Source organism: Camelus ferus, chromosome 7 (genome assembly GCF_009834535.1).
Source record: "Camelus ferus isolate YT-003-E chromosome 7, BCGSAC_Cfer_1.0, whole genome shotgun sequence".
NCBI classification, from domain to species: Eukaryota; Metazoa; Chordata; class Mammalia; order Artiodactyla; family Camelidae; genus Camelus; species Camelus ferus.
The window spans coordinates 43838376-43910464 of record NC_045702.1 but is presented as its reverse complement, the minus strand read 5'-3'; the positions used below and the strand labels follow the sequence as shown (position 1 = coordinate 43910464).

The 72089-nt window shown below is 44.2% G+C and overlaps 1 long non-coding RNA gene across 1 annotated transcript; it reads left to right on the top strand.

The window, feature by feature from the left end:
* Positions 1-33006: 33006 nt before the first annotated feature.
* LOC116665105 lies at positions 33007-47075 on the top strand. The gene is made up of 3 exons (XR_004321679.1): positions 33007-33088; positions 43838-43843; positions 47066-47075. It is a non-coding gene; the product is annotated as an uncharacterized LOC116665105 (long non-coding RNA).
* Positions 47076-72089: the final 25014 nt, after the last annotated feature.

Here is a 72089-nt window from a genome sequence, read left to right as displayed (position 1 = left end):
TATGGTGTCCCTGGGGACCTCAGTTTCTCTTCTCCCCTTCATCCAGGAACTCACCTAAAGTTTGAACTTTCATCGACCGTGAGCAGGCCAATGGGGAGAGGTGAGATTCTGGGAGTAGTGAAGTTGGTTTCAGCTTTAAGCAAAGGGAGCGCAAGGAGGGATTAAAAAAAAAAAAAACAGGGTAGCACAGACTGAGACCTAAGGTGAAATGAGACATTTCCTGTGATTGCACAGAGACAGCAAGACCAGGAAAGGACCACAGCTGCTGTGTACAGGGACGAATGCACCACTCTCTCCATTGGGCTTGGTGAGATACAGGCTTTGCTCTAGTCTACAATGACCATACGACTGAGCATCAAAAATCAGATACTGAGTGAAAGGTGGAGTGCTATTAACAATAGGTAGGACAGAAGGGGTCTACCCGACTGTCTCAGGCAAACAGGTTGCATGTTACACGACTTGCTCCCTTCCCTGCAAACTGATGTGAGAAGAACAACACACTACAAGTGAGTTTCATTTGGAAACTCTGTCATCCCTCTGCACATCAGGGGCGCCCTGCTACTGAAGGTGTGAAGTTGGGATGTGCAGCTGGAAGAAACCCAGCAACAGACAGTGAGCCCTTACCTGTTGGTTGCCCTTTTTTTTTTTTTTTTTTTTTTAAGGTTAGATGCCTTATCTTGATACTGGATCATTTCTTCTACATTTACCGAGTGTTGCAGATTTGCCTCCTGGAATCTATGAAGCTTTTGTGAAATGCTTCCTTCAGTGAAATGGGGGATAATTTGTTGCTCTGCTCTATGCAGCTGCAGGCTGCCATCCTGGTGAGATGCCCGTGTGTACCTGTGGACACACATGTAGAGACATAACACTTACTTACATCAGAATTATTTACTTGTCTGCAGAATACTAATTGTAAAAAATGTACTTACATTATTGGATAACTAGGACTTCCTTATTTGTGCCTAAAAACCTAAAGTCTCTGTTTCCATATATTTTTTTAAATTTACTTTTAAATTCGAAAAGTAATACATGAATACAGTATCATTATAAAAGATTCAAACAATATCAAAGGGACATACGGGGAAATGTGAAAAATTCGCTTTTAACTACCTATATTCCCAAAGACTCTCATTCCCACCTGCCCAACCCAATCCGCTTGCAACACAATGTTGGTTTGGTATTTATCACTGCCCCCCTTTTCCCATGGATGTGTAATTATCAACTTACTGTCCAAAGAAAATCTAATAAAAATCTTTTTTGAAAGTGCCTCCTTTCACACAAGTTTTAATATTCTAGGAAGAGAAGACGCTTCTAATGTTACCACAGTTCACTGTAAATTCACTTCTCTGAACCCCCAACAAGTTTTATCCCAAGCGATTTCCCTTTGCCTTATTGGTTGAACCTGGGTTTTGAATTGCTGTTGTGGTGTCTGGGGTCACAGCTGGGGAATGAAGGAAAGAGCCTAGGCTTTGGCATCTGACCTGGGTTTGGATCCCACTGGGGTCACCATTTAGCTGTGACCTTGGGAAAACCGGGTTGTGTTTGTTCCTGCCCAGGGTTCAAGGGACAGGATTCTAGAGCCACGCTGTCTGGGCTCAAGTCCCTGCTTCCCAACTTACTCAAGGGGCTAGCTTTCAAAAAGCCACTTGGCTTCTCGGTGCCTCAGTTTTCTCATCTGAGAAATGGGGGAAATGATAGTATCTCCCTCTTAGGGTTGTTGTCAGGACTAAGGAGGTTAATTGGGTACCTTGCACACACACACAGTGACCGTTCAATAAACATCATCTGCTTTTTCTTACACCCCCATGCACACAGAATTCAGTCATGTGAGTCTCCACGCTGGGAATAAATATCCTGCCCAAGGAACACAGATGAGTGCAATCAAATTATTACAAAGCTAAAAAGACAGCACTACCTTAAAAATCTAGGCAGAAATTCTTATCACCAGAGCTTGCACAAAAGTTCTCTTTGGACTTGAAACACAGAACCCTCAGTCCTACCTTCTGTCTGACTCATGCTCCAACCTATCAATTCATTAAACATCAGAGTCTCCATCACCCATGAAGGAAACTTGACCTTAACTAATTCCCTTGTTGGTTACAGTGACATTCAACATTCTTTGTCAAGGTTATCTCCAAACCCTCCCCTCACGCTAGTCTTCTCACTGCTCTCTGGCTTCCAGGGTCCCTACTCTGAGCCAACACACTCAAGTTTCCAGTGGGGTGTGCGTGAGATACTGGAAGGTGAGCTGGATTTGAACACCTTTAACGTCCTTTCCCGTCCTGTAGACTATTTTTCAGAGGGTCTACAAATCTATAAATAATAATCGCTTAACACTATGTGCTAAACGTTGTTAATTGCATTTGTTTTGCATTCATTAACTCATTTAATTCTCCTAACAATTTAATGAAGGGGGAAAATGATTGTCCTGTTTTACAGATGAGAAAGCTGAGTCTTGGAGAAGATAAGTTTTGGGTCCAAGGTTATCCAGCCAAGATGGGGAGAACTCGAACACAGACCTGCTGTTGGGGTCAGAGGCAGTGTCTGCCAAAGTGTTGCCTCTCCCTGGCTTCCATTAGCCTGGGTTAAATATTTTCAAGTCTATCCTCCACTCCCACCCTCAGCCTTACATTTTCTTTCTAATACATAAGCAGATGAAAAATAAAACGGGAGTGATTCCTCCCTAGGGTTGTACCCTGGAATCATTAGAGGATAGACACCTGGGTCCCGTGGACCTCAGAATCAGAATCTCTGAAGATATATATTTTGGGAGGGGCTTCCCAGTAATCCTGCTAGACTTGGTTAGACCTCTGCCCAGGGACCAACCCAGTTGAATCAATGGCTTCTCTGGTCAGTATCACCTGGCTTTGTTGAATCCTTTTATTAATCCTTTTGTTTTGCTACAATCCTGAAAGTAGACTGACCAGCCGCTTGCTGGCAGGAAATTTAAACATTTTGACAGCACAGAAGAGGGGTACATCTGGAGGTCTAGGGGCCCAGTTATAGCCAGACTTGCTTGTCCTAAACAAATTAATTGCTTCCGGTTCCATCACTTAACTTCTGCACAGTGACTGACTTCCGGAGCTTAACTCCTGACAGCCGACAGCCAGAGGAAGGAGGCAAAAGGAAACCTTTTAATTTATAGTTAAGTTGAGATCACTTTTGGTTTTTGTGGGGGTTTTTGGCTCATTTAAAATGTCAGGCTCACTTGAAACAATGAAATCTTTTTTAGTTTTCCCTTATAAGAAACTTCTCAGGTATTTCTCAAAATCCTAAAAAAATACATATTTGTTAATAAACTGCAATTCCCACAAGAGATAAATATTTAGAAAATTTTCTTTGGGCAGTTATGCTACAAGATTATTAAAAACTGTTGACTTCATCACTGAGTGAATCCTTTATCAATTAAAAAAAATTCAGCTCACAATATGTTTGAGAAGCTACAATGGTAGGAAAACACCTTTACTTTAAACAAAAGCTGTCTTTCTCAGCAAGAATAATGTTACTAGGGTGGAAAATCAGGTTTATTTCCACTTCACTAATAATATCTGAAATGAAATAATGTTACAACTCTCCGCCCTCCAAACCATGGAGCTAGACACCTGGAATATTTATTTATTTCCCCTCCAAAAAAGGTAAGAGTGGATGTTACCTTTAAGCTACACACACATTTAATGAACAAATGCAAAGAAAATGATTCTGGCTGCATTTAAATTAGGCACAGGCATGTAGACTTTAAAAGATCTGACCTTAAAAATGAAGAAAATATTATTGTAATTACTCCATTTGCTAAAAACAAATGATGTGGCATTTGAATTTAAGACTTCCATCAAAAGCAGTTGAGTGTCTAATCAGTTCACACCTTTCCATTTTAATGGAGCTGGACTTGAGCCATTGCATTTACAATTATCCACGCTGACTCCATTCCTTTGAAATGACTTAAAAAGATTAGCATTCATGGATTATTTATTAGCTCCTCCTGACTGTATTTCCAAGAATGGAAACAACATATTGCATCAAAGTCTAGTTTCCCCATTTAACTCTTTTAATTAACAGCACAACTGTCCGTGGATGCAAAAGGGGTCTCTGAAGTCACAGGACATCTTGTCGCGCTCTTTCCTCCATGTGCGTCTTGGGGAGCAGCCTGTGTTCCCTGCAAGCTCAGAGAGAATGCTAATCCCAGTCCTGGGGCCGCCTGTGACGCCCTGGAAACAGCGCGGCTGCAGAGGCAGGCTGGGTGGAGAGGCAGCTGGTCCCGGACCGCTGTAGCTATCGCTGATGGGGAGTGCCTGTCTCGGGCTCAGCAGAGAACTCGGTGACACGGTGGCACTGGCAGTTTAACCCAAACACACTTTCTGCCTAGATAACGAAGTGTCCCGCGTGAGCGCTGACAGCAGCCCCGGAGGAGCTCCAGGTCTGAGGCGGTGCTGGCGGCATCCATCCTATCTGCCATCTGAAGGCCTTCATCGCCTGCCTGCCTGCGTATCTCCCCTCCGGGTGAGGGGAAAGCCGTCCCAGCGTCCTGGCCAGACCTCCTCGCAGGTGGACAAGGGACAGCAAGTCTTGCGGGGGAGGACCTCCCGTGAAAACCAGCCAGGCCCTCGAGTTAAAGCTGACAAAGGCATTGGAGGCCAGCTTTTCAGGGTAGCCCCGATTCCTTCCAGAGAAAGCAAAATGAGAGAGAAATAAACGCGCATGATGGAGCGTGGAAGAAAGCCGTGCTCAGGCCTGGATCCTGTAAGAATCTCCTCTGGAAAAGCAGGGGAGACGAAAGCAAGAGAAGAGTGACAGTCCCTGCAAGCCTGGGACTTGCCTTAGGAAGTCCCGAGTCCTTGTGGTGGTCTGACCTGTGTTTGCCTTCCATGCAGAGGCTGTGAATGCACTTTGCTACCTTTTTTTTTTTTTTTTAACTTAATGACAAAATGACAAAACAGATAAAACCTCATGTTGAGCATTTAGAAAATCTGATATGGCAGAGTTTACAAACTGTACAAATGATAGCTGATTACTTGCTCTGCAAAGCTTGTTTTACAGAACACTTCTGGAAAGTTCTATTGAAACAGTGAAGCCCCTGTGACATTCAAGCTATAATTTGTGAAAAATTTATTTACAGAAAAACGCATCTCTAATATATAAAATAGGACCCACCTGTAAATTTTTCCCTGGGGACCAGGTTGGAGACATACAATAGAAAAGAACCATTTTTATAAAACAAATATCCTGTCTTGGTATAAAAGTCTGAGATCCCTGCTAAAGCAAATTCAAGTAATGAAAATTTGCCTTTACTGAGGTAAAAATGGATTCATATTATTTAAAATATGGAACTGAGATGACATAGTTATTATTATTATAATTCTTCTTCTTATAGTTCTTCCTAAGTGCAAGGAATAAAAATTCCTTGATCAAAAAGAAATTTTGGGGATAAGGATTGCTGTTTTGGATAAAATAAAACCAAAACCAGAACTCGAGAGAAAAATTTTGTCCTAGCTGATTTGATTGGTTGATTTGCTCATCAGGAGTTCAACGATCATGTCATTCACTTATTCACTCACTCACTCATTCATTTATTGTCATTCATTCAGCAGCTATCCTTCCAGGGTCACCCATGAGTAGACACTGTGTTTGGAGATTCACAAATGCAACGAACATGGATCATACCCTCAAAGAGTTTATGAGAAAGAGAAAACAGGTCCACGCAGAACTATTAACAAGGCAGGATGTGATCAATGAATGCAAAAATCGAGGCGAGAGGAAGTGCGTTGGGGAGTGGTGTCCCACTGGGAGGTTTTACTTGAGCTGACTGAGCCGCTGGGGAGCGGGAAGGAGATAAGGAAAATCTCAGCAATGCTTTGGTAGAGAAGGTCCAACAAATCCTGCTGTGAAATAATCTGTATCCATGAATGTGGACCAAGAGAGGAGCACTGTGTGTCTGCCTGTCTTGCTGGGCGAACAAATGACTCAATGCTCCTGCTGGTTTGCTGCTGACTCTCTGTATCCTTGGGAAAGACACTTGTGGGCTTGGGGCTATTTTTAGAAAATGTAGTTACTATGAAAAAAGAACATCTGGACAGAATTCCAATATATGTCATTATAGAAAATATATAGAAAAATCACAAATATAGGTATAGGAGAAGAAAAAAATTAGAAAATATCACTCATAATTCTGCCACTGTAAACATCGTGTGGATATTCCTCTAGGCTTTTCTATTTATATATCTATCTGTGTATTTTGTATTGTGGTAAAAACAATATAACTTTAAATTTACCATCTTAACCATTTTTAAGTGTACAGTTCAGAATTAAGTACATTCATGCTCTTGTGCCACAGCTTTCTAGAGTGTTTTCATCTTGCAAAACTGAAACTCTATACCAACTGAACACTAATTCTCCCTCCCCTCCTCTACCCTCTCTCCCACCCTTTGTACTTTCTGTTTCTATGACTTTGACTATTTTAGATACTCCATATGAGTGGAATCATACATTTGGCCTTTTGTGACTGGCTTATTTTGCTTAACAGAATGTCTTTGAGGTTCATTCATGTTGTAGCATGTGGCAGGATTTCCTTCTTTTTAAAGGCTGTGTAGTATTCCACTGTATTTATATACCACATTTTCTTTGTTCATTCATCCACTGATGGACATTTGGTTGCTTCCAGCTCTTGGCTATTGTGAATAATGCTGCTATGAACATGGATGTACAAATATCTCTTAGAGATCCTGCTTTGAATACTTTCAGGTATATATTTAGTAGTAGAATTACTGGACCATATGGTAGTTTATTTTTAATTTTTTGAGGGACTACTGCATTGTTTTCCATGGCGGCTGCACCATTTTACATTCCCACCTGCAGTGTTTGAGTGTTCCAATTTCTCCACATCCTTGCCAACACTTATTTTCTGTTCTTTTGATGGAGGCCATCCTATCGGGTATAACATACTATCTCACTGTGGTTTCAGTTTGCATTTTTCTAAACTAGAATGAATCCTATAGAGGAAGAGGAAGTACCTCTGCCAGGAAGAGCCAGACTCTTCAGCCAAAATTTGGCATTGAGTCCTAGCTTTGATTTTGACTCATGACTCAAAGCAGCCTTATCGATGCCTCACTTCTCTCAGCCACACAGCCGACTCTAATACCCACACTACTTCTGTTTCCTGTGTTACCACTAAGAAGCTTTGAGCTAATCTTCAAGGATAACAAAGATAATAACTTTGTTCCAAAAAGCCTGTGATGTATAAACACAAGGTATTTGGGAAACTTGTCAAGATCTCCTAAAGGTCCCCAGAGCAAGGCAGGACCCTGAAGTCTCATCACAGTAAACATTATTAGCGGCTCACTCTAAATCCTTCAGTGACATCTATCTTAAAATATAATCCATGCTGAACCAAGCACTTATCTCTTCATCGGCACTGTGAGTCCGACCATATGTCTCCGTTTTTCCCCCTTCAATGACGAAAAACAAATTCAGAGTTTTGAGTTTCAACCATTTCATTCTTGTAGTTGCTAAGACAATAACAGATTAAATAGGATGAACCAAGCAGCTATACTTCTTGTAAAGTTATCCCCAGAGATAAATGTACAATGTTGTTTCGGAGGCTGTGGTGGTGTCTGCAGTGTAACTAAGGTTGACAGACTGCCTGCATGTGGGTGGCTGTCTCCTTTCCAGCTGTGACCAACTGAATTATATCACCTGTCCCGTTTAATGTATTAGGATATGCCCATGCTCAAGATGCATGTTGCTGCAATAGGGAAATTAATGTCCACCACTGGAGGCAATTAATAATGATTAGGAGCAAAACAGCGGGGTTAAATCTGTGCATTTAACAGAGTGTTCATACACTTTTATACTATATTTCAGTCTAGTTGCTCAGAAGAAGAAAAAATACCCTTTGGGGGGACGAGAACGATCTTCCCTTAATTAACACATGAACTTAGATGAAATGTCAAAGTTACTTCAATGAGACATGTTTATTCATTATTTACTTAATCTTCCTTTCCTGAGGTTAGCAAAAAACACCGCACAAAAAGCAGTATACTAAAGAATAGGAATATTCAGATTCAGTTGGTTTGCTGGCAGAACTCTTGGACTTTTTGAACTGCTGGCATTCAACTCATGGATGGGGGTGAGAAATTCTCACCTCTTTTATTTTACAGTTCTGCAGTTAATATACTAAAAAAACAGCCACAAATTGGCACACCATATTTTTGCAATGCTTGGTTTAGTGCAACTCCATAAAATCTGCATGTAAAATACTTAGTGGTGGGTAAATAATTTCCCTTTGGTTACTAACATCTAGACATAAATTTGAATATTAGACATCTAAACTAAACAGAGGATTTTGTTCAAAAAATGCAGGAAACCTTGAAAGCAAATTGGTTATAAATCTATAAGACAGAAGAGCCTGAGCAGTATTGATGTGTATAAGCACATACACACCTCTGACTTGGCGTTTATGTCACCATGTATTAGTGTAAAGCATGCACAATACAAATATTCATTGATCAGATATTTTATTAGGACATTTCATTAAACAGATTAAAATGTAATTGACCATCAATTGGACTTTCTATAGCTCCGAGAAGATTATTTACTTAAGTGATAATGCAATTCTCATTAATTACAAACTATGAGATAAAGGTCTTGGAAAACTTCAAAGCCCTATTTTATCATGATGGAATCTAAAGATAGAAACTCTGAGATGATTTGTTCGAGGTGAACCTGCCATGGCTGTGGTGACAGGGACGTTCTCTTTGCAACCTGAACTCCTCAGACAGTCCAAGGCTACCTGGGGAGATGATGCCTCCTCCTGTTTCTCCTTCACTGTGTCCTCAAGAGTGACTCAGCTGCACAGTCTCAAAAAAGACTCAATTAAAATGAAAAGTTCAGTCAAGAATCAGTCATTTGGTGAACTTAACCCAGATATCCAGATATTTGCATGTAATTGAAATATTTGATTGAATTTTAATCGCTAACACAAATACTTGGCATCATTTTTCATGTGACTATTTAGCATCTTGAGACTCAGTGTCTTCACAGTAGTTTAGTTTCAACAATTCATTCATTCATTAGACAGTCTTTATGTCCTTACCACCATTATTTATCCACTCGCCTTAAAATCTCACCATGGCTGAGTAAAGTTTCAGAGACAGGATAAGCCTGCTGTTTCTCAATGAATTGTATCACTTTGACCACATTATTTTGATTATTTTTAGGAATCTGTTCTTTCAACAGGTTTTTTTTGAGTACTAACTATATGTAAAGCACTCTGGTGATCAATCACAAAGGTATAAAGAAAACTGCCAAACATGAGTCTGCTCTCCAATTTACCCACTCTGACCAAGTGCTGACATTGCGCGAGGCATTTTTCATTCCTTCTCACAACACTGTGAGGCAGACCTTATTCTCATTCACATTTGAGGAAATCGAGCCCTGGGGAGATGACTTGATCCATCCAAGGTTACACAGTGGTGACAGCAGAGTCAGGATTCCAGCCTCAGCTTGTTTTAAGGGTCCCAAAGTCTCACCTCCACGCAGCAGCCGTCTCTTAATGAGCTGGCTGACCCAAAAGCGGGTCAAGTGGTTATGTTCAGGCAGCTCTCTCTGCCAAAGATCAGTTTCTCAGTCCACAGTTCCTGGAAAATCTCAGATTGAGTGAGTCTGCTCTGATTGTCAGATGATGCTGGTGCCTAAGGTGCAGCTGCCCCACCCACACCCCAGCCTCTAGGAGACAAGAACATTAGACCTCAGTGGCCCTGGCCTCTCCCTTGGACCCATGTTCTTGCTTCTCAGCTTCCTATTGGATTCCTGGCTTCCCAGTCATGGCCTCATTGGTGTTGGCAATTCATCGAGTAATTCCTTTCCAGCTTGATGAACTTGAGCTGTTCCACCCTCTCCTTTAATTTTGATGCCCCGGTAGGATGACAGTCATTGCCCACAAGCCCAGCCCTGGAGAACCCACCTGGCATGGCAGCCCCTCGCCCTCCTGCCCTTCCCTACTGAGCAAGGAGGAAGGCATGGGTAATCTGAGAAGACAATGACTGGTTCTTCAACTTGAATGCATTACAATTTTCTGGGGACTTAGTAAAAATACAGCTATCCGAACCCTTCTCTGAGCCTCCTGAATCTATAGGAGTGTATTTTAATCCACTTCCCAGGGGATGCAGACGCACACCCAACCCTGAGAATCCCTGGTGTGATGAGATGGTGCTGGCACACGCTTCCGACACTGAACAGGAAACTTCATCAGGCTCAACTTTTTTTTTTTTTTCCCTCAAGAGAAAGAAAAAGGAAATAACGAATTTGCTAATTATTTCAGAAGATTATTAATCTGAATGTCATCACAGAGACTTCAAGCACGGGCAGAGTCATAGAAATTGTAGCCCTTTGCTTTTAGCAATTAGTATAAGAAAATTATATTTCAATTTAGCAGAATTCCTTGTTTCTCTACTTATGAAAGAAAAAAAACCCTTACCCATTAGAGAACTGTTAGACCAGGCCTAAATTTTTAAGCAGCTGTCCCAGAAACTTAGGAAGAAAGATTTTTTATAAACTCAGTGTATCTGCATTACTCGGCTCTGAATCCAATTCAGCTGAAATATTAGTGGGCTATATAGTGAACCTATATAGTTCATTTTAAAAGTTAAAAATGTCAGTGATAAGAAGCACTCGAAACAGAATTTAATAGGAAGCCAAAGGAACACATTTTAAAACTCTTAGTGGGCCTTTTGCTTGCCTATTTTCTGCTTTAGGCAAGAATGTTAAGCTTCAAACATTGCTGGAAAATTAAACTTGTGTTTGGACTGGACTTGAGGAATGCAGGAAGGATGAACTGTGCAGATGCCCAGCCTCATGAGCGTCATGGCCCTGATGCCAACCAGAAGCTATTTAATGTGGATAGTGGCACTAGACAGAACTGATGTACCCCAGGGAGGATTCTGGGACCAGTGCTTTTTGTCTTGTCCATTGGCTTAGAGTGGAAAGCAGACCGTCAGCCTGTGGAAATGGACTGCAGTTTGACCTGCAAACTGTTGGCAGTATTTGCTTTTGAGGACTTATGGACTGATTTGTCAATGGTTGCCTAATACCTGAGAGCAACTAGCCTTGTGCAGGTGCCTCTGGCTCTTTCTGTCTTATGTTTCCACATGGGGTAGCCTTCACCATTGGGTTGCAGATGGCAGCATCTGCATTCTAGGATGCAGGATGAAGGAAGGATGAGGAAGAGGAAATGGCACATCCTGCATTGCTTCTTAAGGTAGGTTCTTGGCAGCTGTCCAACAACCCAACTATTTTCATCTCGTTGGCCAGAACTTAGTCACATGGCCATGCCTAGCTGCTAAGTCTTTACTCAGGAGATCAAGTCTCCAGCAACAAATGGGAGAGAGGAAGAATCATGGCACAGAAGATGGGGAGAACAAATCTGAGGACCAATAGGCAGATAGTAGCCAAAAGACAGCAGGTAAAAGAGACCTTAGTCAAAAGGCATTACTACAGATAATGAGTATTAGTACATTTTTAAAACAGATTTTTATTTACCAGGAACCTATGTATGTATGTACTTAGTAACAAATCTCCAAAATACATAAAACAAGAATTGACAGAATATAAAAAGAAGCTACCAGATCAGCTATCATCAAGGGAGACATTCAGTGGTTAATAAATCAGAGGGAAAAAAAGTAAGAATACTGAAGAGTTGAACATCACAAGCTTAATCTGATGGATAAACATAAATACTATCCCTAACAACCAGAGACTAGAGATTAGTTTGGAGGATACAGAAAACATGTATGAAAGTTGACCACATTATAAGCCAAAAGCTAGTGTTGACAATTTCAGATAATTGGTATAAATCCCAGTCACTGTTTACAGTGAAATTAAGTTATAAATTTTATTTAAAAAATGATTTCTAAAAATCCATTTGTTTTGAACATTTAAAGAATAGACTTTAAAGTAACTCATGGTTACTCATGTTCTTGATGGAAATGAAAAAATGCTTAAAATGAAAAAATAAAGGAAATGTTATCAATTAAATCTGTAGAATGAAGGACTAGTGTCTAGAATATATAAAGAACTCTCAAAGCTCAAAAGTAACACATCAGACAAATCAGTCAGGACATGGATGAATGATATTTCTGCAGGAAGATGGGGCATGCGCGGATGAGCACACGCCAGGTCTGGGGCAAGTCCCTGGGATGTGACCCACCAAGTGAGGGCCCTTAGCTTTGAGCAGGAAAGAACTGAAGAGTGAGCCATAGTAAGGTGAAAGAAAGTTTATTTAGGGGGTTACACACTCCATAGACAGAGTGTGGGCCATCTTGAAAGGCAAGAGAGAGAGAGAGAGGCCGTAAGGTGTGGGAGAGTTTCGCTTAACATAAATGCAGATAGAGACTCCACAGACAGAGTGCGGTCGCTCTCACTCAGAAGGGAGAGCGGCCACGAGGTGTGTGAGTGGTTAGTTTTCACGGGCTGGGTAATTTCGTATGCGAACAGGTGGGAGATGATTCCAACTATGTTGGGAAGGGTCAGGGATTTCTGGGAATTGGGGCCCGCCTATTTATGGCCTTTTCCTGTCAGCCTGGGACCTATTGTGGTGCCTGTGGGTATGTCATGAGGCTCAAGGTCTACTGGAAGTCAAATCTTCTGCCATCTTGCTTCTAACCAGTTAACCTATCCTTAATTGCTGTGTCATTCTTTCAATTGTTGTGCCCGGCCCCCTTTCCTCCTATTTCTCAACATGAAGGGATATTTTACTGAAAAAGATTTACAGGTGGCAAATAAGCAATGAATGTTCAGCATCATTAGACTAGGGAAATGCAGATTAAAACCACAATGAGATACTCCTACAAGCCTATCAGAATGGCTAAAATAAAAAATAATGAGGATGCAGAGAAACTGGATCACTCAGATGTTGCTGGTGGGAATGTAAAATGTACAACTACTCTGAAAAACAGTTTGGCAATTTCTTAAAAAAAAAAGAACAAAAAACCCTAAATGTGCAACTACCATTTGACCCAACAATTGGACTACTGGGCATTTATCTAAGAGAAATGAAAACTGTGTTTGCATAAAAACCTATACACAATGTTCTTAGCAGCTTTCTTGGTAATAGCTAAAAACTGGAAACAACCCAGATATTTTTCAGTGAGTGAGTACTTGAACAGACTGTGATACACCCATACAATGAAATAGTATTTAGTAATAAAAAGGAACAATTTTTGATTATTAAAACATGCAATAGCCCAGATGCATCTTCAGAGAGTTATGATAAGTAAAAACACCAATCCAAAAGAGTTTACGTCCTACATGATTCTGCTTATATAACATTCTTGGAAGGACAAAACTGTAGCAGTAGACAGAAGATCAGTTGTTGCAGAGAATTAAGGAGAGGGTGGGGGTGACACCAAGTTCCCCTGCCAAGCTTGTGATTAACCTCTCTATCCAAAGCTTTATTCCCTTTCTTTCCCTTGCTCCTCTCAGGATTGAGGAATATAAAAGAAAAGGGGGGATTGAAAGCATCTTTCAGGGATAGGCAGGACACTTTGGGCAAAGCAGAGGAGTGATTAACGTAAAACACACTATAGTATTACCTCAGGGCAGTGAGGGAAGGAATGTGTGAGGCTGGCTTTTGAAAACCAGACTAAAAGGGAAGAGAAAGTAAGAGTGAATGAGACAAAGATGAACTTATTTACAAAACAGAAACAGACTCACAGACATAGAAAACAAACTTACGGTTACCCGGGGTGGGAAGGGATAAACTGGGCACTCGAGATTTGCTGATACTAACTACTATATGTAGAATAGATGAAAAACAAAATTTCTTCTGTACAGCACAGGGAACTACATTTAATATCTTATAGAAACCTATAAGGAAAAAGAATATGAAAACAAATATATGTATGTATATGGATGCCACACACCAGGAATTGACACAACATTGTAAACTGACTATATTTCAGTTAAACAAAAAAAGAAAAAGATGTGAATGATGCTCCTTGGGCTTTTCCCACTTATTCTGAGTCTCAGATCTGTGGGCCAGCATTATTTCTATGGCTTTTTCGGAACGCTTTCTATCTATCTTGAGAAGCCTCAGCCTAAAGCAAATCTAACTTAGCTAAAATTAATTAGCCATTATGCTTTCTATTAGACTCCCTATAACCTATGTGTGAGTAGCTACCATTTATTCCATCATTTTTAGTGGGCACTTACTACGTGCCAGGCATTGGACAGAATGTATCACAGGCATTAACTCATTTAATTACTCTCATTAACAAATTTTCTCATTTCTCAAATGAGGGAGCTGGTCACACGGGTGGGAGGTGACAGAGCCAGGATTGTGATCGAAAGCTGTTTGTCCACATGCTGTACTATTGCTTGTGCATACAGAAAACAGAACTACCTCTTTTAGGGACTTGATTTGGGTAAAGCAAATGGCATTTGAAATACTGTCCAATGCTGAGGAATGTGGTTACAGCCCTCATGTGGGGGACAGGACATCTAATGCAGTAGGAAAACCACATTATCACAAGTTTTTATTGAATGAAGTACTGGCTTTGATTGGCCCAGATGCACATCTGATCCACGAAGGTCATGGAAGCTGTAACTCTACGCACCGCTGTGTTTCTTTATAGTGACCCAAAGGAAGTTACAGGACTTAAAGACCAAAGGTGTGCATTCTTTACAATTCTCCCGCTAGCCTAAATCAACTATACATAACTGTCTTCAGGGTTCCAAAATGACCGCTTATTAAAATGATCTATAATTCTGAATAATTTCTATTGCTCTCAGCAGAGGCTGGGGCCTGTTGACAGAATTCACTTTCCTTCCTGAACTGAGGCTGGACTGCTCATTTGTTTGAGGTCATCCTCTGAGAGAGGAAGGAGCTGCGCTTCTAGACCCACATCAGTTTGCTTTGGGTCTTATCACTGTAACTCTGGATTACCTTTGCAGGTCCACGGCCTGATTCATTTCAGCCCATTCTCCCAAACTCAGTCTTGAGGAGGCTTTTGGTTTGGGCTCTGTGGCTTTGGATTTGTTCTCATGATAAAGGTGGCTGTCATCTATTCTGAACCTACTGTGTACAGCTTGAGATATTGCATATACATTATCTCATTTAGTGATGAATTAGGATCAATCTGCATGAAAGATGAAGAACTTGGGACTCATAGAAGCGAATCTTGTTGATGAAGTTCACATTGTTAGAAAGGAGCTGGGATTTGAGCTCAGATAAGCCAAACTCTCTCCTCTTGCTGCAGAAAAGTCCTGTATGAGAATTGTCTTCCTGGTTGGTTGAGACTAACAAGTCAGCTAAAAGAACAACACACCAGAATCTAGAGTTTTGGATCATTCTTCTGTGTGCTCAGTCTACAGTATGGAAAACAAAGGGTTAATCACTTTCAAACACAAACCCATTTCTGACCCTGAAGGCAAGGAGATGTTTCTGTCTTTCACTGCTGCTAATAAAGGGGAAAAAAAATACTGCTAACAAGTTTCAGGGAAGTTTGTAATTCAACCTTGGTATATATTAAAAGCAAAATGGTTGCTTTAAAACAATATAACATTTTGATTCAAAAGTTGACGGAGGCATGGATTCCTATCAATATCTTCATAGTATCATCAGCTCTATAGCTGGACAAATAAATCGATAGACCTATAATATCACCATTCAAATGATTAAAAAGAAATAAAATGATGCCAGATGTTTATTTGGAATAACCCACGGAACACATTGAAAACAATTCCTATTTCTGCAACTGGAAATTGAAATTGATCATTACAGGGCATTAAACGTGCGTATGTTTTTCTAAAGTTCCTAAATCTATTTAATTTCTATGTTGACAGAGATATTAGACAGCTGTTTGAAAATCTGTCTCTCTTTCCTGAGCTATGAGCAAGAAATCTTTATGTTAAACCACGAAATGTCAATGAGAGCGCTTCAGAGTACTAATCAGCCTGCGAGTGAGATGTGTGTGGCTGGAAGCAACAACTGAACGTACGTCCTCAGTAGTCTTGATTTCCCCATGTGCACCCCCGAAAGATGTGTCTGTTGAAGGCAATGGCTCCAAAGTGCTGCTGTGCCAGCCATCTGTGAAGATCAGAGTCAGAGACAATGAGTTCTCTGCAAACGGCTTCACTGTGACAGGGGAATATCCCTGGATCCTCTGAACCTGTTATCCTATTACCCATCTCAACCCCATCCACCCCACTCCAAATAGGCTGCTGTGGGCACCAGGTCCAAGAAAAAAGACAACCAACTTCATTCCTCAGTCTTTGAAGGGAAGGCTGGCGAACTTGCTAGTTGACCTCATCCTAGCATCCCTTAGCTTCCTTGCAAGCATTTCTGCAGCCCAAACAAAGAAAAAGCAAAACAAAAACTTTATGCACAATTGTGTTCTTTGTAGTGTGATTTATAAAACTGGAAAAAAAAAAGGGAGGGTTATTAAGTCTAGATGTCTTAGACAAGGGAAATGGTAATATAAATTATGCTAAATTCACACAATGTCTGATAAGCATACCCACGAAAAAGGAAGTTTACCAAAATCAGAAGTTCAAAAAAAGAAACGGCACTGTATTAGTTTGCTTGGACAGCCGTAACCAAATACCAGATACCGAGCAACTTAATCACCAGAACTTATTTGTTCACAGTTCTGGAGACTAGAAGTCCAAGGTCAAGGTGTTGGCAGATTTGCCTTCTCCTGAGGTCTCTCTCCTTGGCTTGTCCATGGCTGCTTTCTTGCTGTGTCCTCACAGGCGTCACCAGTGGCTTGTGTGTCTTCCTGTGTGTCTGCTGTCTATCCCTGTGTGCTCAAATTTCTTCTTTTCCTAAGGACACCATTTATATTGGGTTAGAGCCAATCTTAATGACTTTATTTTTACTTAATCACCTCTTTAAAGACCTTAAATCTACATATGGTTACATCTCACGGACATTAGTGGTTAAGACTTCAACACATGAGTTTGAGGTGAGGGACACAATTCAGCCCATGACATGCATCTTTTTAACCAGTAACTAATAATGCTGCCCATAAAGAAGTTGTTTTATATTTTTATAATTAAAAAAAAATTGTTATCAAGCCATAGAGCATCATGCTAAAAAATATATTTTCTTATTATAAGCCAGAGGATGGCTTTCTGTTAGCTCCTTTGTTCATTCACTAATTTAGAAACAGAATCACAACTGGCAAAGGGAAAATGATCAACTAGAATTCAAGGAATTTCAAAATGTTCACCTAATCCTCCTGCTGTGGGCACTTAATAAAGCGTATTTTGCTCTTCAACAAGAGCTTAAAATTAAATAGTAAATTTATTGAAGTCAAGGCAATATGAAGCATATCTAAAAGTATAAACCCTCTTCAAGGAACTTACAATTCAAGGAAACAAAAGCATAAATATATGAAACATTAATAACAAAGCATGACAGTATTCCAAGAAATGCCACAAGGCAGAATGGGATGAATTGCAGAATGTGGATACCAGAAAGTAGATACTGTGAATTCAGAGAAAAGCCAGTGACTGGGAAAGGTGATCCAAGAAGGCTTCCTGGAGGAGGAAGAAGTTATTGTGTTGAGTAAGTGGGAAGTGAATTCCCTTAGAAGCATCTCTCGGGATAGAAGCACCCTCTCTCTCCATCTCACTGGGTGATAGGAGATTCAAGACATGTTCAATGAAGCCGTGAATCTGGGAGGAGCTGGGTGAAGTGGAGGGAAACCTGAGAGGAAGGGAGCAGATTAGTGTTGGGCAAACGCTGCACGGAGAGGGGGTAGAAAGGAAGTGTCTGGAATAACAGTAACAACCAGAATGCATCTAATCTGAAAGTGGGGATTCAGAGTGATGAACTTCTTCGTTTGGGTTAGAGGCACTACTGTGGCCCTCGGGGCAGCTTATCTGGAAGGGAAGCAAGACGGAACTGACTGTTTCAGATTGTGATGGTGGGAGAGATGCAAGAGGGCTCCAAGGACAGAGGAAAGGCTGGAGCTGGCCACTTGCTTCCTTCGTCTTCCAGAAGAGAGACAAGAGAGGGACTGGAAAGTATCCCTGAAGCTTCTGTGAAAGGTAGAGGAAAAGAACAGGGACGACTTTGGGTCAGAGGGCTCAGTCCCTGCGAAGAACATGGCCCGCCAGATGGCCCTCAGACTAGCTGTCGGCTGGGATGAAATCACGCTCACAGTCTTCAGTCTCTGTGTTTAGTGGGAGGTACATAGGCTTCCTTTTGGAGGCCATCAAAAGGGGGAAATGTGTTAGGAAAGTTGGAAGAACTTTATCACTATTCCACTTAGCAGGTCAAGGTCCAGTACTCTCTCTATTCCTTCTCTTCAAGAAGGAAGTAGTGGACACAGGTGACTCTGTGACAGGGAGGATGCAGATCCTGAGGCCCTGCAGGGAGCCACCTGAGGTGTGGGAGATCCTTGCTTGGAGTCAGCCTGCCTGGGTTCAAAGCCCTGCCCCCCCACCGACTAGCTGTGTGATGCTGAGCAAGTTAATTGAACTCTCTGTGCCTCAGTTTCCTCCACAGATGAGATTAACAATTAAACCAACCTCACAGGGTTGTTTTGAGGATTAATCAAGACAACACATGTTGTGATATTTAGGTAACACTCAATAAATGTAGGCATTAATATTAATATCCGTGAGGGTGGCAGGCCATTTTGGGAATGAGAATGAGACATGGGGGCTGAATTAGAGCAAAGGCAAAGGGAGCCTGGGGAGGATTTAAAGAGAGCAAAAGATTATGGCTCTGAAGGTCATGCCAGACAAACCAACTTGCTAACGAACAGACAAAGCACTTTGTTGCCTAAAGGGAAAAAGTGTTTCAGGTATGGAGGAAGCGGATTTAGCCGAGGCTGTACTTAAACTTTGCATGAAGGTGCAGGGACGCATGCAGGCTCTCGGGAGACTGTCCCCAGGTGGAGGAGGGGGCCTGGGCCTGGCAGCGTCCAGAGCCTTACGGAAAAGCAGGACCTGCGTGGTCTGTGTTCCAGGCAAGGGGATGGGGGAGTGAATGAAGGCAAAAGTTGCAGGCAAAGTTTTGAGGAAGACGCGGGGGTGTGAAGGAGGCAGTGACTGCAGAGCTGCTGAGTAAAGGGTGAAGGGCAAGAGGACTCGATGAGCGGGCTCCCCCGGGGGGACCTGATGGTGAGGCCTGCCTCGCTGGGCAGAGAAGGGGCTTGCCTCACAAGAAACGGCGGCTTTGCCTGAAGTCCATGGACAAATCACCTGACCACATCAGTAAAATGGGGATAATAGAGCCACTCTGAAGATCTCACAGAATTGTGGTGTACAATAAATAAATGTATGCAAAAAAATTTTTGTCAATAATGATGTTACAACACAAACATAATGCCAGATAATCTCTCCGTTAACAAGCTATGCTCTCAGCAAATGTCCATCTCCCCTGGTAACATGTCAGAGATGTTTGGACCACCCTCTCCACCAAGGTTATTTAATTATTGGATAATACACTGGTGACGGGACTCATTCCACAGGTTCTGTGAAATGCCTACTTTGTTAACAACACCACCAATGCAGAGACCATGGATGAGTCCGTGGAAAACCGTGGTGATTGTGCCGGGAACACTGGCAGTCGAGCTGCAACTTACATCTCCTTTCCCGAATGGGCTGCTCTTTTGTGTCACGACATATGAAAGCATGTTTTGTAGAGGCTGGTCCACCCTTCCTGTATTTTAAGCAATTTACAGGTGGTGATAAACCCTTGGTTAAAATCCTTCTAAAGTGTCTGGTAATCATTTTAGCTGTTAAAGCATCATATGAGTTCAGACGGCCAGTTACACTAAAATCTTTCCCACTTGCCTACCTCTCACAGAGATTACGGAGGGAATGTGTTCTAGACAATAAAATCAAGGGGGAAAAAATTGCCATCCTGTTTCAGCTCTGCCATTAAACCCAACGATGGCGGCCATCGTCATGCAAAGGGAAAAACAACAAGTTTACGGTTCCTCATTTCCCCTGGTAAACAGATTGCTTATTTTAATTTTGAAAATAAAGCGATGGAGGCGATGGAGGTCTGTAAATAAGAGTGTGCGTCTCAATTTTCTGCAAATGCTTAAGTGGTTTACATCTGTTTCCTCCCAGTTGTATTTCTCAAACATGAATTTCCATTTTAAAAAGAGTCGTAAAATCACTACTGTTTCTCTGTGGATCTATTAGCAATAAAATAGCCTACAGAGGTTTGCACAGCCATGGAAAATGTACAGTGATAATAGGCTGTCCTGCTGTTACATGGCTTATGCAAACTTTACATTTATCACGGCAGAAACATCTATCCGCAGGGTTGTAGCACAGCAAACAACAGGAATAAAAAAGACCAAGAGGAGGAAGATGAGACCGAAATCCCTATGTACACATCATTAATCAGACAAGATGAATTCTCAAACTTGGAAGCCTGTTTCCTCAGAGCCAAATGAGAAAAGGAACACGAGGGGGAGGATGTGTCGACTTGGTCACAATCTGCGACATACACTGTCTGTAAAAATCACCTCCCACAAAGAAACGCATTTGCTCCTCTCATTGACACGCTGAGGGTTCACTCGTGCTTTGGGGTTAAAAAAGAAAAATCAAGCCAGGTCATCCGTTGAAAACTTTAAGTCCAGCAGACTATGCAATTATTCTTTCATTACTTTAAGTAAAAGGGCTTAAGAAAGTCCATTGCTTCTCACACACCTATGGGCCTCCCTGGTCCTCCTCTGTGTGCGGTCCAGGAAGTGGCTGGGTGTCACATGGCAAGTCTATCCAGTCCCTCAAATCCTGCAGCACAAGCGTGACTGAGTGTTCATACTCCTCCAGCCCCGCTTTGTAACCCTACGAAATTCTACCTTGTACAGAGAAAGTGGGGCTTTTTCTTTCCTTTTTTTTCTTTCTTTTTTTTTTTTCCCTCTATATTGAGATTAATCCCCTAAAGGTCTGGAATGATGGTAAGGAACAGTTTCCAGAAAGGTCTCCTTCTCAACAGGACACATGCAGGCGGGAGGGGCACCCAACCCAGAAGTCCCATGAGTTGCCCTGTTCCCCTCAAATAGAAAAGAATCAATAAAATACAGCAATGAATCTTAAATTGCTTGGCCTCTCACAGACTGTTCTGTTTAGTGGGGTATGTTTTACTTGTTAGAAGGTGGTTTTCTTTTGTTTTATTTGTTTAATAGAAAGAGAAGTGTGAGAAATAATTCTTGAGCTCTGAACAGGGAAGATGGAAGCAATAGCTTTCAATTAAATGCTCTGATGAGGGACCACTGCCGGTACTCAGCCCTGAAACTTCTCCTTCAGGAATAGACCACCACGGGGATGAATAGAAGGAAAACAGTGAGTGAGAGACATACGAGATGACAGGTGTGGTTGTGCATCCAACAGCGCAATAGTTCTTGACACTCAAATACCACGGTTTTTATTTATGGTAAAACCTGTTCTTTTAAATTAATTCATATCACTCAATTTCTTGGGATGGGGGGAGGTTTAGTTACATGTCCCCAGATCATCAGACCACTTCAAACAATTGAATGGGAAACAATCCAACTACCAACATCAACCTACTTGTAGATCAGGCAACCAGTTATTAAGAGGTGATCTTTTTTTTTAATTGAAGCGTAATTGACTTAGCATGTTGTGTTAGCTTCTAGTGTACAGCCTAGTGACTCAGCAATCCCTCCTGGAAGTCCTGACTCCGTCTGATAACAACGCTTCAGATTCTGTACTGGGTCCTTCTGCAAATCATTGACAACTGAACCAAGGCCTAATAATAGCAGTAGTAATAGTAGTAATAATAATCGAGACAACTACCTGGAGCTTTCTATGCACCAGCGCCCACAAACAAAGGTCCTGACAGGCCCATGAGCTTGTCCAAGGCAAACAGTCATAAGCGTTGGAGTCGGGATTTAAATCCATGCTTTTAAGCCCTGGGTTGTGCTTCCTTTAACAATCGTAGCATCTCCGTGATGATGTCTTATGTTGGCTGAGTGGAAAGAGATCATTTGTTTCTGGCCATGAGCGTGTGCCAGGTGGAGACCCTATGCACAGGGCGCTCCCCGGCCCGGCCCCTCTTCAGCACGTTTCCTTCTGGATCCTCCTGCAGCCTCGACGCCTCCCTCCTTCCACAGTTCCTCATCCCACTATACATCTTTTGCACAGCAGGGCAGGGTAATTCGCTGCATGCTAGGCAGTAACTACATAGTAATAACAATAATTCTTGGTACTTAGAGCTCCTCATCCGAGGACGTCACTCAAGCTTAAAGAAATTTAAATATATCAGTTCACAGCAGTGCGGTGGGGTGGGGTGGGTCCCATTTTCAGGCCTGGAGAGAGACGCACGCGTATAAATGAAGGCAACCCCCATGTCCTTCCACTGAGGTCCTCCTGACCAGATGTGGAACTAAGGGAACCAAAGAGGGGAAGGGCCAGACAGTCCTGGACTCTTGTTTCCCTGAAGTCCCTTTGCACTTGAATCTCGGCAAGTCTGCTGTCTCTAGAAGCCCTGTGGCTTCAAGGCATTGACGAGAAAGGGCTGTTCCCCCACTGAGTCTCTGTGATGAAATTAGCCACCAGTGTCCAAGTATTCTCCCCAGAAACCCTTCCTGAGGTGTGCACTGCTGGGCTCTGGTGTGGGTCTGGTGACTACTCTTCATCACCATCTACCTCAGATCCCCACTCCCTCTGCTCCTGTGGGATGCTTCCCTATTCCTGCTCCAAGGATGAATCCACACACAGCCTTCCCCTAGCAGTACCTACACTCCAGACTCCAGAGCAGCCTGGGGTGGGGCCACTTTCCATTCACTTAGTCCAACACACTGGAGAGATGGGTGCACCTAAAGGAACACTTAATGTGGGAGTTAAGTCAATCAGCTAGGTAAATACTCTTGTATTCTTGGATTAGGAGCAAGTTACTGCTCTGATTCTCAGACACGTTGAGGTGGAGCCCCATCTCAGAGCATATTGTACGTGTGTGCTTCCCTGAAGACTGCACCGGCATCCTGGCAGAATAACAACATAGTCTGGTGACGCACCCCTTACATGCAAACCACTGTTCCGGAGACAGAAAGATTCATGGGGAAGCAACAGATTTTGTTCTTACTCTCAAAGAGCATATAGTCTCAAAGGGGAGACAGGATATAAACACACACAAATACTAGGATGTCTTGATTTTCAAGTAGGCTCCAAATCTCTCTTCAAGCAGGTACCATGCTCTGAGACCAAAAGGTGGTTCCCATCTCAGACTCGGTCATGGTGAGAAATCCAGAAGAAAGACGAGCGATTCAGTCCAGGTAGATGAAAAGCATTTCCACCGTAAAATCACTGGAGCTTTCTCCTCTGACTCAAAGCAAATACGTTTGTCAAACACACCATAAATATACATTTGCACTATTTATTACCTCTGCCTATAAAAGAAAATTGTATGAGGTGATTGTGCTGAAAATGTGTCAAAAGTATAATTTGCATCTCTTTTATGTGAGTGTTCTGGTGTGTTTTTGCTATATTTCAATTTGCTAATATACATATATATCTCTGCAGAGACATATATAAATGCTGCTTAGTTCTTCTGATCTTTGTTTTTATTTTCTTGGTATAAAAATTTCAATATAATTTGTGATACTAAAAATATTGCTTTTGAAAAATACAGTATGGATCCTTCATTCCCTTACTCCTCATAATCCAATACAATAAAACATTTACTAAAAGTATATTAAAGAGAATGTCCTGAAGGATTTACTTCTTTTTTGACAAACTGTCGCTGGAGGATTGTGCACTGTGCTTTCTGTGTTGTCCTGAATTTCATGGAATCCATCTCTCTTCAGTCAGGTGAATTTCCTCGAGTTTTCCCTTCCCTCTCTGGGTGGGAAGACTCATTTTCCCTCTGAGCAATCCCACCATCGGGAGCTGAGATTCCAGCTATCGGAGCACATGCTTTATTCCACAGATATCATGGATTTTAAAAGGAAGTACGTTCTTTTTATTTACAGCATCTAAAAGCATCTTTGTGTTTGCAAAAAAAGACTTTTGCAATTACGTCTTCTGCCAGTTCCCCCAAATCACTTTAGGAAACAGGTCAACAGCCCCCTATGTTAGGGAAAAAGAGATAAAGCCCAAGGGGAGATTGTGTCACTTTAGGGTCACACAGAAAATCATTAAAAGATAAAACTGAGGAATCCCAAGTCTCAAGCACTCTGCTTTGCCATTAGAAATGCCATCATAGCTTCTATTCCTCATCTACAAGCCACATACGTATTATTTCCCCTGAACTAGACAACCTCTAGGGCTAAGAGAGGCCACTGTCCCTGCTACCGTATTTTGAACTCTGGAAAGAGACCCCTTCTCACAGCTCTCCTGGGAACCTGGCCCCACAGTGTGGCCAGGCAGAGAGGCTGCTATGGACTGAACGGTGTGCCCCTCCTCCCTGCCCCTGTTCTTATGTTGAAGCCCTAACCCCAAGGTGACTGTATTTGGACATAGGGCTTTCAGGAGGTGATTAAGGTTAATTGAGGTAATGAAGATGGGATCCTTATCTGATAGGATTGGGGGCCTTAAGAAGAGGATAAGAGAAAGATACCTGTCTCTCCACATGCACGTGCTGAGAAAGGGCCACGTGAAAATGCAAATCAGGAAAGGAATTCTCACCAGAAACCAACACTGCAGGGCCTCGATCTGGGACTTCCAGCCTCCAGAATTTCAAGAAATAAATTTCTGTTGTTGAAGTCACCCAGTTTATATGGTATTTTGTTATGGCAGCCTACATAGACTAAGACAGAGATCTTAAGGTTTGCCTTTCAAGTTCTTTCTTGGGGCCTACATGGCATAGGCAGGACCTAGAAGTTGCCTAGAGCCTGGCTGGGAAAAGCTTGCCGGGATGGGGGGCCCTGGTGTTGAGGCGGCCCCACAGCAAAGGCTGCAGAGTGGAGAGTCCCTCCAGCCAAGGCCCTCTGTCCCTCCAAGATGTTCTCCCTGCCCTGAAGATTAACTTCTGACTTAGTCATTTTAGAAACATCGATTGACTGTCTACCGTGTGCTAGGCTGTCTTCATCCTGGACAAGGATTGATGTGCAGGCCATTAAAGGGATGGGGTTGGTGGTGGGGAAGGGTTTCTGTAGAAGGTCAGTTCCTAAGATGTTTCTTAGGGACTCATATTCAAACTCAGCGTGTTCATTCCGGGAAACCAAATTCTACATCTCACAGAACCCTGTGGGATTCTCTATGGGGCTGTCAGATGAGCCCCCAAAGAACCCCAAATAGGCCCTTCTTACCCTGTGACTTATAATCTTCCTAATATTTAACCGGTTTATTTGGCTTTTGCAAGGAGATGGCAGGGGAAAAGTGGGAATCATTTGGCCTATTGGTGGATTTGCTTGTGATTCTCTTTAATTTCCTCTCATGAGAAAACTGTGCATTTATTCTTTTGAGCACAGTGACATTTTTACACAAAATGTCATCATTCTCAAGTAGCTGATGGGAACTGGACTAGAGGCAATGTCTTCATTGGGAGAAACAACAGTAGCACAGTTACATTTCTAAACCACGCCATGAGCACCTACCTATGAGGAGCCTCGCATTTGATGCCAAAGAATTTAACTCTTTATGGCAATCTGACCCTCTCCAGAGGCCATCTGCCGCCCTGCAGCATGAGGGAGGAGGGCAGGTGACCCTGCTTCATAGACTGAATCCTGACTGCGCTGGGTCCTCTAGGAGGCCAAGGAGCTGCCTAGATAACTGCACAAGTGCGTGGTGGCATGAGCGCTTTAGACCCTGCCGAGCCCTCTCCCATCAGGATGGAGGAAACAGATCCTGTTCCCCCAGTGGACCGCACCCCACACTGCAGGCTGTGAGTGTTTGCTGGGCCAGAGGCCAGCAGTCCTGTAAATGCCCAGGACAGAGGATGCACTGGGGCAAGGAACGTGCTCTCAACTGCTTCCTATGCCCTGCGCTGAGGGGCGGGGCTACCAGGCTCTGGCAGGCTGAGCGCTGGCGGGTGGAGAGCTCAGGTCCTGCGGGTGAAGGCAGACTCCATGAAGAGTCCCCAGTGGGTGCTGCGCCCACCGCTGAAGAGAACTGGCCAAAACTCCAGGAGGGGACGGCCTCTTCTCCATCACAATGACATGGGTGAGTTGGATAGGAAAGGCCAAGACCCCAGAGAGGCCCCGAGCGGGAGCTGAGGTTTACCCAGACCAGTGCGGTGCAGCTGGGAGGGGCGAGGGGGATGGGTCTCCAGGGCGAGAGAGGCTGGCGCCCACCAGGCCTCCAGCAGTGGGCAGCGGGGGCACTGGCTGGGAAGGGGAGGTGGTCTGCTCTCCTCCACGCTTCCTTGGCTGAACTCCAGTGGGAATGTCAGTCTGGAGGAGGTCTCTGGACTGTGTCTTCCTTAAAGCTGGCCCTGGCGGTGGCCAGGAGCCAGCCGCCCCCTCACCCCTCACCCCTTCTCTGAAAGGGGCCGCTTTGTCCACCTGGTGCTGGGTCAGCCCTGCAGCCAAGCCCGCGGCCCTGAAGGACAGGCTCCAGGGATGCCACCCTCAGGCGACAGCTGGTGTTCCAGAAAAATGTGCGCTCTCTTTGCCTCTAGGAGAAGCAAAACTACCTCAGTCGTCTACAGCAGCTGTGCCTTTTCCTTCTAGAATACGGCTGCAGGGAGAGAGGGAGGGCAAGAAAAAAAAAAAGACCCCAAGTGCAGAATAATGTCAAAGTAAGCGAGGCTCCCCCTCCATTTTTCATATTGTTTCCTATTTTCAGTAGCTACTGGGTGCCAGAGAGGAAAGGAACAACTTTAAAAAACAATTAGCGGGACATGTGGTGTTCATTCTTGGCTGGAGCTCTGCAGCCTCATCTGCCGGCAAATACTCCACAGCCTTCCATGAAAAATGTTTTAGAACTAATGAGCTATATTTGCATTCCCCGTAGAATGGATTCGGAATTTTTCATCTACGCCGTACCATGAAAAATGGATGTGTTTGGCCCAGAAGTCATTTGAACATAAAGCCCAGCCTCAGTGGAAAGACAACCTTCAGAAAAAGTTTTCAAGTAACTTAGCTCATTCGCACTTGCGTCCACTGGGGAAGGTCAGGCTCATGTGAAAGATGGAAATTTCCTGCACAAACCTAGATGCTGATGAGATTTGTTTTTGTAGATAATCTGCAGCAGTGAAATTTTTCATAATGTCACTGCAAAATAAATTAAAATGTTCATCTTCATATGGCTGGTTCCATTGCATTAAAATAAATGTTGCAAGCTCATTTAATTAGTATAGTTAGGAATGTCTCTTCCCTGCTTCACTGACTCTCCAAATCACAAGTTAATTTGTCAAAATCAGACCATTGTTTTTCCTTCATTCTTCATTACTAGAGACAGCCCCATTTAAATAAATGTTTATGCTACAGAGAGCAGAGCAGTGAACAACCCCAAATATTTTCATAAGGCAATGCTGAAAAAGTTGGAAACATAGGGAGTGAGGATGCATTTTTTCCCTCCCTTTGTGGTTATTGGATATTTGGATGAAAAGGTACAAAATTGAGCGGTCTGCTGTAACTGACACTGCGCTGTCCGCCATTGCTCATGATGGCGGGTTACATCCTCTTGAAAGCAGTTTTCTTCTCTGTTTTTCAAAGACAAATGATGACAAAAAATACTATCTCTGTAAATTACCCACATCAGATTATTCTCTTCAAGAACCCTTCGAGAATCAATTAGTCAGTGTTTGCTGGTGGGGGAAATGGTGGTCTGAACTGGGTGCAGAGGTGGGGGTTCTAGTTTTCATAGCTATTTGCTCACCTTTTACTGGCAGTGAGTAGCCAGGTGGTCCTGCTGAAAATTCAAGGGATAACCAAACCCCAGGATTTCCTTCTTTCCTCTCTCACTTCCCAACCCTCCCAAACCTCCAAGAAAAAATCGGAAGTCTCCATGACCACTGACCACTGATAAAGCCCGAATTCCTGGCAATAGAAGTATGTTGGGGTTAATGAAGGAAACCAGGGAAGAGGGGTTCCTATAATTAGCTGAGGTGTTACATCTGTGGAGGTCTTCTGGAAGGCATCCATCAGTCAAGGATGAAAGCGCTTATCAGATCATTATCAGCTCCCCATACTAATGAGACGTTGCATTCCTGTGCGGTAGACTCCTCCCCTGGAAAATGCCACAGCGCTCATTTCCAGATTCAGCCTCAACCAGGGAAAGGCCAGCTTTCCTCTCTGAAGGCGATGGGGTGACCCGACCTCCCTCCTCCATAACGAAGCTAAAGGATAAGTTAACCTTTTTCTTCTTCCTGTGCAGGCTTTTCTTGCCTGTGACCCATTTGCCTCGGCTGCACTTGCTTTGCATAGCTTTTCCCCTGGACCAAACTGGTGCAAGGAAATGGGTGTGGTTTTCAGGTTTCTCAATACACGGTGGCTTTAAGGCTCTCAAAGGTGCTCTTGGTATGATTCTAATGAAATCTCTTCTGTAGAATCAAACTTTTCTTTTTTGTTTTTTCTTTTCTTTTTCTTCTTTTTTTTCTTTTTTGGTACACATTCTTGGGACCAACCTGACTTCGTTAGTAAATGATTTAACCCACAAGAAGACTTAATTACTATGTATTGGACAAATGTGCCTACTTGACTTGCAAATATCAGACCCAGGCCGGCAGGAAGCAGCAGCACCCCCGGGCTACCTCACTGACAGCTGGGAGCTGCCCGAAGTAGCCCGAGCCTGGCGCTGTGCATGTGTGCATTCATTCACTCACTCGTCTGATCAACCTGTTTGTTTATCAGTGCACTGCTTGGCACTGAGTGTGGACAGCCCTTCCTCTGTCTTTTCTGACATAAAAGAAGTGGAGCCTTCTGAGTAGACTGGGGCCAGTATGCCCTGTAGCCAACTCTCCAGCCCCTGAACCGCACCACCTTATCTACAGCAGTAGAGTTTTACTGAAAACACTTGTGTCTCTGGTTGGCTGTGGAGCAGCCTTTGTGAAACTAAAAAATCAAGCCGTGCACCTGAACAACAAACGAACTGAATGAGGGCCTGGTCAAGCACTAGTCTGGGCAGCAGCCTACGGAAATGCAGGACTGTCTCTTGGAGTCCCATCTCCTTGGGTCAGCTCCTTCGACAGTGTGTCTATGTTGGCGAGTATGAGAAAGACTGATATGCACTTTGGGTGTTGGGAACCCTGAAGTGGAGGAATTCTGACATGCAAGAGCCAACCAGAGAGCAGAGGAAAATTTTCTTAGTAAAAATTATGCTGCCACACGATGTTGGCTTGGTTTTCTGTCCAGACCAAAAGCCAGGCTGGAATTACAGAGTCAGATGCACCTGCAAGGGGCAAACAGAGCAGGCTGACTTCAGACAAACCTGGCTAAGTGCCCCGAGGCTTCTGCCGCTGCTCAACTCCCGGACTCCACTTACTAGCTGTGACCCAGGGCAAGTGACTGCCTCCTGAGAGGCCTTTCCTCACACACAAAATAGTCGTCGTCGTCATCATCATCATCATCATCATCATCATCATCATCATATATCTTTTACACGGTTCCTGCAAAAATCAAATGAGACGCTGTGTGTAAACATGACCTGGCACATTCAAGTGTTTGACATGTTAGTTCTCTCTGGGGCTTTACAAGGACTAAAGGAGCAGAGGCGAGGGCAGGTTGATGGATCAGAATGAGTGTGAGGTAAACTTTGGAGAAAAGTTAGTTTTCTTAATGGAATTTATTTTTAATTAAGTCTGACTGCTGAACTATTCTTGAACGGGATACCACGCAAAGACTGAACTGCAAATGTCTCTGGTGTATACGGATTACAAAATTCATAGTTTATTTTCTGGAATGAGCTTAGTGATTATTGGTCAAAACCCATTCACGACTCACAAAAAGACGGGATGCCTTCCCAGATCACACACTAGTTAGCAGCCTCACTCTGTGTTACCTCTCACCTCCCTTCAGATGTGAGAAAACTAGAGACCACTTCTGACTAAGGGTGCCCAGACCCTCCGACCATTCCTCGTATGACCATGAGCTCTCCTGACCATTTATTACCCTTTTCACCCTTCTTTAACCCGCTCCAGTTTTACCATGTTCTTTTTAAATGTGATGCCCAAAGCCGAATAAAATATACCAAATGCTTCTGACTATGGCAGAAAAAAAGAACAGTGACCTCTTTTGTTCCGGACAAATCTACGATTAAAACAGTCTGTTGGCAGCCACACCACGTCCGCCTTGCAGTCAGCTGAAATCTTTGGGACTTTTTTACACCTGAATGGCTGTTAGTCAGCCTCTCTCATCCTGTAGGTGTGTCATTAGTTATTTGTCCTGATAACAGAACCTTATGTTTATCACCATTAAATTCAGCGAGTTTAGGCTATCACTTGACTGTCAAGATCTTTTTGCATCATAATTCTGTCATCTCGTGGATTAGTTTTACATCCCAGTTCAGTGTCAGGCTGTTATTCTGTCAGTCACATACCTCTCCCTTTGCTTCTCAAGGATAACATGACAGAGCGGGTAGGTATAGTTCAGTGGTAGAACACATGCTTAGCATGCACGAGGTCCTGGGTTCAATCCTCAGTACCTCCATTAAAAAAAAAAAAAAGAACAATTAAAAAGTTAAAGTAAATAAAGAAAAAAACATTTTAAAAAAAGGATACCCTGATAGACATCGACAGGTTTGCTGAACTCAGGAAACACATTCCTCTCAGCTCCCTGTTCACGTGATACCCTGACTCACAGCCACCCCATCTCAAATTCCAGTGTCTCCCGAGGATTTAAGACCTTCCAAACACTTAGTGATCCACGAGAAGGAGGTGGCCAGTAACTGCTATTGAATGCTTTCATCATCAGTTAAATTTCAAGATGAATTAAGAGGAATGGAACTAAGACAGGGGCTGCTATAGAAGTTAAGCAATGCAATGAATGATTATTAAAACATCAGAAAGCAAGAGAGAATTCTTTTTAATTCAGAGTAGTCAGAAGTGAAAACAGGAGTGCCTCTCTGTCCTTTAGATTAGTTCAGTATTTGTTGCTTAAAAATCGAAAGATTTATTATAATCTGCAAATTTTGCTTTTTATCTTTATATTGAAAATGTCATGAGTGTAAATGGAATATCCATTTATGTAAGGTTCAAAATCACCTATGGTGTTAGAAGTCAGAATAGCAGTTGCCGTTGGAGAGAAGGGTGGGAGATTGATCAGGAGAGCCCAAGGAGGTTCTGGGGGGCTGGTCCATTGTGGCTTGTGATCTGTTGGTGTTCACACAGGTGTATTTATTTTGTGGACATTCATCAAACTATACAGGTGTGAACTGTGCACTCCTCGATATGTAAATGATAAATGGAAACCAGTTTGTGATGATCAGAAAGCCTTTTATAAAAGTCTTTTCTTTTTTTTTTTCTTCCTGAGCACAAAGAACAGAAGAACACATAATTAAGTTCATTCATCAACCTGGTTTTGTGAGAGCCTTCTAGGTACAAAACACTGTCCTCTGTAGAGTAAAAGGCACTGGGGCTCTGGAGACACAAGATGGAGCAGACACAGCCCCTGCCCACGAGGAGCTTACAGACCAGTGAGGGATAAACATGCACTGCACAGGAAACGTCCGGGGGTCCTAAGAGGGGTCTAGCGGCTGAGTGTCATGAAAAGCCATTTGAACAGAATTTCATATACTCAAGAATGACATATAATATTTGTGAATTTGTGTCTAGTGAATGACATTGTTTCACTACTCTGCTCATACAATGAAGAGCTTTTTAGATTCTATTTTTGTCCCATTTTGTGGCAAGGTCTAGAAGAAATTTATACATGCATCAACAATAAGAGATATGTGATTGTGTTATCAAACATATTAAAATAATATATACTTTATAACATTGTTTTCAAAGATCTAACTTTAAAATGTTTCAAACAGGGGAATGCCCGGGGAACTAATTATAAAGCAGCTTTTGAACATACAGATAAAATTTTTAAATGAAAAATCTATCCACCAACTGATGAACAGATAGACAAAATGTGGTACATCCATACAATGGGATGTTACTCAGCCAAAAAAGGAAGGAAGTACTGATACCTGCCACAAATGTGGATGAACCTTGGAAACATTACGCTAAACGAAAGAAGTCAGATGCAATAGGCCACATATCGTAACATTCCATCTATATTAAATACCCAGAGTAGGCAAGTGCATAGATACGGAAGGCAGATTAGTGGTCTCCAGGGCCTGGGGAGGGAGGAATGGTGAATGACTGCTAACAGGTACCGGCAGGGCGGGGGCTTGCAGGGGCTCTTTTCCAGGTGATGGAAATGTTCCGGACTAGGGGTAGTGGCAATGGCTGTTTGACCTTGTGAATACTAAAACCCACTGAACTGTACACTTCAAAATGGTGAATTTTATGGCATGTGAAATATATCTCACTAAAATATATGTAAGGCAATTTTCAAACATCCAGATGAAAATTTTTAAAACATAAACTTTTTAACTGAGAAATTCTCAATACAACTTTACATCTAACAAATGAGCACCGCAAAACACACACATGGAGATGGAAAGTTATAAAGATCAAACTAGGGAGATGGGCTCCCATTTTTGTGAGCACTAAATCAGGATATAAAGCACACTCTTTCACACACGGCTTTAGGACGGACCAGGACATGACTGCTTGTGTCCGTGTCTCTATTGCTAATTCCAAACCTGGATTCATTTGGGACTGGATGACCCGCGTCAGTGAACATTTTATGAATTCCTGTTTTCCTTAAGCTGATTGACAACAAAACTGCTTTCACTGCCCTCTCTGATAAACAGCCCTTTCTCTGGTCCCTGTTGGTGCAAATTAGAGAACAGTTGGTGCCAATCAGCATTTATAGGTAAGATGAGTTTTCCAGGAGAGAGGCGGAAAGGACTCAAAGCAGCCAAGGAAAGGGCTCTGCAGAGGCAACCCAGGTAGGCCCCCAGTAATAAATACGCTTATTGCCTGGACAGTAAAAAGTACTGGAGAGTTTAAAATAAATTCAGAGTTATTTAAACTTAATTTATGACCAGGAAAATAAACCCTCTCTTCCACCATTAATGTTTTTTATCTGGGCCATCAAATGTCACACGCTACTGATTTTGGATGTAAGGTCACTGGAAACAACATATCAGAGGTGTCAGCACCACAAATCAAGTGAAATTCCCTTAAAAATAAAAACGTCAAGAGTAAAATAATAGGCAATAGTTATTTCATGCTATGAAAGACTTCTAATATATCAAAGGGTTCACCTTTTTTTACCTTTATGATGTATCACTTTGAACACTAAATATACTTCTGCTTAACAGATAAAGTAGAGAAAACAGGCATCAGAATGCCGATGATAATAACACCGATGACATCTAATAAAACTGTCTGCAGGCATAAAAGCATTAGAAGGCAGAACCCTGAATATATCAACAGACAACAATGACCCTGCGTATACAGAGTTCTGGTATCTAGCATATCAATTATTTTAAGGGGTCATCTTAAAGGTTAACCAAAACGGTGTCTTTGAAATCAGAATAGAAATTATACTGGGTTTTGGTAAGGGGGAAAAAAAAGAGCTTGCAAAGCTAATGTGGTTCTATACAGAGGTCCAAATCGGGAAGCAATCCTCTGGTCTTTTATCCAAGGACTGAATGAAACAGAAGCAAGTGCCAATGTGCTGGGAGGAGATGAAAGAGAAAGGAGGCTTGGAGCAGACGGGTTCTTTATGATCCTGATGTTAAACAACAGACAGGCGGTGGCATTTGCTATGAGGCGTCGTTGCTAAATGCATTAACTCCTGGCAGGGTCAATTCAGCCAGGATTAAACCTTATGCAAAAGCATCTGACTGAAAGGGTTAGCAAAGCCTCAGGTAAAAATGACTTTGCTTCATCCTTATGACGTATCTTACAGCAATTTTCTAGGACGTTAAAGGTAAAATCTTGCTTCCTGATTGAAGGGCTCATAATCCAGTGGATGAAATGGCTCCAGGGAAGGATAAAGGAGAATGGAGCCATTCACGTAGAAGCACAAATTTCGCCCAAGATGGTAGTGAGCAGTTAGAGAAAAGCCATAATACTTCAGTTTAAGCCTCCCAAAGTCCTTTTATCATTGAGAGTAGCAGCGAGGGGAAGAGGAGGTCATGTTCACCAATCAGCAGGTAACAAGGGGCAGGAGATGGGCCAATGTCATCGCCGGGGTCACAGCACCGGAGCTCTGAATTCCAGAAAAGTCAGATATGACAGACTTTAGACTGGAGTATCCTTCTTGGCTTTGGTGGCTATAGAATTTTCATGATGCAAATGAATGTAAAAGACTTGAAAATCTATCTCCTTTCATGTGACAGATGAGGAAACTGAGATCCAAACCCAGGAGGGAAGTGCTTGGGGGCAGAGCCAAGATGGGAGCAAGCCTCCACTGTGGTCCCTGGTGCCGGCCAGGCCACTGGTGTGACTGCCACACACCAGCCCCCCTTGTGTGAAGCAGCTGTTCCAGCTGGGAGGCAGTTCCCCTGGAATGACCCCCAGTCCTTGACTTGAATGGCATGCTAGTAAGTCTCACTGAATTCTCTGCACCTCAGTTTCCCCATGAAGTTATTTGATATCTGCACCCATCAACTTTTCAGAATATTTCTATAAAGCTTGGATATCTTAGGAGAAGACCACATAAGAATAGCCCCATATAGCTGAGCAAGTAAGCAACTGAACTTCTAAACTGAAATCTGGCTCGGCCATGGGCTAGCAGTAGAACATTGTACAAGATGCTAAATGTTTCTAACTCTTGGTTTCCTTATCCACAAATCAGGGCGTGTAACCATAACACTTATCTGACATGCTGTTGTGAGGATGAAAATAAAAAAAGCTCTCAGGATGACAGAGTGTGCATTTATACAACAGAGGACAGGAAGTCTCTGGAGGCAGGGGGCTGGAAGTCTCAGGGGTCCTGGGCCACAGTTGTCCTGACACTCAGCATATCAGCCTTTACCTGCAAACACTGACCTGAGTTGACTGTGAGTGTGGGACTGAATGGCGTGTAAACCATATAACAGCCCAGGGCTTCCCTACCCCAGGCTGTTATCCCTTGAGCCAGCTGCTCGAATGATGGATGATTCCTCTGGTCCAGGTGGGGCTCGATTCAGAGCCACAAAGTGAGAGACAAGAGCCTCAATGCCAGTCAGCACTCTATTTACTTGTGGATTTGGCTTATTAAAGACAAACGATGCTGATGCGGGTCCATGGGCATCAAATGAATTATTTATCCATTTGATTAAACTGTTTCATTGGAGGACTCAACCTTGTTTAACTCTTGAGTCTTCAGCCTGGTGTGTAGGAATTCTACTGAGCACTTTCTCATCACTTTCTGGATTTTGCTTTGGCGTGCCACCTTGAAAATTCATGAGCTACATGGTAAAGAGATATCTGTACTCAAGGCTTTACAAAGAAAAAAAAATCAAAACCGAACTTGGGTTTGAGAAAACCATCAGTTTCTACAAAATGTTTATTGGAGAATCTGTTCTTGAACTGATTAGACCTTTGAAAGTCGCCAGTAAAAGATATTTAAAATCAAATGTAATGATATAGTGCTTTTATTCATTTTCCCTAACCTAAAGGGGAGCTTTTTCTTCCTTCAAGCACACAATTTCACTCAAAAGTAATTGCTAACTCTCTCTCATTCTATTACTTGTAAATTCAATGTAATTAGAGACATATTCTAGCTAGTTCATTACTGGCTTGAATTTTTGCCCAGCGATTTTTCAGCCTGTTGCCTTTTCAAAACACTTTATTAAAAACTTATTTTAGTATCACACTCTTTAAAGAAAAAATAATAACTTCCAAATATATTTTATAGGAACCACTCAAAATACAGCATCCAATGCCAGAAACTAATAAACTCAAATCACAGAACTCACATCAGAAGGCTGCCATAAACTTTTAGAGCAGCTTGGACATGTGTGACCTGAAAATTGAAGTGCATGTGCTCTACATACTTTCACTGGAGAAATTGTCACCATGTCTTGCAATTTAAAAACCGTGTTCTTATTCCATTCACTAGATTGCAAGTTAGCCCATAAATATCCTTCTTTCTCCTAAGAACTCCAAATACTTTTCCATCGCATTTCCCTGAGGCATCAGCCTTGTGGGCTGGTGTTTATTAGTCCTGTTTTATGGAGTGAGATGCTTGGATAGGCAATGGTTTTCAGGCCAGACCATTGAAATGGAGAGTTTTGACCTTGCTGCTTAGTCCTGGGAGGTGGGGATTTCAGAGGAGAATGCCCTGCTGAGGGAAAGAGTCCACACTGACACCTGAGACCCAGAGGTGGGTTATCAGGCTTCACGGTCCATGTGTTAAATGGCCTGCAGGGTTGAAAGCTCGAGCAAATGAGCCCATGTGTACACACAAAGCTCAGTGCTGGTGATTTTCTAGGTTAGCTCCTCGGGGAGCACGGGGCAAAGTAGGCAGCCCCTCCTGGAACCAAGAGCCGGAGAGGGAGACTGGCTTCGCGGAGAAGCAGGACTAATGGAAAAGAGAGAGAGAGTTGCTCCAGGCTGCCTTGTTACCTGGCAAGCTGAGTGCCTGCCAGGTGGAAAGGCACAGCTGACGTCACAGTCTAGACAGGGCAGTTCCTGGGGACTCATTTCTTAAGTCAGCTGTTATTTCCAGTGGTAAATTCTAGAGGAGAGGACTTTGAATAGCTTTAAAAAAATAATGAATCAAAGCATGAAAATGAGCCCATCTGGAAATGTGGCATCTGGAAGGTGTTTCTCCGACCGATGTCACACCATGTCTGGTCCACAGCAGGTAGATCTGGGGATCTCAGCACATTGGCTTCCTAGCTTCATAGCATTTAAGCATTCAGGTATGAGAATAGTGAGTCTCCAGTCCCCAGGTAGAAAAATTGAGGCTATCTAGTTAAGATAGCTGGTCATTATCTTAATTTCAAATGAAATACAGAAATCTGAGCCACACAGACTAGTTTTCCATTCTAAGATCTGAGGCCTTTACTTGGCTAGGGAGGGAAGGGTCCACTGGGAAGAAATCAGCATTTCCTCGTTCTTCTGAATTCCATCAGTGGAAAGCATGGGATCCAGTACCCAGTGGAATATTCTGATCTGAACAACGCATTTTTATTTTTGATAATACATGAAAATTGTAATTCAACTTCTATTCAATTTGGGGGATCTCTGATCTCATGAATATGCAAATGATCAAAAATAGAGTGTAGTTGGTACTTATTCTATAGGAACAGAATCATTAGTTATGAATAAGAAAAGCTGATGACTTGAGTATATTTCCACTTCTGCAAACCAATTTGGCTTAATTTGCAAAATCAGTAGAAGAAACAGCCAAGTTGTTTAAAAAAAAAAAACTCAATTCAACTTATTTTTTAAAAACTGATTTGGCTTATTTTAGTGCCCCCAGATACAAATCTAACAAAATATGTATACGACCTACCTCTATGAAGAAAACTACAAAACTCTGAAGAAAGAAACCTAAGAAGTTCTAAATAAAAGGAGGGATATTCCATGTTTATAAGTAGGAAAACTCAATATTGTCAGGGTTTAACTATTTCCTAAATTGATCCATAGATTAAACTCAATTCCAATAAAAATCTCAACAAGTTACTTTGTGGATATTAACAAACTGAATCTAAAGTTTATATGGGGCAAAAGAGCCCGAATAGCCAACACAATATTAAAGATGAACAAAGCTGGAGAACTGACACTCCTGGACTTCAATACTTACTATAAAGCTACAGTAATCAAGACAGCGTGGTATTAGCAAAAGAACAGACAAAGGATCAATGTAACAGAGTAGAGTACACAAATATAGTCAATTCATCTTCGACGAAAAAGTAAAGACAATTCAATAGAGGAAGACTAATCTTTCTGACCAGCTGGCACAGCTAGACATCTATACGCCAAAAAAAGAAAAAAAAAAAAAAACCATGAAGAATCTAAGCACTGACCTTATAGCCGTCACAAAAATTAACTCCTAAATGGATCATAGACCTAAACATAAAATGCAAAATTATAAAACTTCTAAGTATCTCATTGAAGAAGAATGTGAGGAACATTTAGGAAGGAACAGGGCCCTGCCCTTGCGTGCACAGGACAGTGGAAAGTACAGGAAGCTGAGAGTCAGGAAGCCTGGGGTTTGGTGCCTGCCCTGCCAGGATGAGTTACGTGGCTTCAATCAAGTGACTCCTGCCTGAGTCTCAGATTCCTTGTTTGGAAAACCCCTAGTCAGGATAAGATGCTTTCCAAGATTGTGTTCACTGCCGATTGTCTGGATTCTCTTGAGGAGAAGGTAGAGGGTAGAACCTAAGTGCATGGGTCCTGGGTTTGGATTCAGATGCTGCTACTTACCACCTGTGTGATCTTGGGCCAGTTACTTAACCTCTCTGTCTCACTCCTCACCTGTAAAGAGGTGGTAATTACCATCACCTCACAGGGTTGGTGGAAGTTTGAATGGAGGATTCAAAGTGCTTATCCAACGACTGGCACCTCGGCAGAGTGCCCTAAATGTTCGTCATTTTTATTGTCCTGGCAGGTGTCACTTTGTACCGGACATCCCTACCACTATTCTTGGCCTGCTGTCCTTCCCTGACATATAAATTTAAGGTTCTTATGAGGATCCATTTTCAGCCTCTACCTGTGGTGCCGTGTGGGGAAGGCTGATAGCACGACAGGCAACGTAAATCATCCTCTGGTCCACAGATGCCAGTTGGCAATGCTGTGGTGGCCACGTAATGGAGAAACAGGGGCCAGGGCAGAAATGCGCTGGAGAGGACGGATAAAGTCCCAGTGTCTGTGGGAAGAAGAGAGGGTAGGAAGGATGACAGCAGCTGCTTCCACTCAAATCATCTAATGTACGCTGGGTGACACTGCTGGTGCACAAGACTGGGGCTCAGCACTGAGCTTGTATCTGTAGTGTGTGTGTGTGTTCGCGCATGTGTGTGCATGCAAGGAGAGGAATATAAATGTTTAAAAACAAAGATAGTATTTATGTCTCAAGGAGCTTACAATCTAGTTGTGAACCTAAGACCAGTAGCCAAAAAATTTAATTTAGTTAAGATCACGGTGTGTGAAAAGGTAGAAACAAATAAAGTGCAAAGGACATCGAGTCCTGTGGAAGGTATGGAAGATGGTTTCCTGGTGGAGGTGGCACTGGACACGGAACCTTAAATGATAGGAAAGATTGCAACAATCATTCACTCAGTCAATAAAGCTTTACCGAGCACCTACTAAGTGTCAGGCACTGCGCTAGGTCCTAGGGAGGCAATGGCAAACCAAAACAGACATGGTTCTTGTGAGAGAGTGGAGGGAAACATTTGGGACAAAAGGAATAAGAAAAGCAAAGGGGCAGAGGCAAGAAAATGCCAGTCAGAGCATGGCTGTGACCACGGGGAAGGCAGTTGGAGGCATGAGTGGGAGGATTCAAATGCCAGTGAGCTTGAACTTCACTCCGGGAACGCGTGTACACAGAGTCGTGCCTGTGGAAACATGGGGGAGCGGGTAGGGGGTGTGGTGGGCAGACTGAGATGGAGCCCGCCCGAGCAGCAGCCCCCAGGGAGGATCAGAGCGGAGGCCGGGCGTGGGGAGGGGGTGAGTTAGAGCAGTAGAGTCCCAGAGCTACTGGCCAAGTGAGGGCGTGAACGCGGGTGCGCCTGAGGGAAGAGGTGGAGGAGACAAGCAGAAGAGAAGCAGGCGGGAAGACGAGGCCGCCGTCAGCCTCTCCTGGCCTGCCTTGTACAGGATGTGTTAACCAGGCTGTCGCTTAACCTCTGGGACTCTGTTTCTTCAACAACAAAACAAACAAACACCACAAAAGTATTGTTTTGAGAAGTAAAAATAAACAGCATGGAGTTCTAGACACTGGGGAAATAGTAATCCCTGGACATCACGTGGGTGAGATAAATTAGACATTCACTCATTTACCTTTTCTTGACTTATTTGCATGTGGCAGGTCCTGCAGACACACAGGTGGTCTTGACCTTCACCCTTGGTGACTGGACAGAGTGGCTGAGGGGCAAATACGTCTTTACGGTTAGTGGGGTTGTTGTTTGATGGGTGTAGAGTTTTTGTTTTGCAGGATGAAAAGTGTTCTGTTAATGGGTGGCTGTGATGGTCTCGCAAAAATGTGGATGTGCTTACAGCTGAACTGCACACTCACCCATGCTTACAGTGGTAACACTGTGTTATCTATTCATATATATACTAACCACAATTAAAAATATAATAATAAAAAAAGGATAAATGAAAGCAGATTGAAGAGAAGATAACATTAAAAAATATCTTTACAGTTTCAAGTCTGTGTGACCAGGAGTATGGTGGGAATTGTCCAAAGAACTAGGACCATCTAGAGGATTCCATTTGGTCAGTAGATAGAGAGCTGGTTGATTTGGACACACTGAGCTTGAAGTGAGAGCCCGACACTGTTGAAGGCATCCCGCCAGCCGAGAGAAACCTAAGGCAGGAGGCTGGGAGGCTGGCACAGAGCGTAGGTCTCTTCACTTCCCATCATTTCTGCTTTTTCAGAACCTCACTTCAACACAGCCCTCTTTGGCCTCAACCCCGCCATCCCCCTCCAAATGCAGTTAATACCTCTCGGGTTTGCTCTGCACGTGCCCTCAACTCCTGCTCGGCGCCTGATTCTCTGGAGACAACCTCACCAGTATATGAGAAAGTACAAATAAGAATGTCACAAGATGCCATTCTTTTATTAGCTAATTGACCAAAAAATTTTTAAATGGTAACAGCCAGTGCTAAAGGGAGAAGGAGGGAGTAAGAATGCTCATATATGTGGGTGGGCATGTAACTATTTTGGAAATTAATTTGATAAAATTTTTATAATTTTTTAAACACACAGTCTTTGAGACAGCAATCAGTATCTCTCTTCCAAGTGTAGAAATCTGTATATCTAAGGATGCTTGTTGCATCAGTGGGAATTACAGCACAAACTATGGGACAGCCATTCAAGGAATGCTGATCAGCCCCTGATACGTCTGCATTTCTTGGCCTGAAGGGATTCTATACTGCAATAGGCAGAAGATAAGTCTGTATTATTGTTAAACAGTCATATAGATAAATAAATAGATAGATATAGATATAGATATAGATATAGATATAGATATAGATATACATGGCTAAATTTGGGGAGTGGTTTTTATTTTATATATTTATTCATATTTTTTATATAAAGCAAATTAAAAATTAAAATGAAAAAGGATTCTTGATAGAGGGACTCTCATCGGCACAGTTCATTCTTTCATTGCAGGCAGTGACACAGGTCCCTGATGAGCCTGTGGACTGGCTGCCTCTGGGTCACGTGACAACCCCTGGTCCATTCAGGAGTGTGAGTTCCTGTAAGGGGCTGTGGTCGGGCTGTGGTCAGGGCATTTTCACTGGGAGGACTTGTGAGAATACAGACATGACCATGGAAATGCCTAGGACTTTCCACCTCAGCCAAGGACGTAAACTTGGGAAATGCCTATGTTTCAGGGACACAGAGAAGAGATTTGAGGGAGGCTAAAAAGAGAACTAAAATAGCACAATGCAGAGAACAAAGGAGCCAGTCAGGGGAGGAAATTAAATCAGAAGAAGCAAGCAATTTACCAAATGACTACTTTGTACAGGTGTTATTCTAGTGCTGGGGATATGGCCTTGAACAATACAGGCAAGCTCCTTAATTTTATGGAGCCTACAGTCTGTCAGGTAGTGGGTAGTGGGTGGAGGAGGAATTGACATTAGTTAGGAGTCAGTTTAGCTGCAAATGACAGAAGACCCAGCATAACAATAGCTTAAGCAAGTTAGAATCTGATTTTCTCTCTCACATAGAAGTCCAGAGGGATGTGACCCAGGGCTGGCAGGACCACATCATGACATTGTCAAGGATCCAGAATCCTATTATCTTGATACTCTGATGTCCTCAGCATGAGGCTTTCACCTCAGAGCCCAATATGGCTGCCCAAGTCCCAGCAATCACGTTCACATCCCTGCTGACAAGAAGAAGGAAAGAGGATAACATGAGTGCTCCCCCTCCTTCTAAGGACACTTCTACTTATATTTGATTGGCCATGTTGCTACACCTCACTGCCAGGGAGGTTGGGATACATGGTCTTGTTCTGGGGGGAGTCCATGTACCTGGCTGAAATTTGGTGGCCTGCTACTAGAGAAGAAGGAGAGAATGGATAGTGAGAGGTACGTGTCTCTACCATAGGAAGAAGTCAGAAAATAAGCAAACAAAAACGTCACAGAGGAACAAATGTTTTGATGGATAAAATCCTACGTGAAAGAAAGTAAGGGAAGATGGGGCTCCTCCAGAGGGAGTGGTCAGGAAGCATCTCTCCACAGAGGTGAGATTTTAGCTGCGACCTTTACAACCAGAAGGAGCCAGCTGTGGACATCTGGGAGAAGGATATTCCAGGCAGAGGGAAGAGGTAGGACAGACACCTTGAGGCGGGAGCAAGCCGGGTGTTGTCGAGGAATGAAGAACTCGTCGTAACTGTGCACACGGAGAAGCAGACACGGGGCTGTGTCCTAGGAGATCCTGGGTGGGCGGAACATGAGTGGGGCTTATTAGCACTTTTTCCTGGAGGGTGTGTGTGTGTGTGTGTGTGTGTGTGTGTGTGATTGAGAAATGGACAGACAGCAGATGGAGGCACTCTCTCATTCACTCAGGTGTGTATTCCTCTGTCCCAGACTTCCCAGACTCAAGATATCAAGTGAATGAACAGATCGGAGAGTCGGGGATGACAATTAATCCAGACCTATCAGGATAATTATAATAAAATTTCTGCTGCCTTGAGCTGTGTCCCCTCTTCCTCATCATCTCCCACTGGGATCCCATGAGATCTTTGCTGAGTGGGGAACAGGGGATATAGAGTGCCCATGGCATTGCAGGACCATCATCATATGTTCTGTTATACAACCTCTCTTTGGTCTTAGGCTGCCATAGGCTAGAAACTGAGACCTAAATGATTGTTCTGGTCCCAAGGCAGCCTGGCCAGAAGATGGAGGCCATTAAGAACTGCACAATCATTCCACTCGAGTTCAGGAGGTGCCCGACTCCAGTAAAGCCAAATTGTTTTGCAGCTACTATGTAATTTAATTCTCACAGCATCCCAGGAATTGGGTGAATAGGTATTATTCCCATCATACAGGTAGAAAAAGGAATTGAAATACAGGAAAAGTAATTGGTTGACCTAAGGCGAATACGCAAGTCAATAGCTGCACAAGACTCGTGAACCTCTGTTATAAGTGCTTTGTCCGCTGGACCACACAGCCTCCTGAACAGGGTGGTTCCTGCTTAAGCCAAAAGTCCTTGCTCTGTTTCCTGCTAGGGTGACTTGTCATCCCAGTTTGCCCAGCGCTGGGAGGTCTCCCAGGCAGGGGAGTCCAGGGCAAAGTGGGACAGCTGGTCCCTCTGTGTAACAGAGCGGGGACATCTAACAAAGTACTTAATTAAGCACGAGCAGCTGTGGTGGGTGAAGAGGAAACTGGTCTCAAAGCCAAATAAGACTTTTCTCTGATGCTTTATGATTTGCTTTGAAAACTGTATAGCTCATAAAGATAAGACTCATCATGTCAAGAGAGATTTTTTTTTCCCCAAAAAGGTGAGTTCAACCAAGCTTTCCTTTCCCTGGGCTCAGCCTGAATGGCCCTGCAGCTGCCCCGGCGGGCTTCCACCTCTCCCTTAGGAACGTGCCATGTGGGTCAATGCAAGGTGCGCCAAATATGGAAACCAACAAGATGGCTAGAGAAGCCATGGAAATGACACTGCTGAGTTCACACACAAAATTCAGGGTTGAACTCATGACTGGGGTCGGGAGGCCCTGCTGTGAAGTCCTGGCGATGGGCGCTCACAAAGTCATAGGAGGAGAAGACAGGACAGGGCCGGCAGGCTCTGTTGAGCAGTAGATCGTTGTGAATATGAAATTCTCTGGCGCCCAGTTTGCCTCTGAAATTGTGGTTGACCCTCTGGGAGACATCTTTCCTTTTGATCAGCTGGAGAAAAGGAGGAGAGATGAACGCCTACTCCTCCCAGAAACCAAGGCCCCTGCCCCACCTTTGGTCTGCGGGAGTCTGTGTCATCCTAGAAAGCAAAGTGCTGTGGGGTGACTGCCACCCCAAAGGTCACCAGCGGGCTTGCATCTTTGTTTTCTTTTCCCTTTCTCTAGGGGAGGCCTCACCGAAGCTGGCCTCCCAGCTACATGAGCTAACTTTATGGTGTGTCTCTGACCTTGGGAACCTGAGGCATAGCTATAGTGTGGAAAGGGTGAAACAGGTAGGCTGGGGGTTCTGATTTACACCAGGGAGAGCAACATTCAAAGGAGAATTTCCAGTGAGAGAGCTTTATTTTGAGGCTACACTGAGATCTCGCTCCCCTCCTGTTTACGGCCGGGTCAAAGGATGGGGGAGGGAGAGAGCTGAAGGGTCCCATTAAAATCTTGGCTGGCAGGGAGCAAAATAAAGCCTGTTACCTCACTGGGTACGTGGAATTTTAGCCCAAGGATGAAAGGATGTGGATGTGAAGTAGATCCTTATGAGTTTCAATTATCTTTCACAGAGTCGCTCTAAGCCGCATGCTCCTCTTTTATTGCTAACAACAGGGATCGTGCTTGCATTCCTCCCAGTGTTTTTTTCCCTTTCCCACCTCCACAGCGAACATTCTGCTCTCAGCTACACAGGTGCGCGGCCCAGCACCGTGATTCCCCATAAAACCAGCTCCAGCCGAGGTGCTCACAGACACTAGGGCTGAATTTATGAGACGCACGATGGGCCGTCCCCGCAGGGAGCAGGGCTGGCTCAGGGGGACAGATTAAGGGGCTCCTCGCCCGTATGTCACTGGGTCAAATTAAGTGCTGGCTCAGTGTCCCCACAACACACTCCCTGCTAATAAACCTGAGCCAAATGTGAAAAATGATCCCAAGACCTTGAATCAACTTTTGTTGTAGAAGCAGTCTCATCAAGGCCGTGAATCTGCCAAAATCACCAAGACTATGTCAGCAAGGTCTCTGGTTCAATCTAGCGCTCATGGCGGGTGGGTGTGTTTCTAGGCCAGGCAGCAAACCCACAGGCCAAATGCTTGCTGCGCCTGAGACTCAGTTCCGAATTTTATCACAGACTGAGGCCAGAACCCCAAGGGCAAAACTACTTTGTGTGTCTAACAGGAGGACAACTTGGCTTTGGCGTCGGGGCCCCCGGCAGTCACTCAACATCTCCCCTCTTCTCCGGAACACAGGGTCGCTATTTCCCCTTTTTGCACTGGTGTGAGGATGGAATGAGTCGGTGAGTGCACAGTCCTTAGCCTGCGGTAAACGTTCACTAGTTGCAGACACTAAGAGTACCAGGCATGGAAGTACTGGTTGTGTATCAGTTGGACTTTTTCTAAGCAGTTCTTACAGAAATTTCAAGCCGCCCGGATCAGAGTAAGATGAGGTAAGAAGATGATTTTCAGACCCCTGCCTGGCTCTTAGGAGGACACCTCTGTGTGATTCCGTCTCCTTTAATGAACTCACCCTCCCCTTCCAGGCTCTGCTGCCCCTGCTGAGGGTTTCAGCTGTGCATCAGCTGAGCCGGTGGCTTCTAGAAGCCCGCGAGTTGGGGATCTGCTTCCTGTGCCCTGTTGGGAAGAAAAGCACCACAGTGGCCAGGCACAGACTACTGTCTGTGCACAGGACACAGATGACATTGCACACTGTACACATCATCCTGGGGAGAGCAGACAGCCAAGTCCTAGACACCTTCCCTAGGAAAGCCCTGGATGTGTTCATAACTTGGAAGAAGAGAGACCTAAGAAGAGGGTCTATCACATCGAGGAAGCATTAAAAAAATCAATTAGAAGGTAAAAGCACAAATGAAAAGAAAGAGATGTGCCAGCTTTCTCTGGCCCATTCCCTTCTCACGGATTTAAGAAGCAATGTGACATGACAATCTGACACATGAAGGCATCCTTGGGTCTTAAGGCTCTGTGTGTGCCTGTGTGAGGTTAGCCGTGGCAAATGCCTATCTTTGTATCAAAGCCAGGCTGAATCCACAGGCACATCGAGGATGGGGGTTCCCACTCCCTCCCGGAGGTGCAGCCCATGGCCCTGTTTGTATTGTCTGTACATTGGCCTTTCTTTGGCCTTCTTCATCTAGCAGCAAAGCGAACCTCAGGATCAAACAGAGGGGTTTTGACAGTCATTTACTCATCCTGATGGGTTGCCCGCATTGATTACACTTTCTGGAAACTTCTCAACTCTGACCTCCTCAGAGCAGGGGTAGATGGCTTCAACGAGAACATTTCTTGTGCACTGAAATCATAAAATTAAATACCACAAATGTTCACCAGAGGCCCGCTGTTTGCAAAGGATGTGCTGAGCTCAGCCGGTTGCAGGCAGAACCGGGCTCTGGAAACTCACCATGTGAAGAGGAGACAGACACACTGGGTCAAGGCCACCAAAGTGTTCAAACATAAGATTTTAGGTGCATGGGAGGAAGACGCTGGTCTTCCAATTTGCTAGGCTGTCTTTACTTCTAGAACTGTCCTGCTAACCACAGAAATCCAGCATCTTCCTTTGCACGATGAAAATAATCAGTAATAAGAATAGAAAAGCATTTTATTTGAGCTAAACTGAAGACTAGCCCAGAAGCCAGCTTCCCAGATTACTCTGAAGCGCTGCTCGGGAGAAGCATGGCTTCCAGCACAGTTTCTTATCTTGTCAGAACAAAGAAACATTAACAAGGCAGGGGTACATTTTTTCAAAGGTTAAAAAAAAGAAAAGGCCCAGCCCGTACGCGTACAGCACGTACAGCGTGGCCTTGGCTCCTGGGGTGGGGGTCTCATCAATAAAGAAGCACAGCCTGGCATCCCGGGAAGAGGAACATTTCATCTTTATTTTTAACATGAACATTCTTTACTTCTGGCCAGTGTGCTCCTTTCTTTAATAATTAAAGCAGATTTGCAGTGTGTGTTTGATAGGCCACAAACAGGCTATTTTAGTTAAAAGCATACAATTCAAGTTAACTCACGTATAAGCCAGAATGACCTCCGTACGTCTCAAGATGTGAAAATTCCTTTCATCACCGGCCACTGGCAACACTCGGACAACACTGGCTGCATGAATGCTGCCTGGAGGGGAGAGTTGCTGGGTGTGGAAGGTAAGAGCGTTCCAGAAAGGAGAAACGGCTTCAGCCAAAACTCACAAGATTTGTCAGGGGATAGCAAATACAAAGTATACTGCAAGCCGGGGCCGGGGCGGGTGGTGGTGGGTCTTTAACAGAGATAAATGGGGAAGGTGGACAAGGTTCTGGAGGTTGGGGGCATATTAAAACCCACTTTGCAAATATGTCCTGGCAGAGCTGGTAAGGGTGACATCTTCCAGAATGCAGTTTAGAAGGAAGTCAGCCGAACCTCCCTGTACCTTCTTTTCTCTCTCTCGTGGCATTGAACCCAGTGTTCCCTGAGCCACAGATGGATCTGAAACATGGAGAAGCCGAAACAACCACAGTGAAGTCACTGATTTCTAGAACCACCTAAGTGGCAGTTGTTGGGGTCAATCTGTGGAAGAAAGGAAATGTTCCCACACATATGCTTCACAGAAGATTCAGAGTACAGGCTTTGGAGCAAATGGGCCCGATTTCAAATTCAGACTCTGCAACTTTCTACCCATGACCTTGGGCAAGGTACTTTTCCTTGCTGAGCCTCAATTTCCTCATTTTTAACTCAGCAAAGATAACTCCAGTCTCATTTGGCGGTTGTGAGGACAGAACGAAGTCATGTGACCTTACCTGGCCCATAATGAAGGTGTTCTGTTAATGTGAGCGCTCCTTTCCCTCCTTTCCGTTTGAAATCTGCTTTCATGCTGCATGCAATTAAAAGTTTATCATCTTCTAAAACTGATTTTCCAATTTAGGGGCAGTAAATTGTAAGTCGCTGCTATTTTCCTGAAATGACATGCTTTAGATTGGAGTCTGTTGGATTTCTTTTCAAATGCATTAAATTCTATTTACTGCATTTCAGATATGACACCAGCGTGTCTGGGAAAAATGTACAATGGTGGGTTCTGACTATTCAAGCTGTCTGTGAGAATATTAATACCCCAGGCCTCTGTCCTCTCGCTGGCCCCATGGACTCAGAGGGAGACGTTTCTTAGCAAATGTCAGATACCTTTAACACCATGGTGCACGTTGATTCCATTAGGCTGGCCTCGTAGAACCTTCCACAGACACTGAAACTGGCCCATTTTGGTTAAGTGGTGATGGGTGCTGTGTGAGTTTCCCCGGCCTGCCTGCCCCACTCCTGAGCGGGAGGGGCCCACTCTCTGAGCACCTCTGACTATGTCCATCAGCCACCAGCCTCACCAAGGCCCTTGACTCCCTCCCATTTACCTTAGGCCCTGACCTTGGGTCAGGGGGAAGAGAGAAGGCTACAGGGAAGGCCCACCTTCTTTAGACTGACTGGGAGGAGTCAGCCAAGGGCCGGAGCCCACGAGGGGAAGAAAAGCCCCGTCCATGCCCTGTGCCCCTGACCCCAGCACCCGGCTGTGATCCTGGCCAGGCCAGATGCCCTCACCTCTGAATTAGCTGTCTGGGCATTTATTCTGGCCTTCATCTTTGTTGTATGGTAAAGCTTTACATTCAGTGTAAAAGTCACTTACTGTAGGGAAGTTGAGTAATCCCTGAGCACCTGTTCAATTTAGCCTCTTTTTCTAAAGACTCAAATTAAGCCTGAGGAAGCTGACTTTTAACAGTTGACTTCCTTTGCACAGCTGTCCTCAGACCCTTCCACCTGAAGTCCTCCGTGCCCTCTGAAGTCCCCTGTGTCCTTCCTTTGAAGGCCTGAGGGTGGCACAGGGTCTACCACAGCCATTTAACTTGTGGGCACAAGAGAGAAATGAGCACAACCAGGCTTGAAGCAGCCAAACTGCAAAGCCTGCTAAGCAGGAGGAGAGAGAGAGACAGAGAAGCCCATCTGAGCAGACAAGAAATTCGCCCTCCGGCTACGAGGATGCACAGCTCCCACGCCTCGCGCTGGGGTGCATCTGGGAGAGGCGCAGGAATGCAGGCCGATGGGCCATTGTCTCATGGGCTGGTGCCTTCTGGAAAGCTTGTCTTTGTGGGCGAGGCGATTTCCCTGCACGTTTTCTATTCCCTCAGCTGAGTGTGTGCCAGCAGAGGCAGGTGTCAGGTAGCAGGAAGGCGCAGAGGGAGTGACCCCACCCCTCCTCCACCACATCCCAGGCTGAGGTGGGCCCAGGCTGAGGAGAGAGGTCACATCAGAGAGAGGAAAGGGTGTGGAGCAGATGGACTTGGAGGAAAGGAAACCCTGGGGACTTACACAAAAATCCGCTTTGGGGAAAAAGGCAAAAATGAAAGAAGTGCTTGCACAGGAATGGAGCTGATCCTCTGATGTCCATCAGATTGCAGATTCCAGGGGCTGTGGACGTGACAAGGAGAGATGGGGCTGAAGCGGGACCATGACGGGCAGCTGGAGGGCATGCTGGGGAGGCCTGAGGACTTCCGCTGAAAGGAGGTGCCCTTTTCCTGGGGGACAGGCTTCAACGGGGATGACTGAAGAGCTTCCTCCTCAGAGCAGAACCGGCTCCGGGTGGTTGTGGCCTGGCTAGCTGCAGGAAGTTTCTGGACGTATGCCCGCAGGTCCTGCACAGAATTCTTTATATGTGTGGACAGTTTGTGCAAAATTCTTGCCTATTCTTGCCAAGATCCAAAGAAATGCTTCAGAGTACTTTCCTAAGAGTAGAAGAGGCTGGATACCTGAGCATCCTATTTGGAGTTTAGAAATCTTATTTAGAAACTTATTTAGAATGTAGAATTTATGAATGACCAAATTTAACTCACTACAGAGTAGCTGGCCTGAGTCGTGTGTTTAAAAGGGAGGAACTGGGCTTTTGAGTCAGGTTAGCCTGGGGTCAAATCCTGCCCTTCCCCGGGATGGGGTGTGAGCTTGGACACACTGTTCAGCTGCTCTGGACTCCTGTTTCCTCAGCTGTACCGGGTACGTAGTAACACCTCTTCTTGTGAGAGAGCCTGAAACAGTGGCTCCCAAAATTGCTGCACCTCAAAGTCACAGCACCCGAGGATCTTTGGAAAACACTGATGTCCAGACATTCTGATGTCATCGGTCTCGGGTGTGGCCTGGGCAACAAGAGGTTTGATTTATAATCATTTTACAATGTTGTGTCAAATTCCAGTGTTCAGCACAATTTTTCAGTTATTCATGGAATATACACACTCATTGTCACATTTTTTTCTCTGTGAGTTATCATAACATTTTGTGTATATTTCCCTGTGCTATACAGTGTAGTCTATTCTACAATTTTGAAATCCCAGTCTATCCCTTCCCACTCTCCACCCCCCTGGTAACCACAAGTCTGTATTCTCTGTCTGTGAGTCTATTTCTGTCCTTTATTTATGCTTTGTTTTTGTTTGTTTGTTTGTTTTTGTTTTTGTTTTTTAGATTCCACATATGAGCGATCTCATATGGTATTTTTCTTTCTCTTTCTGGCTTACTTCACTTAGAATGACATTCTCCAGGAGCATCCATGTTGCTGCAAATGGCATTATGTTGTCGGTTTTTATGGCTGAGTAGTATTCCATTGTATAAATATACCACATCTTCTTTATCCAGTCACCTGTTGATGGACATTTAGGCTGTTTTCATGTTTTGGCTATTGTAAATAGTGCTGCTATGAACATTGGGGTGCAGGTGTCATCCTGAAGTAGATTTCCTTCTGGATACAAGCCCAGGAGTGGGATTCCTGGGTCATACGGTAAGTCTATTCCTAGTCTTTTGAGGAATCTCCACACTGTTTTCCATAGTGGCTGCACCAAACTGCATTCCCACCAGCAGTGTAGGAGGGTTCCCCTTTCTCCACAGCCTCCCCAGCATTTGTCATTTGTGGATTAACAAGAGGTTTAAAGGCTCCCTCAGGTGATTCAAATGTGCAGTCAAGTTTGGGAGCCATTAGCCTAGAAAGTAGTAAGTACTCAACAAACGTTTGTTCTCTCGCGGCCCAGCGATATCATTTGTGGGGCCCCCTGTTTGAAAAGTTTTCAGAATTTGAAGATGGTGACAGCAGGTGTTAAATCAAGCTCAGGGCCCTTCTGAGCGAGAGCCAACCCTCGTTTTCTCCCTTCCTCTTGTTCCTACTGGAGCGATTCCCCACACTAAATTAGAAAGGAAAAGAAACCACACAGCGGGCAGAGGGAGCAAGAAAGGAGGCGACCCAAGGTGGTGCTGGTGGGGTCTCCTGCTGGCTGTGTCTACAGCAGTTTTCTCTAAGAGCCTGGGACCTCCACAGAAGAAAATGCCTTCGGTGGTGAGGCTCCGAGGGTGACACCAAGAGACCTTCCCCAAACCCAAGTGCAGGGCCCGTTCCCACGTCCCCAGCCCTCTGCCTCAGCTCATGCACACCCACGTGTGGACACGCAAGACGCAGCACAGCACCAAAGCAGGACTCTGCAGGAAAAGTGTCACACGTGGGGGACAGTTTCTGTGATATCAAGACACAGGCCTTACAGGAAAGGTATTCATCAGTGAAAATAAATTTTACAACAAAAATGAGACACACTGCATCTCTAGAGAGAAGCCAGGTGAGAATGATGACTGGAAAATTCAACCCAGCGGCCCGGCCACCCTGCACGCCCTTTGGGGTGGCCTCACTCCGCTCACGGAGGTGGCTGGGGTGATGCTGTTCCCTTCAGCCTCTATGGTGGGACCCTTGACCCCTTACTGCTGCTTTACTAGAATGGGAAGAAGCAGGATGGGAAGGGGCTTGAGGGGGAAGGATGTGTGTGCCTATATCTCCTCCTTAAAAATACACCCCTGGCTCCTGGGGCTGGAGCCTCCCCCAGCCTGGAGCAGTGGTGATTTAGTGCGGGGCGCTTGCAGCCGCAAGTCACAGGCTCTGTGAAAGCAAAGGAAATGTGAGAATCTTGCTCAGAATTTACGGTTGTCTCATCCCCACCCTACTGTCTTGTCTGGGTCCTCAGGCGGTTCACACAAAGGGTTCAGTGACTTCGGCTCTGTCAACAGAAACCCAGAACATCTGGGCCCGGCTGGTGGCTTGGGCCTGACCTTAGGCTGTCAACGGCAAAGTTGGAGGAAATCATTTGGGAAGAATCAGGTTTTTAAAACAAAACAAACGAAACAAAACAAACAAAATAAAACAAAACAAAACAAAACAAAAAAACAGGGACAATGAAAAATCTGGGCATTCCTCCTAGTTTCAAAACGACAAGAAGAAAGTACTTAGCTCTGAGGACACACCCTGGACATTTGATCTGCCACGGGGACACACAACTTTGACCCTGTGCCTTCTGCCCTCCTGGGTCTGGCTTTCATCTCCAGCCCAGACCGCTCAGGTTCGGAAGAGAACAAAACGAACAAAACTTCTTGCAGCCCTCGGCCCTCAGCCCAGGAGTCGTACTCAGCCCTTCACTGCTTACTCAGACTGCTCGCCAGCCCCTCTGAGGGCCGGTCTGCCTTTGTAAGCTGGGATATTCCAAGGGTCGTTCCACGAGCTAGATGAGAGGTGCACCCACATCGGCGCTTCCTGGGAGCACAGGGAGTGAACTCAATCAACATCAGCTCTTTGGGTATCTGGGTGTCATCCTACAGAAACCCTGTGAGGCCAGGACTGTTACTCTTCCCATTTGAAAATGAGAAAAGTATGACTTAAGAGAGGTTAAATAACTTAAATCAGTCAATGGAAGCTCTATAATCAGATTCCAGGTCCACCCGAGCCTTGGAGCACACCACGTGCCTCCGCCAGCACGCTGGATCCACCAACCATGATTTCCACCGCAGGTTCAGCCTACCCAGTTCCAAGGCTGTGTGCCTACACCTGGTGATATAAGGACTCTCAAAGGCTAAATGGAAGGACGATGGAATGAAAAAAAAAAAAAAGAAAGACAAATATCTTAAGGGAATCATCTCACTAACTGGAAAAAACAAAAAAGAAGTGGGGGTGGGGCGGGGTAATTTTGCTTTCAGGGCGGTGGGCGCCTTGGTGAGGACATGGCAGTGAGTGTGGCCAGTTCGAGGAGCTGTCATCAGAGGGCCTTCCAGGACGGGCTCCGGACTCCAAGGCCAGAGCTGAGCCAACCGGGTTGGCTGCCACCGCCTTCCCACTTCCCACAAAGGCAGGCCCTAAATTCTTTCCTTGGCCTGGGAGGCAGAAATAACAGAGTCCGGGCAGAAAGGCCATGTATGGGCTTCCGTGCGGGCTCTCAACCATCCCAGGCCAGGAAAGGACAGGGGGCCAGGCATCGTCAAGTGCGTGCGCGCAGCTCAGGGCTGGTTGCCAGCAGCCAGGACGACGGCCGAGCCGAAGGGTCTGGGCCACAGCACAGCGGCTCAGAGAATGATGGAGTGGCCTTTAATTGTTTCTACTCCGGAACCTGGGAAGTGTTGGCAACAAAACGAGAATAGAGAGGCTGCTGGCAGCCGAATGACAGGCTGGAGAGGAAGCCTCCAGCCATCTAAATGGTTAAGTGGCCGGTTTGCCAAGGCCGCTGAGCAAAGTGTGACCTCACCACAGGGCAGATTAAAATATGCATTTTCTCCTAATTGAGCATAGTGAAATCAGCCGGCGGTCCTGTCACAAGCGCAGGAATGAATTGTCACAGCACGAAACACACCACTCAACAGAGCATCTATTATACGGGGGAAGAAAGAGCCGCATAAACTTCCTTCACATTGGAATTTCAACCAGTATGTTGTCCAGTGGGCTTGGAGAAGACGACGTGAAATGGTTGCCCAGCATCCCAGTTTTCTAGAATAGCAGTTCATGATTCAGTCGTAGCATCTCATGCCTGCAGCACACCACATGGCAAGGCCTGGTTTGTAAACTGGGCAAGAGAGCTAAAACCTTTGGTAAACTGATTGACCTTAGTTTTTTTTTTTAATGTATGGTTTATATACTTATATGTTTAAGTATATATTAGGGCAAATGTTGTAAAGCAAATTCTAGTTTTCCACTGCTTTCCATTATACAATTAAAAACGTGTCCCTATAAGAAGACAGACAATCCCATGACAGAGTAAGTCCATCTTAGTCACAACTCTGCTGTAGGCCTGGACAGAACCGTTCAGTACAAGGGCCAGCGAAGAAGCCTTTCTCCCTGGCACAGATCCCTGGGGGATGCTAACACCACGGTGATATGACAGCTTCCGTGACAGGCTCATTTCCAGGAAGGGCCCCCTGCCACCACTGGAGGGCGTTAGTTTCGAGACATGTCCTGCTAAGTTGACATTCACTCTCTGGTACAGACAGAAGCTACGTTTTCCATTTTTAACTTCATGCTCTTCAGTATTTTTGACACATCTACAGTGCTTTTTGGTCATTTTTTTCTGCTTAAATATTCCTTATGTCAGATTGTTTAAAGACATTTCACCTCTTAATCCCTCTCAATTTCTCTCATCAACTGAGGCACCCATTTGAACTCAACGGCAGGGTCCTTGTGGCCCAGTCCTGCATTTCTCACGTGGGGAACCCTCCGTGGTGGGCACGCTCTGAGCTTACAGCCAAGTGAAGCTCACTCGTCTTTCACATGAACCATTGTGATTGCATTTGTGGAATGAGTTCTGTGAACCTAAATGCAGGACTTTGCTTTTGTTTATTTTTTTCCTTGTAGATTATTAATTCTATTTATTTATTTTTAATTGATATGTAGTCGATTTACACTGTTAGTTTCAGGTGTATAGCAAAGGGATTCAGTTATATACACACACACACACACACACACACACACACACACACACAGACACACATATATATGTGTATCTATATATATTTCAGATTCTTTTCCATTACAGCTCATTACAAGAAATTGAAGATAATTCCTTGTGCTATGCAGTAGGTCCTTGCTATTTATCTATTTTATATATAGTAATGTATATCTGTTAATCCCAAACTCTTAAATCTTCTCCTTCTCCCCTTTTCGCCCCTGGTAACCACAGTTTGTATTCTATGTCCATGAGTCTATTTCTGGTTTGTAAATAAAATTTGTATCTTTTTTTCTTTAGATTCCGCATATAAGGAACATCATATGGTATTTGTCTTTTTCTGTCTGACTTTCTTTACCTAGTATGATCATCTCTAGTTCCATCCATGTTGCTGCAAATGCCATTATTTCATTCTTTTTATAGCTGAGTAGTATTCCATTGTATATATATAAAACATATCTTTATCCATTCATCTGTTGATGGACATTTAGGTTGTTTCCATGTTGCATTTATTTTTATCATCTCTTCATTGTGGTTTCAGCTGTGTTTTAGCTCTTTGAGGGTATATTGAGTCCAGATCGTGCCGTCTACAAAGCAGCAGTTTCTCCCACTGGTGTGCTCTGTCTATGAACTTGATGAGCATTTCTTCTTTGTGTTCAACCAAGTCAGTGATAAAAATATTCACCTGGGGCAAACACAGAGCCCTGTGACAACCTCTAGAAGCTTCTCCATGTCTGTCAGGAGTCTCCTGAGTTACCAAGTCAGCTGCTTGTCTGAACCTCTTTCTAGAATGCACATGTGTCCATCTTGGGGGCAGGGATTGTGGCCACTCAATAAATACTAATGAACGCATGCAAAGGAAGAAATTGTAGTTCTGTTTATTCTCTTACTAAGGACAATTATAGACACATTGGAGTAAGTGAAACTTAGGCATGACTACAGGTAACTGAATAAAAAATATGTCTAGGGTCCTGATAAAATGCGTGACATAGAAAATGTAGCCTCGATGTAAAAATGCAAACACACTATCATCTCCTGGAGACACAATAGACTATAATGACTTCTTTTTGGTTCTAAGAAATGATTGGAGATTAAAAAAAAAAAAGGCTAATTAGCCTTAATTAACGCATTTGCTTATTATTCTTCCCTGCTGGTGCCATTAGCTTCTGCTCTGCCTTTGGTTGCCACACACACATCTTGTTCTTGGAGTTTGAAGTCAGGGCCTCTGATAGCAGATGTGGGGAAAGGGCCTGACATGCACTGAGCCCCTGGCATCCCCGAGAGGCCACTGCTGGTCCCCGGGCTCCTCTGCCCTCAGGGCTGGAGTGAGCAGCCTGGGGGAGGCCGGCAGCCAGGGCCGGTCAGCCCCTTCTGCGCTGGCCCCTCAGCAGGCCTCAGGCCCGGGCCTCAGAATGGGGTCTTCTCTCCCTGGCTGCCAGGACACTAGTCCTACTGGTACTTGGTTTGCAGATAGTTCTTTTCTCCAGCCCTGTAGTTAAGCCCCAGTAAATACCTCTGTAGTACCAGGAGACTGACTGCATTAATAATAATAATAACAACCACAACCGCTGATTCCATGGGCTGTTTACACTGCATATATGCACTGTCTCACTTGATCCTTGCTTGATCCTGGAGGTCCCACTTCTGATGGAGGCTGTGTTCTCCCATTCACAGATGGGGGAACTGAAGCCTAAGCTTGGGCAAGTGGCCCCTTGCCTAAATCGTGAGGCTGAGAAGGGGAAGCCTGACTCCAGAGGGCCTGCCCCTGACCACTAGGCAACACTGCCCGCCTGCTCATTTAGGCTCCTGCCTTGTCATTGGGTTCAATTTGATTCCAAGGGTAATTTCTTAGTTCCCATCACATGTAGGCACTGTGTTAGAGGTCATAGATGTTTCTAGTCAAAAGGCAGAATTCTTAGCTGCATGGATCTTACAATTCATTCTTACAAATCATAGGACTAGGTTTTGCTGTGGTAACAACCTCAGAATCTCAAAGACTTGAAATATCCAAAATTTACTTCTCATTCATGACACGTGTCCCTTGTAGGTCAGCTGGGGGCTCTGCTCACCACACTCAAGTACGCAGGCTGACAGAGCTGCCCCACCTCCAACACCGAAGGTCTCCCAGGATCAGGGAGGAGAGGGACCGGGAACATGCCCCCCCCACCCCCAGCATTCAGTGCTGATCCCGGGAGGGACCCACGTGGCTTCCACTCCCTGTGCGTCGTCCATGCCAAGTTCATGGCCCCACCACCCACAGAAGGCCCTGGAAATGTGATGCCCACACCTGGAGACGAAGACAAAACTCACTGCCGACCGAGACAGAATGTGGTGCGTATAAGCTGTGTGCCTCGGTTAAAAGGGAGGAAAATAATTTCCTTTTGTGGGATCAGGAAACACTTCGAGGGAGAAAGATGGACTTTCTGGGATAAGTGAGAGGTCAGTAGGCAAAGATTAGGGGTGAGACGGGATGAAAAGTTCAGCTGAAGGAAGAGTAAGAGCAGAGGCTCAGAGTGGGCAAGAGTGGCCACTGAAGGAAATAATAATACAGCCTGGAGCACAGAGGTCTGGTGGCGCCCAGGGAGGACGAGGTGGGCGGCTGGACTGAGGCCTCGTGGAGAAACCTGCTGCCAATTTGGTGGCCTGTAGGAGGCACTGGAGGTGGCAGCTGGGGCATGATCAAAGCTGGGCTGTAGCAAGCTTCTTGGGACAGCGGCACAGAGGGAACTTGAAGTTACGGCTTCAGGGGCGGGACGGGCGGGAAGCTGTTGCAATATCTTAGTTGAGAGAGGAGGAGGCCTGGGCGGGGGGCCCATGAGGGAAGGGGTCTGAGACACAAGGCAGACAGCCCCAGGATCACAGAATCAGACTTGCTGTTGGGCTAGATAATCAAACATAATCAGAGGGAGTGGCTGAAGGAAAGAAAATGCCCTGAAGCCTGCATGAGGCTCTTGGATGACATCAGTGGATTCCCCAAGAATCCAGCAGTGGTGTCTAAAGCAAGATTAAGCCAAGTCTTAGACCGAACAATGCTCCTGGCCCCAAGATGTCTGACTTGGGCAAGAGCTTGCTGCTAAACCTATGAAATATTTTCTTCTCCCAGGAACATTTGAATGAATTTGCTATTTATTTACTGAGTATGCTGCAGAACTTATGTGCTAACCCTTACACACTGACAATGACCACGGAAAATTCTTTTACAATGTGTATCTTCTTAGTACAGGGGCCTGGTGTGAAAATATGTTTTCTATCTTGGACTGAGAAGGCATACGTATTTTATAAAAGCCTTTTGAGAGGCATTAAGGAGCTACAGTGTGTCTGTGAGTTTATTTTCTATGCATGAACAAGAATTTAATTCTGGAAACTTGCAATAGATGGAGAGAGTTTTGCAGAGTCAGTCCTGGGCTACACTCTGGTCGCTATCACAAAGCAAGTCCAAGGTCTAATTAACCTGTTAGGTTGTTAGGTAGAGGGGAGCACTGCGCAGGGGGAGAGGAAGGGGAAAGAAGCAACCCAGAACGCAAGGAACCTGAGCTGTCAATCAACCAGGGCGCAGGGAACCTGGGTTGTCAATCAATCAATCACGAAACCAGGATATAAAAGCAGGGAAAACAGAGGAACGGCGCCATTTTTCCTCTCCAGGACTGGCCTGCTCCCAATTCTCGGGAGTGTACTAAAATTAATGTTACCAGGAAAAAGGAACATAAGAATTACCTCGGTTCTTAGTCACCCGAAAAAAAAAGAATTTTTGAAGAGAGACAGAAAGCATGATATAAGCAAGATTTTTATTAGTGAAGTTAAAAAAAGCAGTGAAAGTACATTCCCGAGAACTGGGAGCGGGCCAGTCCCGGAGAGGAAAATGGTGCCGCTCCTCTGTTTTTCCTGTTTTTATATTCTGGTTTTGTGATTGATTGATTGATTGACTGACAACTCAGGTTCCCCGCGCCTTTGTTGATTGACAGCTCAGGTTCCTTGCGTTCTGGGTTGTTCCTTTTCGCTTCCTCTCCCCCTGCCCAGTGCTCATTTCTACCCAAACTACCTAGCAAACCCTCCTTAGATGGAACTAAACCAAAACCCACCAGAGGCTAAGGTTCTCTTAACTTCCATCCAGTCTTACACACATCAGAGAAGCTCAGCAAATACCCACGTGGACTCTGCCCTGCATGGCAGGTGTATCTGTAAAGGCTTAGGATCTGCTTTTCAATGAGCATAAAGCTTTTGTTTTGTAATGACTCACAGACATCAGTAAACACATTTTAATGGTTTTATGTTGTTATCTTATCATCTGATCAGGAATTGCAGACAGTTTAGTAAACAGGAGAATGCAAAGCCCAGAGGAGTGTGTGAGTCAGCTTTCTCTTGGCATGTTCTGCCCAGTGTGGATGAGCATATTGATTCCACACTGAAGGAACAAGTTCTTGGTACTTGAGTCACAGGGACCACATAAGGTCTTGCTACTTACAGTGCGGTCCCTGGACCAGCAGTGCCGGCATGACCTGGGAGCTGGTTAGAAACGCGGAATCTCGGGCCCCACTTCAGACCTCCTGAAGCAGAATCTGCATTTTAACGAGGGGACCTGTGTGCACACTGAGGCTGAGAACCACTGACATAAGGGACCCCATACAGGGAAGGGGCTGATGAAAGATCAGTGACACATGACCCACGAAGAGCCAGAAGCTGGATCAGTTTCAGCCCAACCGCAGGATTTCTCCAAATTCAGGGTCTTTCAGCTGCCTTGCGTCACTACTGCTTTGCTCTCTTTCCACTGGGGTTTGACTGACCAAGTTGTTGCTGTCTGATACTTTTCTCCAGGCACATCAGGAAGATGCGATTATTTTTAGAAGATTGACAGTTTTCCCCACGCATACATATTTTGTCTCCTTATTTTCCTTGGAAGGTCTTTGAAAGCAAGGACCATTCAGTCTTTCTAGCCTTGTCTTCTAGCCTGGACTCTCTGGTCTTCCATTAGAATCCTATTTCAAAGTGGTTGAAGACTGTCCAGTCCACCTAGCACCTCTCAGCCTTTTGAAACTCATGCCCCTTTTTGAAAATGTCATAATATTCAATGAAAAAAGTGAAGTTCAAAAGAGTATTTATAGTATGCTACGCTTTGTGTAAGAAAGAAGGGGATATAAGAAAATACCTGGGTGTCTGATCATTTGTGTAAAAGAAATACAGAGAGGATAAACCAGAAACCAAGGATGTTGGCTACCTACAGGGGGTGAGTGGGAAGGGTGGAGAGAAGAGGGGAATGGCAGGGGTGGGAGGGAGCAGGAGGGAGCCATCCTTCTCTGAGGACACTTTATGTACAGCTCTGACACTTAGATCATAGTAATGCTTCACATATTCCCCAAATACGTAAATAGTTCAAAGCAACCAGGATGTGGGGGGGATTCCAAAATGGGATATAAAGACCAACACGTGAATTAACTTTATTGCATCTTGACTGGATACTATAAGGCTAAAGACAAAAAGAACTATGAATAAATGCTGTGTTCTAGTTAGTAAAATTGTTTCTCATAAAAGCATGGGTTAGCAGGTCTGAAACTATTTTATGCATGTAGTGGAATTGTGCAAATAAGTAACTCTATCAGACAAGGAGAGCTGGGTTTTCCCAGTTGGAGAAGGATGTTACAAATAAGAAGAACTAGTATAAAATGACCCCTGAGGTATTCATTTGGAATCATAGGTATCACAATAAATTCACAGTTTTTAAAATACACAGGGAGAGAGAGAGAGGTAGATATGAGGGGCCCAAGAGAAATACCATCCCAGCAACAGTGAGCTCGCCTACAACCCAATATCTAGGTCTCTAAACATGACTCTTCAATGAAAGTTTCAGGGTTTTTGGAGAAGTGACTGATTCCCAGCCAGGGCATGGAAAACAGCAGACGAGCCTGGAACATCTTGAGTGCCAGAAAATAGGAAAGTGCTCCCCAAAAAGGTGAGAGTCTGTCAAAAAAAGACAAGAACCAACATGAAAGAGCCAAAAGCTGAAACAACCTGAGCAACAAAATAAAGATAGTATTGGATTGTAACCTAGAATAAAATTAATATCCATAAATAAAATAAATATCCATATTAATATAAATAAGTATACAATAAAAAACCACACAAATACTTACGGTAAAATACACATAACATAAAATTTACGACTATAACCACTTTGAAATGTACAGCTTTGTGGCATTAAGTACATTCACTTTCTTATACAGCCATCACCACCTTCTGCTCCAGAACTCTTTTCGTCTTGCAAAACTAAAACTCTGCACCCTTAAATAAATAACTCCCCATTCTGCTCTGGCGACCAGCGTTCTGCTTTCTGCCTCTATGGATCTGACTCCTCTGGGTATCTCATATAAGTAGAATCACATAGTATTTGTCCTTTTGCGACTGGCTTGTTTCACTTAACATAATGTCTTCCAGGTTCATCCATGTTGTAGCTTGTGTCAGAACTTCCTGCCTTTTTAAAGACTGAATAATATTCTGTTGTGTGTATTTGCCACATTTTATCTGTGGAAACGGTTGTTTCCATCCTTTGGCTACTGTGAATAATGTTGCTAAGAACATGTGGTATCTTGTTTTCATATTTAAAAATTCTTCACTAAGTCATCAGATGTTTACAATATCCCCAGGAAACCAGCATCATTATCCCTTGTTTTCCAGATGAGCATGCAAAGTTTCATGGTTACTGTGTGGCTAATGTGTGGCAGGGTCTTGAATGCAGGTTTTCCACATCAACAGTCCTTGAATTCTGGCTCCATTGATTAAACATGGGAGACCACGTATGCCTTTCTTTTGCTTTTGCTAAGAAAAGAAATATTGTCTAGAAGAACCTCCTCCCTGGGACTTCACTGGAAAATGGAGGGAGGTACCACCGTGACCCTAGATTTCTAATATATTGCGGGTGCCACTACCCTAGGTTTCCAAAACAATCTAAAGCATGTTCAGGGTGCAGCGTGAACATAGCTCTTTTTCCTGTGAAATGATTTTTCCTATTCTGGAAGCCTCTGAGGCCGGGGTGACAAGGTGAGGAGGAGATGCATCCCCCAAGCCCACAGTGATGGAAGATGCTCCAGTGTACCAAGTCACCCCCCTGGACACCTCCCTTCCATAGAGATCAGGGCATCTGATGCTCGCAGGGCCCCGGCTGGATGGGAGGGGGGAGTAAGAGGGAGGCCTGGGCTTGGGGGGGTGGGTCAGTGGGACAGCACTGGTTTTGAGGGTAACTGGTACCCAGAGCCACCCCGCTGAGCCTGGCCCCCAGGAAAAGCTGTCCCCAGCCCTGATGAAAGGCGCCAAAACATTAACTGCCTGTAATTTTGACATGTCAGATATTTAATAAGGAACAAATTAGCACTTGGGTCTTTTTTTTCTGAGACAATCCAATTTCTATGCCAGGCACCAACTTCTATATTTCAAAATGCATTTTTGAAGGTTAATTAGAGAAGCGGCAGAGATAGTGTTTTCCAAGAGGGATTTTTCTGGTTCTTTCCAGGTCTGTGGATGGCAGAAAAAATAACTTTCAGACACTGTAAATTGAGTATGTGAAGCTGTGAGAATAAACCCATCTCATTAGTCATCGTGTCAATTACAGTATCTAAGGAACAATTTTGCAGCAGTAGCATATTTATTTGATGTTGCTAAAGCTACCTGGACCCACTGTTAGGATGGTATTTGCTCTTAATGCTTCGAGTACCTCTTTAACAAAATGGCACTCCATAAAAATTTAGTGTGTTCCTACTGTAATTAAATGGCCCTCGTCGTTTTTGCATTTATGATATAAACTATAATGGCTGTAAAACCCCGCAATTAACTTTCCTTGCGCCAACATTTCATACTTGAGAAATTCTCATTACAAATTTCATTACTGATTCACTTATCTGTAATTTGTCCTATGTAACCTAAAGAATATTAACAAATTTAGAGTCACTTTTGCTCTATTAAAAACTAAATATAAAAGTATTTCACCTACCAAGTCAATCTTGATATTGCAAAGGGCCGGGGAATGGTTGAAGTGCAGTAATGAGGATGGGAAAGGGAAGAGATCCCGTGATTGCGGGGGGGGGGGCCGTGAATGTGGAGGGAAATAACGTGGGGTGCCATTGAGTTCACCTGCCTTCTCAGCTAGAGGGACGAATGCACTTGACCAAGTCCCAGGGGAACGGGGTGCGGGGCACAGGGGAAATGGTGGGGAAGGTAAATGCAGGACCGGGGTTTCACAACCAGGAGCTGGGGATTCGTTTCACTTCTGCTTTGGTCTCTGTCTCTGGTGCTCCTTCCTCCCTTGGTGGATGGGTTGGCTGAAGTGATGCCTGCAGGGTTGTAACTGGCTGTCCTGCTGGGTTGCTTTGGTATAAAATCTATGGAAGAAGCTTTGTTGTTACCAATGGTGAGATGGAAAGAGAGTTCAACAGGAGAGGAAAAGATGACTGGGGAGGTCCCCGTGAAATGCTACTTGCATTTCAATTTTCCGCCTCCCTGGGTATAGATTGGATTGGGGTGAGATTGGGAGAGAATTTCCGCCTCCCCCACCTGCCCCCACACCCCCTCTGCCCACATTTAAGGCAGAAACAAATCTCTACCCACGTGAGAGTGAACTGACAATTGACTGACCTGGTGTCAGGAGACTGAATTCTGGTTGTCAGTTCGTCACCACTGTGCCGGGTGACTGTGGCAAGTCTTGTGACCTGTCTGGGAAAGGAAGGGGTGTCAGTGGAATGACCACTGAGATTCCCCAGCTCCTCCAAGGACAGTTCATTTCCTAGTAGATCAAACCAAGAGCATCTCTTCACCCAGCAAATGGGTGACTTGGGGGCCAGAGCCCCGTTAGCCACTGGGTTTCCATGACAGTGATCTCTACAAGGAACAGTCTGGGTAAATATTTTCCCCCAATAACATCCTATCTCAGCGTTTCACTGCCTTCCATAACTGCATTCATTGTATTCTAATTTGTAATTAACTTTTACAAAATTAAATTGGAGATAGAAAATTACTGTCCCGACATAAATAATCCTGCTGCTGGATGTGGCAGTGTTAACACAATCAACAATACGATTCATAAATGAAAGAAATGTTGTCATCCTTATTACTTCTGTGTGCTCCATCTTTTAGAGAATATTACAGTGTAAATTGAAATTTTATATGATTTAATAAACCTCAAAAAGATATTATGGCCAAGTAACCGCATCACTGTAACAAATTGTCCTCTTCCCTCATTACAGAGCCTTCTCCTCACGCGGGGCTCAGCCTCATTATCAGAGTGGGGTCTTTGACAACCCAGAGCCCATTAAAAACACCTTGAAGAAAGGGTACCTGGCACTGTGGAGCTTCAAAATCTATATCCCAGGCTGGAATCCTTGAGGATGGTGTTATAAAATGAAGACACGATTTCTTTCATTTTTCATCCTAGGAATCAAGCAAAAACCATGGGATCTGGCCCCATAAGCCGGCCCCCTCCACACCCTTATGGGACCCAAGCCAAGCTGGGCATTCGCCGCAAAGACACTGCCATCAAATAATCGAAGGGCAATGGAGGACAGGGTTTATTACCCTCCAAATCTTTAGCTGGCTTCACAGGGTTACTACTTTAGACTTAAAGTTTCTTTGTTTTCAGAGCACCAGAGCTCCCTTTTGTCACTGACTGCCATTTTTCAAAGGTTTCTGCCTCACCCAGGAATTCATTAGGGCGGTCGCAGAAGGAACGGTGGGCAGAATGGACCCGCAGTGCAATTTCGAGCCCACTGCCCAGTCCCTCCCGTTGGTGCCCGTGCCTCCCCTTCCACACGCCCCTGTTTTCCAATTTGGAGTGAAGGAGCTGGGGATGCGAGCCCTCTCATCACAGGCGGTGGTTTTCTCGGAGCCGGGTGTGATTTCTGTAGCTTCCAGCAATGTGTGGGACACACTCGCGCTGGAGAATTTAATGACTTGTTTTACTGCTGCCTGCCATCAATATTTATCTATATTAACTGAAGAAAGGCATTACTCGAAATGGCGTTTCACACCTCTGAGCATTATACAGTAATTCCAAAGCCGTAAGTTGTACCAAATTCTATGGGCAAACACAGAGATACAGTGTGAATGGAAATAACCCAACTCGAGGTTTTTAAACTTGAATTGTTGCCAGCAATCTGGGGAATCAGAGGCAGAATTATTCGAGTTGCTGTAGGTGACAGTGACTGGGTAAAAAGCAGTGGAAACGATCTTTTCTCTGCTTGGTTTTTCTTGAATTAACAAGAACACCTTGCATGTGTGCACAGTAGAGAATAAAAGCGCAGACAAGGCAATGAGACGGCACAGCTAAGAACCATGCTTCTTTCCGCCTTAGTCTTTCAGGTAAGGAGGCCTGGAATTACCCTGTCCCTAGGCACAGGAATTACCCTGTGCCTCCGCGGGGGTCAGTTTTCTCACTCTCAGTTCCCCCGCCCGGAGAGCCTTCTCTAACCCCATCTCATCACGCAAACACTTCCTGGCTTGCACCTCTTCAATGCGCTAGTAGAAAGAATATCTCCCTTACCTGATGGTTTGTGCCCTTGCTTATTGCCTGCCTCCCCACTAGCACGTGAGCTTCCTGAAGGCAGAGACGAGCCAGGCAACCCACTGTTCTGCATTCAGGAAGGCCCACAGGTACAGGGGACGCCATGGAGGCCAACTTCCATTTGCAGAGTGAATTATCCACCTCAGGAGATTGCGAGCTTGAAGCACAGGGGGTATCTCTGCTCTCTGTACGGACCATATCATGTTGAGCCAACCGTTTTGAAAGGATTATTTAAACATCTCATGCTTGGGCTTTCCTCAAAGACCAGCATTTTCAAGGGTAAGAGGAGGTGGGAGACCAGTTGGGCCAACCCTCCCTTTACAGAGAGAAAACTCAGTCCCAGAGGGATTAAGAGACTCATCCAAGGCCGTTCAGCACTTCGCAGGGGCAGGACGCAGCTCTAGAACCTGGGCTTCTGGCCGCCCTCAGGCGCTGGCTCTTCCTCCGACACTGTGCTCTGTCTCCAAAATTAAGCTCTCCAGCTAAAGGCTTCTAGCATGGCTTGACTTTCACATTCTGCTCCGAAATGTACATCCTATGATTCTCCTTTCTTTATAAATCATGTTTATAGGATATCTGGGCAAGAGAATTTGTCCTCAATTTATAATAGATAAGGTTTATATTTTTCATAATGGAACACAAACCTCAGAGGAACTTTATACCTTTTTACTAGCCCACTACACTTAGGTCTTATATTAATCCAAGACCACTCACCTGGTGACCTGAAACGCTTTGGAAGAAACACCGTACCTGGAAACCTAAATAGTGAACCGAAGGACACACACCCTGTGGGAGCGAGTCCCGGTCTTCCTGAACTTGTAAAAGTCTGTTGCTATTTAGTGGATTCTGTGAAACAGAACTGACACGTTGCATATTTCCTTTTTAAAAATGTAGAGTGGAATTAATTTATTTTCATTTTAGAGCTTGGAAGCATTCTTGGAATTAACCAGAGATGGCCCTGGAGAATGAACTACAAGGCTGAGACTCACTGAATTAAGAAGCTGGAAACCAGCAGGTAAGACCTTGTATATGTCTCTCCACATTCAGGCACGACTCCTAGCAGGACTTACAAAGTGATCTATGTTCCTTAAGTAAATAGGCAGGCATGGATTTAAATGGGGTCAAGGGGAAAAGAAAAAAAGCTACCCGGAAAACACTGATACATCCTACTGTTTTCAGAAAACAAGGGGAGACGTACGTCCAATTTTATGCCATCCTAGGCATTAGTACTCCTAGTAAATGAAATTATCTACTAAAATAAAATACCTTTTCTCTAAACTCCACCTGCTTATCAACAGTTCTGAAAAAAATTAGTAGCAAAGGTAAAGAAAAATTATGGTCCATAATACGGGTCAGAATCTTTGAAAAAGAGGAAATATGTAAAGCTTTCTTTCCACATCAAATCAATATCTCATTTTCTTAGTGATTAATTCAAAATGAGCACCCAGCGCTTAACATTTTAACCGATGTATATCTCAATCTTTTATTTACTCTCTGGAAAGCAGGATCATTTTAGTGTCAGTTGATCATCTTATTGATAGTCCTCGTATTAGGTCAGTAGAACATGCACAGAGGAGAAAACAGTTTTAGGGATCTCGAAATCAGGGTACAGAAATATTTTCTTCAATCTTTCCGGCTAACAAGCAGTGACAGGTATTCAAAGCATCAAACCGTCAATGCTGGGACTTCTGTCGTCTGCATCATAATCTGTGTCTTAGTAACACTTGGTCTGAGCGGCAGTAATAGAATTAATTATACTTCGTTTTGCTGCCTTTAACAGTATTGACCAAATTTAAGAACAAATGAGAAGTGCTTATCAAGCTTGAAGAAAATAATCCATCAGTGGCACAATTTAAATTCTCTGCAGTTCTCTTATTAATCAAAGTAACACTTACTATCCTATCTCCACTTCCCATTAACAGTCATTAAGCCCTGCTGCTGATTGAAGCAATTTCTTTAGGGATCTCAACCTCATTTTTAAGAGGAACCTTCTTTAGTGGAAAACAATATCATATAAGCGTGGTGACTTAAACGAGAAGGAAGAAGGTTCTTCAGTCATGTTCTGACCTTGATATTTTTTGATGGTCTAAGTTCAGAAAGTGCACAATGCGAGCTCGGGAGCTTGCAGAGTGGATGGGCTGCCCTCAGCACCTGACGGAGGCAAGGATCCAACAAGCAAGGCATAGACTTGGGTTAAACACCTTGCCAGCCCTGCCAGCCCACTGGGACCCCTGGGTTATCCTTTCATTCATGGAGTCAGATGTATCTCAAACAGGGAACACATAGAAGGACTGACCAGAAATACCTGGGTCTGGACTTGTGGCTCTGAGCAGGCGTGTGGTAGACAAGTAAGCCAAGAAGTTTGGAGTCAGAAGATGTGGCAACACTCAATGCTACTAACCCATGGGACCTTGAGCAACTTGTCTGTTCTGTCTCCATTTTCCCCTGAAACAGAAATAATGATATCATCTGCTAGGCTGATCTCTCCAAACTTTCGTTGAAAGCACATGAGAAAAGGTACTCGAAAGTCCTCTGAAGTTGTTAAACACTATACACCTATTCGAGTCCTAGACATCGTAAACAGGATTTCATTCAGCTCCAGCCCCAGGTCCTTGCCCAATGCTGACACATAGTAGGTGCCCCATTAAGCGCTGAATTAATGCTAACAGAGCATTATTTCTAAAAATGAGAATAAGGTAGCCCACATGATCAAAGTGGAGCAATGGTCTTTTTCAAAAACACCTGTAATATATTTAGAGTGGAAGGGGCCAGAAGTGCACAAAGTACAACTGTAGGGCACTGGGTGAAAACAAAACATTTTTAGAATCAAGAGAATTTGGAAGGCAATGTCTTTGGGGCTAAAAAGAGTTCTGTGATCAGTATGAGTGAGGAAATAGTGACCTTAGGAGGAAAAAGTCCAGAGAACATTGGTGATTGGTGAGGTAAAGCTGGCCAGTTCAGTGATGCCAGGGAAGATGGTGGTGCTGGAAGAACTTCCTCACCAAGCACCCACTGCTTCTGCCCCTGGGGATTTCATGTCAGTACCATTAACAGCAGTCTCAGTAGCCAGGCTGTTAATAGTCAAGTCACCAAGCTGAATGCAAAGGAATCTCATCTCAGGGTGGGGGAGGAATTGGGCATTAGGCTCTGGGACGGCATCTTATCCACCAGTGTTTTATGTCATGGCATCTAGTGCTCCAGACTCTCACTTCCTCATCTGCATAATCCCTTGGAAACCAGTGTTTCCTTCTGGTTATTCATTGTAATTCACCATAATCCCAACATTTATAAAAGCTAAATACAACATGGCACTGGTTGTAAAATTCCAAGGTGGTAAAAGCCTCAGTGTTCATCCTGCTCCATCGTATGGATGAGGAAACAGGCTCAGAGAAGTCCAGTGGCTTGCCTCAGGTCACCCAGCTGGGAGTGGCTGGCCAACTTGAGCTCATTCAGAAGTGACCATGCTCATCTGAGGAGCCTTCCGAGATCTGTGGCTAAGCCCTCCTCTCCCCCAGAGACGGCCTGTCCCTTTATTTCTCTACTTTAAACATGGAACCCTTTGGCTTCAGGTTAGCTCAAAGATAAGGTTTCGGAGATTAGACAGGTGAGATAGATCCATTTTTTTCCTTTAATGGTCAAAGTCCCAGGAGAGATCAGTCAAGACCTGGATCTGAATTTGCTTGGCCAGCATAGATGTGAAGACGCCTTTCAATAGGCTATTGAGTCTGATGCATAAAGACCATCGTATAGTCAATGGAAAGAAGGAACCACCTTGGATTCTGATGACCACTGGTGCTTCCATCTGCCAGCCATGCCCGGCTCTTGAGGTGTTCCCAGAGGCCAGAAGACAGCAGAGCTCCGCAAGGAGGGAATTTTTCTTTCCTTGAAGAGATGAAGGGCACCATCTACCCCTTAGCTTCTGATAAGACATTAAATGTAGGAGTCTCATCGCTAAGAAATGAAACGCTGAGCTGAATTTTTGGATCAATGGAACACCTACTCCTGTTAAAGCACTTAAAAAGGAAAACATCTACAAAATGTCCCATTAGGCTGACAAATTTATAACACTATGAACAGAGTGCCAGCGGTTTCAAAGCCGACTAGAGCGTGTGTTTAAAGAGTATGAATGGATTTGAGTTCGGTAATATTTTATCGACACTAATAAGTTTAGCTATCACATCCCTTCCCAATATTTCCCGCATTTACTTTGAACTGGGCATCTGTACGCCATGACAGAGTGTGGATATCATCTTAAAAAATCAGTTGTAAAATGAATGATATTAAGTGGACTTTCACAGCATGAAGACATGGAAATGTATTCTCATCTTGATGTGTGGGGCTGTACAGACGTAAATGCCATTAGCATTAATGGTAATTATGTGAGTAAATCCGCATGCTCCCTGGGTGAGAATATGCCCCTCGGTTTGCAAGCACAAAGACGAGCACGTTTTTGAGACTGGAAACAGCTGAGACTTTTTTTCCCCTCTAACTGGGAGAGAGAGACAGAGTGGCTCAGAGCATAAAATCTGATCACCCACTTTCCCAAAACATGCAATTCAAGCACTTTAAAACTCTCTCACCTTGGAAAAGCTGAAGATGGAGAAAAAAAATCTCAAACTGCAGTCTGAGTACTCCCGTAATTCATGCTAGATCATTCATGGTTTCCTGTCACCTGCTAGGGCGGTGACACAGGGCTATACGCTCGCATAACTGACTCATTTTATTATGGTCTGATAACTAGCAGGAATACCATTTTTCAGTCAACCCAGAAAAGGCTGTTTAGCTACAGTGAAAATTCGCAGAAAGTAAGCAAATTTAGCATCCTGCTCACCAAAGCCAATCTATTCTAATCTTATTAAAACAGGCAGACAGTGCCAGGGAAAAGGTTCAAGTCTTCTCTTTTAAATTCTTAAATTAATAAGGTGGTAGGACCCGGGTGTTTGGTTAGGCCTCACCTTACACAGTAGGGAAACAAAAACGTCCTCTTGGCCCGAAAGTCAGAAGACATTAACCCAGAAGGCCGCCCGCTTTCTAACTTTACAAGCACTTCATCAGGGGAAGACGGGGCAAGGAGATACATGTAATTAAAATATACTAAAAAACAAGCCACTGTGGCTTTCAATTACAATGGAACTAAGAAGCAACCGTATTATTTCTACAAACTCTTCTCACTTAGCACAGTTCAGATGGAATTATTGCCATGACCTTTTAAAAATGTGAAAGAGTGAATCAATACCCTTTCAGAGGCAAGATTGCAGGAGCAGAATTGGCCGTGCTGTAATGGTGTGTATTTCTGCATCAGAAGGCAGTTGAAACCTAATTATCGTCAATCACATACGAGGTAGTCCCACGTCCTGATGAGCCCGGGCAGGCGGCGGCTGCGGGAGGGTCCTCACAGGTGGGTCTTCGAGAGGGAGGAGCACGTGTGGGGAAGGGGCCGGGGGATGTCGGAAGCCCGGGGCTGGCAGAGTCAGGCTCACAGGTGAGTTATAGGGACTGTCACTCATTTACAATAACTAACACTGGCCTGTCAGAAACAGCCACCTGTAAATGATGTATGAATGGCTGGCAGCCTGCCATCCCCCAACAGACCTTGCAGCCAAGAATCACATTTTATTGTCGAGGTCATTGGAATGCTTACTTGGATACATGCCATATATTATTAAAAAATAACAAACAGCCAATCAGCAACATTTCTTAAGGCTCAAGGGCAAAATAACCAACCTGCTTTTAGAAAATAGGAAACAAACATCCAAGATTCATCTTAGAGGGTAGTTTTTTTTAATTGTTTCTCTCCAGACATGAAGAAGCAATGTTATGGAGAAGCCTGAGGCCGGAGAGAATACATGCAGACAGTCACTCTTCCCAAGCTCTTTTATCCAGGATACCAGCAGAACAGAAACAAAACCAAAAACAAAGTCCTCTTCATCAACGGGAGTGACAGCCCCAACTGCTGGACTATGTGCTGGGAAGTTCCCGGGCTATGAAAGCCACAGAAACCAGCTAGCAAGGCAAGGAAATAAGGACCTCAGGTTTGATTTTTCTATTCAATTCCATCTTTCTGGAATCTGCCTATGAATACTAAAATAATCTTATATGGTATGACACATTTCTTGGGGGTACAATCAATCTTTTTTATATACCATCAGAAGGCTATGTCATGTTTTTAATTTTATTCAATAGCCTAATGTACAGAGAAGTTTCAACATTACTTCCACACAAGAAACACAACGTTGTCAAAGGTACGGAGATTAAGCCATGAAGATATATTTGACCACCCCTTGCAACTTTTCTTTAAAACCAAACAAATCGATTCGGTAGCCATCCAATTTCAAATATCATCCCATCTAACTTGGGGTTGAAAAATCTCTGTACTAATCAGTGTGCACAGTTGTGCTTCACCAGCTCCCACAGAAATGAAGGGTTCGGCATGTTTGCTAACATTACATAGTAATTGGACAATCTTTTGTTCAATGCTCTTAATGTTCCTAGAATAAAAACATTAAAAATGCACTTTCAAAAAGCCCAGGAATACTCATTTCACACAAGCAATAGTTTTTAATTTAGATAAAGAGTCTAATTGAAATTACATTTGGTATGCAGAGACTACTAATAATTATCTTGGCTTTAAATATGCAAACACCAAGATTCCTTGGGAATTGATGACTCTTTTTAGAAGTGGCTACTACTACTTGACTTCTGTGATCCGGGGACTGGCCGTGAAGCAGGTGGTCCCCAGCTGTCCCGGGTGGCCTTCCCAAGCTGCCCTGGTAGCCCATGTGCCAATTTGGCGACTGGAGGTTCCATGAGATTCTGGCCCCAATCACATCACCTCAAACACAGAGTTCTTGAATCATGCAAATCCTCTTCCCACAAAGCAATGACACACCATCGTTG